Raw genomic sequence first — 72,089 nt, 5'->3', positions numbered from 1 at the left:
AAAATAAAAATCTACTCCAATACAAAATACACCCTCTAGTGCCGTAAAATAATCCTACCGGACACCAGAACTATCCCGATAAGAAAAAGAAAAATACAAAATTGATTTCAATATTTTTAAAATTTGAATCGCCACATAAGGTAATTTCTATGAAGCTAAAAACAAAATTCTCAAAAATTGAGATGTGCCAAAATGAAGGAGTTACTCTGAAGATACATTTGGTTCTGAATGGGTCTAAAAGAAATTGTGTCTTCTAGGGTGTTGTATCTCAGATCGAGTCTGGAGAGTTGGATTCACATCCAACTTGTCTTTAATGCTCTGATCATCTGGATGCTTTACATCATCCCCTTCTAGGTTGAAAGGCTGCATCCTCAGAGCCTTGTCCTTCTTATGCAAAGCTCCATAATCCCTGCAAAAATTTAAAATAAAATTAACGTATAATTTGTTCTCAGGAATAAGAAATAAACTATGCAATGCTAACAATATCATATATATAATGATAATTATATATGCAATATAAATTTTGCAAAACTTTTTTTATCATCAATACATTCGAATTTTGATGAGATAAATCCAAAATAATTAGATATGCATGAAAATATTCAAATTTGTACTTTCAAATATTTATGGTTTGATCAACAACATATGACTCAATATTCTTTTTAAAATATAATTCATAAAGATTTTCTTGAAGTACAAAACTATCTAAGACATGATATTTATTAAGTTTGCCTTGAACGAATGCTCTAATGATTTCAACAAAAATTGGATCATCTACACATAATTTTTTGATATATTATGTTATACAAATAATAAAATTTTATGTAGAGACCATGATAATTAAATATAAATATCTTTTTTATCTTGGGCAATGAAAACACGATAGCAAATTCAACAATTCAAACTCATTGCATGAATGTTCCCAAGATATCAAAGCAATATGCAAGTCATTTTTAACCTCAATTAATTCTTGATGATCCAAAAAAAATTTAGGCTTTTGCACACAAAATGCCTAATGTGTTCAATTTGTATTTATGACTATGATGACCTTTTAATAACTCGACTTGAGAATTTTTAATTTCTATTTGCTTGATGACACACATCTTGAGCGAATTTTCAGCATTAAGATTAGTCTTTCTAATTTTCACATCTTCATCGAAGATGGCATCAATAAAGACATGCATAAGGTTATTATTGAACTCTTCACATATAGATAAAACTTTTTCTTCGATGTTCTCATTAGATTCATCGAAGATTGGGTTGTCATGAATAAGTTTGTCCTTGCATAAGGATAGACAATCTTCGTAATCCTTATCGAATATAGGTTCACAAACAATCTCTCGCATAGGAACATCCTGAATTTCAGGTGAGAGTTTCTCTTTATCCTCCTTATCGACCTCATTGAATATTGAATCTCCAATAATTTTACGAAAAAGCTCTTCTAAGGGTTCTTTCATGAAGATATCAAATACGCGGTCAACCACTTCACACTAGGACACCTCCTCGAGATTCAAGCCAATTTTTAAATCATCATTCTTGACTATAACCACTTCGATTTTCTGAGTTTCTAAGTCATAAAAATTGGTATTTTCTTCAACCTTGCAACTTGCATATGAGGTATCCTCAAACCTGATCCTAGAATTAACAGACCTAACTAAGGTGGGTTTACGTTGCGGACTGAAAGATGAAAAGGTCAAACGAGTAACCTGTCTCGGTCCCTTATAAGACGAATTCACATAATTCAACTTCGAATATGGAAAACTAGACTTTCATTTGTATACTTTAAGTGGATCCAAAATTCTACCCGAACAAGAATATAGATACGAATCTGACTCACAATCATAGTCATACCGACTATAAGATTCTAGGGATCCATGCACACCATGCTTGGGTCGACACTCCCATTCTATAATGGCATCATAAATTTCTAAGTTCAATTCCATGACTTGATTTCGCAAGTCATGATTCTCATACCTAAGATTTTGGTTCTCATTTTCGAGGTTGGGCTTACCTCGACTATGCCAATTCATTCACCTAGACATGGTGAAAACACTCCAAGGGGTATTTTACGATATTAAGATAAAACGTAAATAGGGCTTTGATACCAAAAAATGATGTGAATCCGATCATGGGTCGATCCACAATCTAAAATTCAAATGGATCTTCATGTGCGGATGCTAAACGAGATAGCTTAAAAAGCTAATAGTTTTCAATATGGGGGTGTTTGGACTCTGTTGCGCTTTAAATGAAAGGACAATGGGTCGATGTTCACAGCTAGGTTTGCTATAACTTTCATTATGGACTAGTCAAAATAGGATTGTTTCTTATGGATTCAGTCAATGACCTGAAAACCAACATTATAGAAAATTTAGTTTTGAAACCAGAGAAACTTAAATCACTCATATCAGATGTTGACAGACTCATTCCAGTTTTCGCATATATGGGTCACTTCTCTTATTGGACTAGGTGAAAGCCTGTTAGTGGAACGCAGAGATCGTCCTCCTCATCAAGCTTTGATTGCGTGGGTGAAAATTACAAAATATATTTGACATTAGATTAACTAAGTCAAAATTCTTGGTCAATCGAGCAGTTGGTGCAAAATGGTTGATTTTTTAGATGATTTGTTTCTAGAAAATATGTCAAATATTCTTTTTAGGTTGTAATTTACTCTTTTGTAGATTTTTTTTCTATTCTTGCCTTATAATTACTTCCACGTCTTGAGAGAAATGAGTTTCTTTTAGTCATCTCATTATCTATTGGGAGTTAAAGGGCTTATTTATCAGTGTCTTTTAGAGAGGGATGGTACACACAACTTCTCTACTATTAGTTAATTCAGATAAATCATTATCTATTGATAATGAGTTGTCACCTATGTTTATGAATATTAGTTGATTCTGATAACTCGTTATCTATTGATAATGATTTATCACCTACATTTGTGGTTTTTTTGTTACGATGAACTCGTTATCTATTGATAACGAGTTATCACTTTCCTTTTCTAAGCATTCAGATCTCTATATTTAAGGGATTATCTGGTTGTTACCTACATTTGAGGAATATGAGTCAACCACTTTGGCCGACCTATATAAGATGTATTTATGTACCTTTTATAATTTGCTGTAGTCAAGAACATTTAATGAGATTATCATCATTTTTTATCTTCTTCAATTCTTATGTTTTCTTCATGGTATCAGAGCAGGAACTTTGATCCTGCATATTTTATTTTGCCAGACCAGAAGTTGGTCTTTGCACGTTTGTGAACACCCCAAATTTTTTAAAATTTAGTAAATATTCGCTTTTTGCTCCTAGCCTTCACTTTCTGAGTAAATTGAGTCATTTTCAATCTAAATTCTAGTTATTTCTCTGATTTACTTGAATCAAATCTATTTTATATATCTGACTCAATTTCGGATCCGGATCCAGTGCCAAAATCCCAAATCTGAGCCTCGTTATCCAATTTTCAAATTAAAATTACAAAAATGCCAAAATAATTTTTGAAAGGCTCAGACAATCCGTCTGGTGTCTATTTGGATCAACTATTCTATATTTCTCGATTTGAGATCCAAAACTTGAATATTTCCTCAAAACCCGGATCCAAACCCGTTTTCTGAAGAAATTTTCAAAATCCAAACCCGAATTCTCAGAAAACCCTTCTTTTGTAAATATTTCTCAAAAATTACAAAATGGTTTTTTAATCCCTTATTTTCCCTTAGTTTTATAGTTTTTATTTCAAAAATACCAAAAAAATACAAAACTGATATATCGCTACTTCCGTCGCTAATTTGCGATGGATTAGCGACAACCATGATCTATTGCGAGTCCGTCGCTAAATAAGCACAAATTTGGTTTTGCGACATATACATATTCGTCGCTAATCCATCGCTAATTTAGTGACGGATTAGCGATGGACGACCAGAAGATTGCAATGGATGCTATCTGACGCTAACCCTTCGTCAATCTGTCGCTAAACTGTTTAGCAACATATTAGCGTCTGATAGCGTCCGTCGCTAATCCATGTTTTTCTTGTAGTGTTTTGATGGGGTCAAATGAGATGTCTGGATGGCTAGGTTACATTACCATAACCAAGTGATTTTGGGTTTGAATTCCTCAAGGGTTATCTCCAACTTGTGCAAAAAAAAAAAAAATTGTGCCAAAATAACGAGAAAAAGTTTAAAAAAAACAATAAAATAAGCTTAGAGCACATAACCACAGTTCACAACTTACCGCTTTATCACAAAGGTTGTGGGCGGCAAGTATAACACCGAAGTCATTGAAGATCTGTCCGGACCTAGCCAGCCTCCAGTTCACAACTTGGGTTACTTTAAGCGTATATGATCTTGAATTGGTGTTTTAATCTTATATAACTGCAGTACATCAATAATGCCATGTAATAAAACGTACGCAGTTCAGTGTAATAAAGGATAAATAAGTTGTTGTACCTGTTGAATATCGATGTAACTTTCTAGATCTGTTGAAGGATACATGTCCTAGATGCTATTAGCAGTGTGCGTTAATAGTAATTATTGTTTGTGGGTTTTTCTTGTTTTTTGAAGAAGAGATAAAACAGCTTATTATTAATCAGAACACTTCAGGCCTGAGATGTTTAAAAAGATCAGTACATTCATCGAAAAGGCGTTGAATCAAAGCAAGGTCGTTCAAAACCCATTTGATCCATGCCATATGATAAATATTTGAAACCACACGCTTTAGAATAGCTTGAAAAGGTGAACTTGATCCTGTGAAGATTCTCGCATACATTTCCTACCAAATCGCCCACCACACCGTGAATAACCAGCACTACCATCTTAGCCAACGATGCATCCCTAATCACAAGGTCCCCTATTCGCGAGAAAGCACCAAAAAGACGCTGGAAAAAACAACAGCTCCAAAACAAGTGCAAGGATGTCTCAACTGCTAACTACGTGGAAACGTCTCTTGCATATTCTCCTGCGTGAACTGAATATATTAGGCCCTCTTTATTCGTTCTGCCCTGTTAGGACCTATAATTTGAAGTGTTTTATGATAGATCTGAACCGTTAGATGTGTTTATCATGCTTGATTTAGTGAGAATCAACTCTTGGATCATATCACGCCGTTTAAAACTGGTTACTTCAAGCGTATATGGCCATGAATTGGAGTTTAATCTTATATATATGATATACGTTATATTTTATATATAACATATTATTATATATGATATACATTATATTTTATATATAACATAATATTATATATGATAGACCTTAGATAATCTTGTTGTAGCAGATTTCCTCCACTGCAATGGGGACCTACCTTCCTTCATCTTGTAATGGTAGCAATGACCTTTGTGGCCGCTGTTGTTTCTCATCGGAAGTGGGTTTATGTCCCATATTGTGCACCATATAGAGCCCTTGGCCAATTTGATGTAGATAGGTACAACCAACAGAATCATGGTAGCCTCGTGTTTGTCGTAGTGAAGGGTTGTTGGAAAATGAATCGTGGAACTGGACATTATACTTATGGCTTCATCACAAAAGTCATTGGTGCATAGTACAAGACCGAAGTCATAAACGATCACGGCGTTTAAAACTGGTTACTTCAAGCGTATACGGCCATGAATTGGAATTTAATCTTTATATAACTGCAGTACATTTATAATACCATATAATAAAGTGTACGCAGTTCAGTGTAATAAATAATAAAACAGTTATCTGATATCTATGTAACTTTCAACGTTGGTTGATGGATATTGTGCTGCAACATAACATTGTATTTATATTAACTAGTGTTTGTTATTTGGATTTCATTTTTGTTTTTATACCTCATCCATAAAATACCTTGTTCTTCTCTCTTATATCGGCTGTCATAATAAGTGGTCAAGAGAATGTTTCACTATAAGTAGTTGATATACTTCAATAACGTTCCACTATCTTTTGTAGAGAGAAAACGCAGTTGATATATATATAAATTATCAGAAATTACACTATGTACATATGATACATTACTACATGTTATACACCTTTCACCCTGTTCTTGCTGATGCATTTAGTTCTTTTGTAATCATATGATGAAGTGAATGTTTGGTGTTGCATGTTTCAAGATGAGTTCATTTTGGTGAAGCCATATCTGCCTCCATGTTATCGACACCCACCGCCTCCATTGAAGATCGCCTACCTCGGATTTTAGCTGAAAGTAGTAGATCTCGTGGATGACATTGCAGTTCTAACATTGGGTGTTTTCATTGCAGTCCATGCAATCGCCGAATACAAATACACTTTGCAAAAAGGTGCTCGGTGCATTCAGTATTTTCTCTACATAACCTGCACATATTGGCCAGACAAATCAAAAATTTGTAATCGGCATTCAGTCTTCACCTTCCCATATAGCACCATCCGTCTATTGAAATAGGATCTTGGGAGTAGATCTTCACCCCAAAATGCAAACAGACGGCCACGATGTTGGCATGAGCAAAAAGCTCATGTTCAGCATGACCTGATCTACTTCCCCTCTGTGTTGCTACAATCATAAATTTTGTATGGTTGTAAATAGGGATGTTTCCATGAAAAGATACTATTGGGGTGTCAACATTTTATACCAGAATACCTACAGGTATTCTTATCTCATAGGGACTGAAAGACCAATTCGCTCGGGTTATGGGCTCTTACTCCCAAACAACTCCTTTCAAACACTCAATATTGTTCTGAGTGACAACTTGTACAATGGAGCCTTAAACTATTATGATATTGAAGTGTTCCTGAAGTCCCTAAAGAAGGGCATGTTGCTGGCTCACGGCACCGACATTAGCCTTTGTCTATAGTTCTTCAACAAAAAGGGAAATTTTCAAATACCCCTAAATGTTTGGGCCTAATTCATCTGCACACCAAAATTTTTGGGTTGTTCTTAGGTTAACCTAACTCATGTTGTGAAGTTACAATTTTACCCCTTTAAGTGGGTAAATAAAATTACTAGTTTACTAGTAACAAACTAAGTTTGACTGTGTAGGCTGTCAACCGAATGTATATATGTAGCAAAAAACTCATTGCCTACAATCATACTTGAACCCTAAACCTCCCTCACGAAAAGCAAAACTCAACTACTACACCATCAAAGTTGATGTTGGTTATTTTTCGAAAAAAAATGTATATATTTAAATTGCAATAAGCCAACCAACCCAACTATTGTAGGCATGCTACAGACTCAAGCCCAAGATTTTGTTTGGAAAAAAGTTTTAAGAGATCATCAAGCATCAACCGGAATTCACGATCGATCCCTTTGCTCAATCTTTCAATAATTTTTGGCTGCTATGACTTACTCGACTCTCCATTTTTGGGCTTTGAGAAGAATGGATCCCACTCATGTGGTTCGACAACTCCCCAATCCAACAAACCATATTTCCAACTGATCTCCTCCACATAACTGCCATAATCATCTTGGTCCTCAATGATATCTTGCCTCATCTTAGAGACATGGCAAATCCGCTCCTGGGGGGAAATGGATGGATGTTGCCTCTCAACATTTTCTCGGGGTCCTTCATCTTCATCTGTTGTCTAGGTTTTAGAATTCAGGTGCACGTAATGGGGACTGAATCTCAATTTCAGTAGAAAAACATCATGTTGGAGATGAGTAGGAGTTTGTTGAAAAATAAAATAGGGATTGAATACAAATAAAATGAAAATACCGAAAGAAGAAAGGGATAAACACATCAAATATATGTGGTTCAGCCAAAAGCCTACGTCCACGAAAAAAACTCTTACACCCTATTTCTTTCTTATTTCAATACAAGAATGAGGGTCAATAGCGCCGACTCTTTTCCAGTGAGAAAAAAACTCACTGATATTGATAAAGCAATAATGACAAGATTTTTTTTCCCGCTAATTGTTAGGTAATAGCAGGGACATAAATATCTTGTCGTTATTACTCTACTGCAACCATGAATCTCACTTTTATTAGCTTCATTAATAACGGTGAGTTGAATATCCCCCGTAATGCCTTGCTCTTGTACACATCTTGTTGTTAAAGACATGTGTATAACAGCGAGATTCACTTACTATTAGATGTTATCGTTAACACTTTAACAACTATATTTAATGGCGAAAAGATCTTGTTGTTATAGATCAATAACGTCGAGATCTGCCTCTCAACGTTATAGGGATGTTTATCGATGGGCCCTCATACACTCTGAGGCATATGCCTCAGGGCGAGGCACCTCATGCATATTGGGTCAAATAAGGTCAAAGCCCCCATTTGACCCAATTTTGGAGATAAAGAAAGGTAGCCCCGATTAAGGTCGGGATCTCCTCTCTTTCTCCCCTAATCTATTTTTCCTCTCGTCTCTTTCTCCCTGCTACCATCTCTCTCTCTCTCTCTCTCTCTCTCTCTCTCTCTCTCTCTCTCTCTCTCTCTCTTGCAGAAGGCTCAATCTGTTGCTACTTGATCTCTTTCATCTCTTGCATACTGAAATTAAAATTTTGAAATTGGGATCTCTTTCTCTTCTTCTCTACTTCTCCTTCCTTCACCAGTTCAAAAAAACTAGAGAGCTTGATAGCTTGAGCAATCACTGTTCCTCACCATTTTCTGGCAAGGAACAGGCTGGTTTGGGCTTGCCATGAAAAGGTGATCGTGTTTTTGATAAGAAGTGTATGCCTGACGAGCGTGATCCCCTTTCTAGCATCGTGAAGGCTAAATTGAGTCATTTGCAAGCCCTTAGAGGTGATCCGAACGGGTAAGTCATTTGAAGCTCTTCAAAAATCCATTTCCCCTTCTAACATTGGTGAGCTTCTCTTAAATCCCCAAATCCGTGTGAATTTGATGCGTATCGATGCATATATGCATGAATTATGGCTAGAACATGTCATTTTAAGATTATGAATAAATATATATTGAATCCAAACGAAGTGCATGACTAAATGGAGTGATCAGATATGGTTTTTTTCATTTTCTGTGTTTTTATTGTTCACGCTAGAAAACCAAGTTTTATTTGAATTTTAGGGAATTTTTCGACCACCTGAGTTTTGATTTGGTGGATTCGGCCATGGTCTATGTTGTAAAGCATCTGAAGATCCTGTCTGAGTCTTTTCGTTGTCATCAAACCATTTAAGTCTTCATGTAGCTCCCACACAATCGAAATGTCTTCTTATGCTTGTGAGACGAATGGCCATTATCATGACTATGCTTCCATCGGTGCGCACTTAGGCAAATGCACCCCCACTTTCGATGAGCTAATTAAAGTCAATCCGAGATGGGTCCCACTAGATTATATATATAAACTGAACTTATATATATCCTACTGATCAAAGATTCTCTTATTGAATATACTGGGGTTGTCGTCTATGAATATAGATCAATCGTGGATATACATTCACGACAAAAGTTTTGAACCTTATACATCTAACATTTATCAATTCCTTGAAGTGTCACGTGCTTATGTTGATTCTGCTGATAGGATGTGATGTTCATGCCGGGACTACAATAATAAAAAAATTAAAGTTTATGATTGAACAAACTACATTTGATTGGACATGGTTTTAGTTTGAAATATATTCAGTCCGTTGAGTGTGGCCCAAACCCACATACATGCAGTGCATGTACATCATGACTAGAGCAAGGATACGACAGAGGTCCATGATCGGGTCGAAGAAATATTGAACGACATTATTATGGTGACAATATTGGATCAAGTTTCCTGATGACTATGCATCTAACATTTAGTGATGCGTAAAGATAAATGATGCTAAATTTTCAGAAATGAAGACTCATAATAGCCACGTCTTCTTCAAGCACATACTTCCTATTACAATTTGTGGATATCTAAAGAAGACAATCAACATGCCTTTAATCTGTCTTGAGTGATATGTTGATGTATGTTAACCTAAATTATTTTTTTATTCATTGAATGATGTGAATAATAGTATAAGAAGTTTTTTTATTCGTTGAAGGATGTGAATGATAGTAATATATGTTAACCTAGATAGTAAATATTCTTGTATGTTAATCTAAATTGTATTTTGTATTGAAAGGGTTTTGACAGTGAATATTCTTGTATGTTAACCTAGATAGTGAATATTCTGGTATGATTCAATTCTATAGTGTAGTCTGATCTAATATTGTTTGAATAAAGTTAACAGATGTCGACTTATTCATGACAAAGACATGGGCATTCTTCCTCCCTCAGGATCGGTTCATCATCCGTTAGCAAAGGTGTTTTCCCACACACCACAAGCCACTCCAGTTCTAGAGCGGTCCATGATGACCTCAGGTAAATATTTCAGTAATTCTTTAGTATAGTTAAAAATTAATTACTATTATTTCTATTAATATTTGTTTACTACTATAAATTAACAATTGCAGAATCTTCTCAGCACAAACATGAGAAAAATAAATGCATAGACCACCACAAGCAAATCAAACAACGAAAGGCTTTAGTAACTATCAAGCCTCGGATGCAAGGGTTCCTCCACATTCTCTAGGAGGCTTTCGTGTATCATCAAAGAGCAGGCCATACTCACTCACAACTCATAGATGAAGGTCTCAAATGATGAGAAGTTGGTACTTCATGAGGCAATTTATGTAAGTCTATTATAAACTATATTTTGATAAACAAATTAATCCATAAAAGAAATGTTACTAATTATATTTTAATAATTTAGTGCAAAACGAGTTTGATTTAGATAAAGATATATCTAAACATCAGGCGTGCATGGAGAAACAACTTGTACTATCATACTCAGGGGTTCGAGAAGGATTTCACAAGTATTACCAGAAGTTTAGAAACCATGATGTAGCATAACAATATCCTCCTAAGGGATGTGACTCTAGAGTGTGGAAACTGATTTTCAAGTATTTCACTGAAGACTATTGGATGATAAATATTGGATATATATTTTTAAGTAAATAAATATTTAAATTTTTAGATTTTTGTCTACTAATTAATCTTTCTTTGGTTAGCAGCGAGCGTTGAAGAAAAATTTAACGAATAGAGCAAAACAGACAGCCCTACATACCAGTGGATAGTCTTTGTACCTCTAGATGTATCATACGACGGTAAGTTTCTTATTTTCTAAGTTTAATTTGTTTCATATAGTATAGTGTTAAATATGTTTGATCTAATCAATTCTTAATTTGTTATTTGTATATTGAAATAAATGGGCCGGAACCAAGAGTGCATTCTATACAGAGATACAAACTCATTTAGATCGCAAGACATTCATCTGTATCTGTAATATCGATGTATATTTTGGGGTTTATTTAGATCATCTGACATTTAATTGAGAATTTATGAAGTATTTGGATATGGATCTCTACTAAAATCCAAATTAATCAATCCATGTGTTCAAGATTGGATTCAGTTGATGAACCTAATTCATAGTTGAATTGTTGAGTTTGGACTAGGGATAGGATCCAAACTTGAACAAATCCATTATGAGATTCTGGACTTTGGATCTACTCGATATGGATCTTCATATGATTCGGGTTGAATAAGTCAACCCAAATGAGTTTGGGTAGGCTTAGACCCATATTGGGGTTTAAACCGAATATGGGAGAGTTTTGGATCCATCTGAGACTCAAATGGGTCTTACTAAAGATTTGGATTCATTAAAGACCCAAACTGATCTCTTGTCGGTAAATAAGATTTGGATTCATTGGAGACCCAAATAGATCTTTCTTAAGTAAAAAAGATTTATGATCCATTTGAAATCTAAATGGATATCACTAAAACTAAAATAGAAATTTGGATTCATTTAAGACCTAAATGGATCTCACTAATACTAAATAATGATTTGAATCCATTTGAAACCCAAATAGATTTCACTAGTGTAAAAATGATTTGGGTCCATTCAGGATTCAAATACATCATATAAAATATATATTATAAGGTGGGTTGGATTTAGATCTATTTGAGATATAAATGGATCTCATTGATATTTAATATTGGGTAGATAGGATTTAGGCCCAAATGAATATCATCAATATATATAATTATATATAAGAGAATAGATTAGATTTTGAATCTATAGATCCAATGAAATGCAAATGGATCTCAATTAATACACTCTCAATCTCATCCCACATAACCCCATCACATCTCACCTAACCATCATTCATCACCCTATAGCTACACCCTACACCCCTTTTTCCCTTACCTACAATATACCCCTACTCTCTCCCCATGCCCATAAAAAGCACCCCTCCCCTCACTCTCCATAATCCCAAGGGCCTCTCTCCCTTTCACACACTCTCATCTCTCTCTTTTTTCTCTTTAGGGTGACCACCCTCACTCAGCTCTTTTGATGAACAAACTTGAAACTTCATGCATACCAAACACGTACCCAGTTGTGCTACCATTAGGTCATTATTGGATTAGTTGGCTGGATAGAATTTGAACATGATTATATAAATTATTTAAATTTTAATAAATACTTAATTTTCATATTGATTAGTATTTTTGTTTTATATTAGGAAAGTCAAAGAGTTCAAACTTCCTATATCATCGTAATCAATAGACTTTTTTATATTAAATACATTTTGTTGACAGCCCTGCGGTCAAACTCATGTCACGAGTTACAATGATAAAATGGTAAATTTAAAACATGAGTTAATGTTAACCCATAAACAACCCAACGTTAATTCGTGACCAAGTAAAAACCTTGGTGTGAATTTGCAACTCCCAAACTTTTGGTGTATGAATTAGTCCCAAAAGTTTGGGGGTATTTGAAAATTTCCCTAGGATTTAAGATATGATAGAATAGGATTGGGATAGGATAAACCATTGGGTTACGCATCCAACAAAATCATCCGAACAAGAAAAAACATAAAGTACATGGAGGGGGAGAACGGAAAGGACAATAACCATAAAGAACAATGAATTTATTATTCGTCAGAGCAGATTGAATAGCATCATGACAGGATCTCGTTCAATTTCGGCATCTGCTAGTAAGTAACATCAGCATGGCAAGAGAAGCTCAAAAGTACAAGCACGTGGAGGTCAGTGTATTTGCTGAATTTCAGTTGAGCAATTGAAGTGCATATTGGATGCAAAAAATGCATTATTGTCAAGTGTTGTTATGGTACACAAGAGGGGTCCTGTGCCAAGCTGAAGGTCCAGGTTCGAATCCCTCTGCCACATAGGGCTTAAGAGATATCTGGTAGGGGTCTGCCTAACCCCAGCTTGCCTTTCAAAAACAAAAACAAAAAAACAAATCAATCAAGATTGTAGAAGCATCTCGCAAATCAGAGAAAGCTTATCCAGCAAAACTTTTAGAAGTTCCAAGTTTGTTCCTCGATGCAACCTTGCATTTATCGCCACCACATGCGCCCTTGTTGTCTCTGCCCTTGCATGCGCCTGCACAAGTTAAATTTACCAATCAACTAAAATGGGCATCTTCAAGTTGAAACGAAACACTACTAACGACAGGGCACCTGAAAAGTTTAATCTGTCTGCCAGCAGTCACATGGATTCGGCTGCAGATACGAGGCCATTTTTATAAAGTTTTCAATATGACTAGTATATAAGGGGAAGCTATACAGGGCCCAAAATGAAGTATTCCTGTGACATAGTTTGCCAGTGTTCCCATATCATGTACAAATTGCATGTCTATGCATGGTGCATGAATGCTTACAGCATTAATTAAACAGATTTTTTTTCACGTTTCATAAAGGCCACAAAGAGTATGAAATTACCGCTGGTGCTCCTTGGAACGTTCGATGAATTCCTTGGAAATATCACGCCCGTGATAAGAAGCTAGAACAGGCCTTATATCAGCTGGTCTATGCCTGGCTACATCTACAGTCCAAAAATAGGATGTCAATTCCGCAAGACATGCTAGCTGGTTCATACTTATAATGAATGTCTGTCTGCATATGTGCATGTGCTTCATGTTTGATGGATATGCAACGAATCCGGATCAGGTGCAATCACATGGCACAAAATTTGTGCATTAAGCACCTGATTGCCTTCCATCAGGCCTTGGGCCCCACAACTGACAGGCCCTGTCCCCAAGAAGGAGGCTGATCAGGTGCTTAATGCACAAATATTTGTGCAATCGTATGGCACCTGATCTTTTCACATATGCAACACCATGGATATCGATGCAACATTAACAAATTAAGAGACACTTCATCTACCTAGCAAGGCAGAATTGCAAATGCATAAGAGCTTTAACATGGTTGGACTTAACCATATCAGACAGTCATCAAGCATGACAGGCTATAAGGACCATAACTTATTGGAGAAGGTGCACGGGTTTAGGATCACGATGTTGGACCAGGCAAAGGTTGGGGAGGGTGGGATGACATGATCTAAAATACAAATATAAAAAAGAACATATTAAAATATGCTTCAAAGAGAAGTTCACAAACGAACGATTGAATGGAGAATAGAAAGCTTACATTCAAGGAATGGTATCAGATCCAAAAGTGCTGTATCATCTGCTTCAAGCTTCCATGGCTTAATTTGGATAGAATTTTCTGGTTGAAGACAACTTTCAAGTGCATGGCCGCTTATGTACATTACTCGTGAAGGATCTCTATTCAACTTCGATAGGTCCTGTATGTAGCAAACCATTCCAGGAGCAAAAATAATCTTATCATACAACCAAATATCTTGGTGGCAATAAACTTTAAAAAATAATAATAATGACAAACAAAAAATGCATTGTTATAGTCATTTTTTGCATGCAAATAATTGCAATTATTACAAATGATATAGTTCCTTTTCTTTTTCAAGGAAACATAACTTTCAAGTACCAATAAAAAGAAATGAACGACAAGCAGTCCCCACAGACAAAATACAATGAGAGAACAGAATAGGTACGAGAATTTCAATCTATAGAAGAAACCCTGTCCATGTTAGAAGTGGAATCTGGCTACTCGAAAAATGCAAAATAGATTAATTGAGGGTGGTACAAAACACTGTTATTCTGCCCCAGCCAGATAAGCCACCACAAAGTGAGTGCCTCAACCTCCATAAAATGACCCTTTTTTTAACCATGTGAACACCAATTTGCCAATGTAAAGCCAAATTTTGGCAATTTGGGGGAGTCAAGACTAAAGACACTATCCTTGAAAAATAATGACCCTTTTGGTTAGAGGCCTCATTCCAAACAGCCTTTTTTGGTAAAAAGAAGCACCCTGGGTGTACATCAGATGGATACTCCAATTCTACTCCCATACCATATCCGTTTATATATTAGTCATTTAGTCATAAAACAACAACTTTGTATAAATGGCTCTGTCCTCTATCCACGACCATATCCATGTGACAAATCTAACTGAGAATAATAACGAGCACACTGAGATCTCATTTGTTCTGTTAGAATCCCAAACCATCATGACAGCCATTTTTTATAAAGTCCAATAGCTGAGATAGTGTCACATAATCTCCATCCACTCCATAAGTCTCTACTAGAGTGACATTACACATTAGCACTACATCCTACCATCTTCTGCCAAATATGGTCTCACAAGCAGGTCCAGCGTTCCCTGAAGAGTGTATATAGAGGGTAACCTAGGTACAAGAGCATCAACCGCATCCCAAGGATCTGTCCAAAAATTGGTCAGCCTGCCATTACCAATTTTTAAACTAATTCTAACCTAGAAATCCTCATTCAAACCTACCCATCATTTCCAAATCCCAGGCCATTCCACTTGGTGTTGGTCAGCAATTGCTAAGGAGGCCGCTTGTGAATGCTCACGCATGATAGGATTAACCACCAGCTATCACCATCTCCATATAGTTAGCAATTGCTAAGGAGACCCACCAGCTATCACCATCTCCATATAGTTAGCAATTGCTAAGGAGACCCACCAGCAAATGCTTAGGCATAATAGGATTGACCACCACCAGCACCCTTTCTCTTTGTGAAACATCCAGCTCCTTTCATAACAAAGAGGGAAGCCATCTTCAACCTCCTTTCCACATTCTTAGGGATATTGATGGTGTTCTTGGATAGACGAGAAAAGAAGTCATAGAGAGAAAATGCTACTGGAGGCTTCTTTCTCACCCACGGGTTCACCATTTTGGACAAACAAATCAAGGAGAAAAAAGAAAAAGCTCACCACATGGTGTGCGACTTTTCCAAGCTTAAAAGGAAGTTATTTTGAATACTTGAAAGGGAAATGAATACTTGAAATAACATGTTTTATGAGACCAGCCCTTTCTGCCAAGTTAGGCAGATTAGGCATATTTGATAATATATTTACTGTATTGCCATATAAAAATTGCATGCTTACAGATGTGATATTGAGTTAGCATATAATTTCCTCTAGAGGATCTACATTACCCATGATTTAGTAGCTTTTAAAGGGATTTCTGAGGTTGACTAGTTAAATAGGTGGGAAAGGAGCCTGAGAGGATCATAACTTGGCGATTTACACTGTTGGGGCCTTCTGCAGGGGCTCTTGGTAGTCTTAATGAGGTTCTCAACTTCCAAGAGTGGGTGCTCTCCCTTCCATGGATGGATGTTCAGCAAGGTTAAGAGAGGAACTGACCAAGGCACCAACAATTCAATAGCATCAGTTCTCAGCTTCTGTACAAAACATAAAGCAGTTCTTGAAATACCATGAGTGTTACAGTTGTTCAGTGACTTCAGTCATTATTGGAATAAACAAAACATTATATGGTCAGCCTCTGTCCCCTTTGTGTCATATAATTGGAATATACAGAAGACTACAGTCAGCCTCTATTCCCTTTGAACCCTATATTAACTTCAAGTAGAAATTTGATTTTACCCTCTAGGAATATATAAATAAGCAGAAAGAAGATAAGTACAACAATGGATCCTAGATAATAGTTCATTCTCCAACAAAAGGGTTTTAAAATAAATCAGCCCCAAACTCACCCTGTAATGCTTTCCGTCAACATATCTTGTTGCAGCTCTTGAAAGTCTATATCGTATACAGCCTTTCCCATCCAATCTCTCAATGATTGGATCAACATACTGTAGAAGGAAACAAAGTAACTCATGATCTCGAGAAAAAACTATAGCCTCAAATAAAAAAAATCAACTCAGATATTACCATGTTCAACTGGTCTGAATAAACAACTATTTCATAAAATTGTGCTAGATGTTCCAGGAAGGCATCAACTCCAGGTCTTTTGAATGTTCTCCAGCCTCTCTCACGCTACATGGAAAAAGAATATTTTGGTTACCTTTATACTACTAATGATGTCTATTACATAAAACTTAAGTGAAAATCATATACAATATGTGAGGCCGTAAGTAGAGAAGAAGACAAAATTGATTAGAAGAAAATGGTAAAAAGAATGCATCTCCTAAGAAAAACAAGAGATGAAACACGTTTCTGTGTGAGACATAAAGAGGCATTTTAATTGTAACATCTTCCAGTTACTATGTGAGACAAGAAAGAGATTTTAATTCTAAGTACTTTGTTGGACAGAAAGGACTGAGATTTCATAGGCAGGGAATAGTGGCTGCATGGATGAACATCTTAATTCGAAAAGATGAAGCTTAATAGTTTTCTTTTCTCAAATTCCTCTCTACTTTATTTCCTTTTTTCTGTTGATGGGTTAGCGTGGTCTATCATTACATGCACCGCTAAGAAAATCAAATGCAAAAAAATGACTGTTTAGACAAATATATTGATATTTTCTCCTATATGGATTCCTCCAAAACATTATCTTGGAAATGCAGAAATGGTACATGGTGTCCATCTTAATCTTATACCAAATATTGAAGCAGATACCACTTCAAGCAACCAATGGAGGGGGAAATGGATAGAACACGAACCATTAATGAAAAGTAACAGCACCAATGCAACATGTTACCTTCCAATCAGAATATATCATTGTTTCATTAAGATCTAGCACTAATGTGAAGACATGTTGTTCTTGTGGAAGCAGATCTGGAAGAAGTTTTTCTGAGGATGGATCCGTGAATCCCTGTTGCAGAGCATGACAAATTTACAGGTCTCATAAATCATCTTTTCATGCACTAAATAGCTGCAAATATCATGAACTCTCTCACCTTAACATGCTCGTCAATTGACCTCCTAACATCCATATATAACTCTACGCATTTAGCAGGCACTGTAATAAAAGCAAAAGAAATTACTGACAGAAAAGACAGGAAATATAATTCTTCATAGAGATAAATGCAGCACATAAATTCATACCACGGATAACATGAAGGGAAAGAGAAACGTGTTTGGAATGTGTTTTGCATAGGAAATGCATTTCACCATTTTGGGCATGTTTGCAATGCCATGTGATTCTTGGATTTTCTCAAGATTTTGTGATAGTAAATCACAATATCAACACTTTTCTCAAGGTTAGTGAAACATGAGAAAAGTACAAGTTGTGATTGTGATTGCCAGCTGTGATTGTTTTTGCCTTGGACCTTGTGAAACTTGGTCACAAGATTAACCCTGTAACCAACAAACACACATTCTACTTTCTCAGCTGTGATTTTTCATCCCCACCTGTGACCAAAGCAAACATACCCTTTCGGTTTATTTTTGCCACAAGCTTCCAGAACATCAAGTTTAATGTTTCATAAAGAGTCTCCCAAAAACACATTCCCCACATATAGGACAAGCTTCCAGTAACCCTGGTTCACACTGCAAGTACTATATTCAGTCAATTTTAATCAACTTATAGTATCTCGGATCCCATGTTGGGCAAAGGATCATAATGGCTTTTTGTAGTAGTGGGAAATGTTGAAGAGTTCTATTTTCTTCTGGCTGTTTCTGACAGAACTCCATAGAGAAATAGGTTGCAAACAGATGGTGCACTGCAGAGCTCTCTCAAATTCAATATCATGAAGCTTTTGAACCTTCAGCTTCTTCCATAACTTCCAATAGTTGGTTGAGTACATGAAAAGTAGCTAATCGTTTTGTGACAAAAGATAAACACCTAAAGCGCAACTCATACTTCATTTTGGGAAGATGTACTTATTCTACTCTGTTTTTCTTCCAATGGGCAATCAACATACTCAGACAACAATCACACCTTTGCCATAAGAGCCTCACTAGTAGTGGCGTGTGGACATGAATCGTAACCACAGGATGGCCGACTAGAGAACTCAATTATCTTGATTCAGTCTAATTTCCTCCGTCACAGGGGCGGAACCAAGGGGTAACGGGCAGAGGCCTCCATCAATGGCTGATGCATACATGCTCTTGGTTTTTTTAGGACTTTTTTTGGAGAATATGCTCTTGGTTAGAATCGAAAGATGATAAATTTAGTATTGTAGGGGAAAATGATAAAGGAGACTACATATGTTCATATGGGAAATGTGCTCTATAATGGTAGAAGTATTACATTGAGGGACTGATTCTTTCTCAAAATGTATCATGCTTTGGCTACTTGATCCTCAGTCCTCAATGCTTTCTCTAAACAAAATGTTGGTTCATATCATATGACAATATCGCCTCATTCTCAATGGTTTGGCTACTTGATCATTGAAGTCTACCTTCCTCTGAATTGCTTAATGTGTTGGTTAATGTTAAAAGAAGAACAATGTTAATGAGATTTTATAGTTATCTTAGATGACAATTTTCAGATAATGTCTGCCTAGTAGTTGCTAGAGAACATACCAAAGTCCAATCAACCCATATGGATGTATATCTTACCTATACCCAGACCCTGATCCAAACCCAAATGAAAGTGGATCATGAGATTTGCTTGGAGTTTGGAATTTAGCTTGTTTAAGTAGAGGAGACTAATTAATTAAGTTGGGCTTCACTCAGTTATGTAAATAAGTTCTCTAAATTAATTAAGTAGAGGAGTCTAATTCAATTGCTTAATGTGTGTGTGTGTGTGTGTGTGTGTGTGTGTGTGTGTGTGTGTGTGTGTGGCCCCTGCTCCATCCTGTAGTATAGACATGCAGAAATATGTGTTTATTATAGATGAGGAATTTCATCAAGGTGTTTTTCAATTTAGAGAAGTTCTGAGTTAACACAGAAGTCTTACCACATTAATTAGTGTAATATGCATAAAACACTAACTGCTAACTCACTTGGAGACTAACTCAACATTTCTCCCCCAAAAATGCTTCTGCATTTATAAATGATTTTATTCCTAGTTTCAAGATAAAATGTATTTTAAGAATGCAATTTTTTTATAGTTGTCCACCAAAAATGTCAGCTAAGCATTAGACAAGTCCGACTTAATTTTCTCATATTTGTGCTACAAATTGATGATATTAATGCCTACCCTTTTTCCATCCAACACTAAATATAAATCTGTTGTAAAATGAAAGTTTATAGCAGTATAACGTGTTATTCTCTCTTCTTCTTCCCGTCTTTGACATGGGGAGGAGATAATATTGCAGATCCAGGTAAAGTTAGCTGTCAAACATATCTAAAACATCTAGCAATCTAGCATATTAGGATAATTGACAAAACTTCGCACAAGCAAAGTATTAAGTCTGCCAATCAGTTCTAAGTTAACTAGTTCTAAATGTTTCCAAAGCTTTAACATATTAAAAATTTACCATTAAATTTTCATAACAGTAGAAAATATCAGCAATTTCCAATGTAATGTGAGATTATAATGAAAACTTTTTCAAGTCAAACGAAGTGCTATGATTCGCACCAAAATGCTTTGCTACAAACATTAGTATACCTTTTTCTTTCTTTCCCCCTTTTCAGTTCCTTGATTCGTGCCAAAATGCCTTGCTACTAACATCAGAAGACCATTTTCCTTCTTTCCCCTTTTCCAAATCAACAACAACAACAACTACGCCTTCATCCCAAACAATTGGGGTTGGCGATATGAACCAACAAAGAAAATCATTCTGGATCTGCCACATGAATCCTTCTCCTCCAATCATTTCTATCCAATGCCATGTCCTCGGTGAGGTTCAAAGCATTCATATCCTTTCCTATCATCTCCATCCAAGTCTTCCTAGGCCTACCCCGACCTCTTTTAACTAATATATTTTCCCACTTCTAACTGGAGCATCATTAGGCCTTCGCCGAATATGTCCAAACCACCGTAAATGATTCTCTCTCATCTTATTTTCAATGGGTGCAACGCCTACCTTCTTACGTATCTCCTCGTTCCGAATCTTATCTTTTATTGTATTTCCACACATCCATCTAAGCATACTCATCTCAGCTACACTCATTTTTTGAATATGATGTCTCTTGGCAGCCCAACATTCTGTACCATATAGTAAAGCGGGCCTAATAGTCGTCCTATAAAACTTTCCCCTTTTCCAATTCCTTAATTCAAAATTGTTATCTTCCTGACATTATCCTAAAAAGAGAAAATTTCCATAAATTCTCCAGTGAAATTTCTCATCCATTGACAATGTTCGATATAGTTGTATTACTTGTTACCCTTGTCCTTAACCAGTTTTCAGACTGCAAAAGTCTATGTCACATGGAACCGTCTGTGGATACAGGGATAAGGCCATTTTTATGAAATTTCCAATGTGTCTAACATATAAAGGGATACGGAAAAGGATTCAAAATGGAGAATCCATGTGACAGGCAAAAAGAGATCTTTGTTTCCCCAGTTCCCCCTTCTCAAACCTTTCAGGTTGATTCAGATATTGATCAGCCTCATAAACCTATAGCAAGAACCATGTGTAAACATTACTTCCCATTGAAGTAATCATAGGCTGCTAGTTTATCACTGTTTCCCAGATTTCACTTCTAGGATTGGAAGAGAATAACACAGAATTGTGTATAAACGCAAATTATTGAAGCAGTAAGGAGGCTTGACTTAATAGTCCGAGAGAGCCCAGCACTTATGCTAAGCCATTCATCTAATGGATCTGAATTGGCCCAGCAAGAGATATGGTCTATTAGCTTACATCTACTTTACTCAAGTAGGGCTGGGCTTTTTTAGTTGATAGTCTAGTTTAGCAGACATGCCTTTCATTATAGCAATTACCTTATGTCAAGTGAGTAGGGGTGTGTGGTACAGCAAGAGTACGAGACATGTTACAATTTTTTAAGGTGTATGTGTGTGTTCTTGCCTACACATGTATATGTACTGAAGAAAAGAACCAGAAAAAATGTAAAACACATAATATGTGCAAATAATGCGATATACAAATAATATTGCATATAAAATGTCGATTGAACTACCCAACAGTACCTGCACCAGCACAGTAACACCAACCACTTTGAAGGTCCACGTGATATAGGTGTTACAAATTATTCATGCAGATTTCAGACAAGTCAAAAAGGCACATCTAGAGACAGAAGAAAAACAACCATGTCCATACACACACAATGTCATAACATGCCCATCATAATCACATAATCATTTTTGTTGTGGAGTCACCTCTTCTCTCCCACCCGACAACCCCTTACATGTTCCCTGCCACACACAGTATGATAGTTTGGCTTCCTAGAAAAGGCTAGCGCAAGAATATGCACGAAAACTACATGGTACTTAACAGTTCAAATCCATAAATAAGGACCATGAGCACATAGGAATTCATCGAGTTATCAGTATCCTTAACATAATAATTAAATTTGATAGTCAAAGAATCACCTGTCATAGCAGCTGAATAAAGGAGAGCTTGAATTTTCTGCTCCACAGAAAAACAGAAAGGTTTCATTCCATTAAGATGAAAATCATGAAGGGCAAAAAAAATGCAACGATAAACTGTAAGCTACAAATGAACAATGAACAAAAAGCAGATGAAGAAATTAAAATCCCTAGGAACAGTTCATGTACACAGCCTTGTTTTCCAGAAAGCTACCTGGATAGCTATCAGATGGCTGTCAGATTCCTTGGAATGCAAGGATCTTCAACATGCCAAATTATATAATCTTGTAATCATTAGGTTTGGAACCAGAACCAGTTTAAAGAGTTATTAGCACAATTAGGAGCATGCAATGTGTTGACAAGTGTAAGTTGTGTAATATGTAAATGTATCATATGTATTCTTTCAGTTTTTGCGCTATCATCACTCATGCTTGTCCATAGGATTATTTATGAAGGGCATTTTTGTATATTAGCAAGAAGTTAGATAGTCAACTCTTTTTGCTGCGAGTATTATCTGAGCATTGGAATTGCTACTTTCTGGTGGTAGTATTCTTGTAAAACAATTTTTTTGGATGCCTATCGTCAATCCTTGGTCTCAATGTTGACACTCTTGTGTGCTGCCTTCTTTTGGCCTGCAGCTTTACAGAATTTCTCTAGTACACAACATACCTGATACTTGTATAGCTGAAGTTGAGTGTTTGTGCAGGATCTAAAATTTTGTAGTTGGGGGTTTGGGATGTTGGAAGGGGTGGTTTGTAGAATGTTATTGACTTCTGTTAAGTGTGGTCATTGGTGGAGGTCATTTGCAGGTTGTCATTGAGGCACACTATAGCAGATATCTTGCTTGGATTTGTGGCTAAGTGATATGCAGATTTCTTGGATATTGTTTGGTTGTAATTGTCGTCTTTGTGTGGCTTCCATTAAATTGCAGTTGGGGTTGGAGTGATATGGAGGGTAACGATTTTGGAGTTTTTAGGTGGAAAATGGAAGATATGAAAGATTAAAAAGTGGCATGAGCTTTCTTCATTGCTTCTACTGTAAAAAGCTTGGTCATATGAATAAGGCTTGCCCTGTGTTGAAGAAAAAAGAACAATGGGACCTTCATTGTTTCTTGTGCTGGAGAAGTTGATAAGCCCAAGAATACTTTGTCATTTGAGACCAATGCTCATTGTACTTCTTGTACAGGAAACTCTTCACATCTTTGATCTGCTGCTCAACCTCTTAGTCTGGTGATATTGTCTCTTCTTCTTCTGTAGCTCATTCTAACCCTTTTGGTAGTCCTTGCGGGTATTCTAAGTATTTCTACAGGTTGGTTAATAGACTCCGGTGCATCATGTCACATGACCACACAAGAGTCTATTTTGACTAACTATCATCATTGTAATGGCTCATTTCGCTGCTGATGGGTCCTCTATGTCTCTGTCCAAGGTTGGAATCATTACTTTCATGTCTTGTCTTGGGAACAACTTGAATATCTCGCAAGTTTTTCATGTCCCTTCTTTAGCTATGAATCATATATCTGTTGGTCAAATCATTAGACATAATTGCAATGTAATCTTTTCTCCTGTGGATTGTGTTGTGCAGGATTATCTTTCAGGAAGGAGGATTGAAATTGGCCATAGACTCGTTAGATTTAAGTTGCCAAAAGAGACTTGGAGATGGTTTAAGAGCAGAAGTTTTGGATGAGTCTATGTTGTGGCATTAATGACTTGGGCACATTTATAGTTCTAGACTGCACTATCTTGTGTCGTCGAACAGTTTGGGTGGATCTAAAATTTGTGTTAGATCATGTAAAGGAATGTGAGAGAGGCTGGCAAAAAGTCATGACATTCTATTTGGATCCAAAGATATCGATGTAGTCAAAGCACCGACTAGACGCCTATGTCACAGGGACTCGGCCAACTGGGTGCCGCACCCACATCGACGTGACGCAATGCAGGTGCGCGTGCGGGTGCGGTCAACCTGACCCTGGGTGCGGTCAGCGCACCCAGGGTCATTTATGTCCAACTTTTGGACTTTATATATATATATATATATATTATATATTTTTGCCGCACCCCCATACCCAAGTTTTTTCAAAGTGTCGCACCCCCACACCCGCACCCATGTGACATAGCTAGACGCCTAAGTCACTGGGACTCGGCAAAGCAGGTGCCGCCCCGCGTCGACGCGACGCGGGTGCGGGTGCGGCACCCAGTGCAGTCAACACGACGTTGGGTGCAGTCAACGCACCTAGGGTCATTTTCGTCCAATTTTTTAACGTAAAAAAATTATGTTGTCCGATCAAAAGGGGTTGTGAAAGAGGATTAGGGCAAAAAAAATTTGCCCTAATCCTCTCCTCTAATCTCCTCTCCCGCGCAGCTCCACTCTCTCGCTCGCCTACTCTCCTCTCGAAGTCTCGCAGGGGAGCCCGACACCACCTCCTCCTCACCCTCGTCGCAGGTACCCTCTTGCTCTCTCTCTCGCTCTCTTGTTGGGTCGGCAGGGGAGGGGCCGAGCCCCCCTGCTCCCTCTCACTCTCTTGTTGGGTCGACAGGGGAGGGGTTGAGGCCCCCTGCTCCCTTCATCTCCTCTCTGACTGCCTCTGCTCTCCGTCAACCCCTACGTCGTCGTCGCCCCCGATCGCTCCAGGTATGCCCCCGACTCCCTCTGCTCTCCTCCTCTCCTCTCCTCTCCTCTCCGTCTTCCCTCTCTCCCTCTTAGAACGTCGGGGTCTCCGTGCGCACAACTTATGCTTTTTTGGGTCTTTGTGTTTGCTTTCCCTTTGCTGCAGCGGAATCATGTCCCTACTCGGTGTTAACGGCTCAACTGCAAGGTTCTTTGTGCATCTTGCCAGAGGGCTTGGACATGCGGTTTGGCAGGACACACTGCAGCATTCTGTCATTGTTGGTCCCCTTGCCGCTATGTGGGCTTTCGGATGTTCAGTATGTGTTGGCTCAGGTGGGGAGTTGAAACAGCTCTTCTTCCTGCACTGATATTTTCAATGTCGGAATCCTGCAAATAGTTATATGCTTGTCTCAAAGATTAAGCCATGCATGTGTAAGTATGAACTAATTCAAACTGTGAAAATGTAAATGGTTCATTAAAACATTTTCTTTAACTGATAACTGATAAAACTTAAAAATTATAATTAATATATATATATATATTTTTTTTTTTTTGCCGCACCCCCGCACCCAAGGTTTTTGAAAGTGCTGCACCCCCGTACCCGCACCCATGTGACATAGCTAGACGCCTAGGTTTAAAAAAAATGGCCCTTTTTTTTTACTCGGTGCCTAACCGCGATGGCAAGAAAGTCTTTTTTTTCTTTTTAATACGAAAAGACAAGAAGGGGAGGGGAGGGATATAAAATCCTTCCCCTCTTACTCTTTCGTTTTCTCTCTGCTCTCTCGATCTCTCTTCTCTCTCGATCACTTTTGCAGTCGCAACCTCATACGTTGTGTCGTCGCCCTCGTGCATCCTCCGGCATCATGTTCTTCTTCTTCTTCTTCTTCTTCTTCTTCTTCTTCTTCTTCTTCTTCTTCTTCTTCTTCTTCTTCTTCTTCTTCTTCTTCTTCTTCTTCTTGGTATGTATATATATAAGATCATGGTCAATCATTGCATTTGATGAGAATGTATACGGCAAAAAGAGCTATATACGTCAATCGTAACGCGCTTTGCCACTAGATTTTTTACTCTTCATAGCTTGTGTGAATCAAAAAAGGAGTTAAGATGTATGGTTCTTGGAGAGAAGTAGTTCAAGACTAATGTTGCAGCTAGTGTTGGTGGGAGGAGATGTTAAAGAATAATCCTGTAAACTAAATTCTAGAAAAGTGTAAGTGAAGCTTGCAGAATAATGGGTCATTTAGTTGAGGTGTTTCACTTGGTTGATAATGATGAAAAGCCGGCCATGAGATACATATATGAGAAGATGGATCGTGCAAAAGAGCAGATAAAGGTATATTATAATTTATAAGTTATTGAATTTATTAAATTAATTTCGTTGATTTTTTAAGCATTGATTTGTGGTACTAGCTCTTATAACTTGATAGGTAAACTTAAAGCACAAGGAAACATGATATGGTCCTATTTGGGAGATAATGAATAGAAGACGGGAACTACAATTGCATCAACCATTGTATGCAGCTGGATTATATTTTAATCCAGCAATATATTATGAGTATGAAAATATAGAGGCAAATCTTGAAATTAAAGGTGGAAAATATAAATGCATTGATCATATAATTTCAAACATTTAAGATCGAAGTGAGATTCATAACCAATTACGCAGTTATAGCAATTCTATTGGACCTTTTGGCATGGAGATGGCAAAATGAAAGAGAAAGGAGTATTTGCCAAGTAATTTAGTGTTACACTTTTTAATATATTATATAAAAATTATTGATTTATTATAATTACTTATCCATTTTATATTTTTTTATTTCATGGAGTGCTTATGGCATAGGGTGACCATAATTGCAAAAATTTGTTATTCGAGTTCTTGGCCTCACTTGCAGTGCTTCTAGTTGTGAGCGTAACAGGAGTACTTTTGAGAGGATAAGCAAAATTTTGAAATTACTTTTGTGAATCTTTTCAAATTACATATATATAATATATATTAACTTGAAGATTTTTATGCAGGAACATACAAAAAAAAGGAACAAATTATTGCACAAAAGGTTAAATGATTTAGTGTTTGTGTAATATAATAAATAATTGAGACAAAGATAAGAAGAAAGAATAAGCAAAAGAGACATCAACCCGATTATATTGAGGGAAGTAGATGAAAAAATGAGTGGCCAAGTGGTAATGACATGGTATATTATGATGTATCTATCACATGGTGCGATGTTGAAAAGGGAACTCGGGCATCGAAGGATCAAGAAGGTCCAATTACTCGTTCTACAAAGGGAAAGAGGAAGAAGAGCGGGTATTCTAGGAAAGGAAAATGAAAGAAAGTTATGAGAGTTGAAGAAGAAGAAGAAGCTAGTTTTGATTCTTATGAAGAAACTGAAGAAGGGCAATATGTTAAAGACCAAGATGATTCTGATAATGATGGACTTGCATCTTCATCGTGTCATTCTCATGAATAGCTTTCTTCTTTTCCTTATCATCATTTGGGATATATATATATATATATACATATATATATACATATATATATATATTGGAGTCTTTGACTCCTTAAACTTGTATTGACTATTTTGGTGGACTTGACTATTTTGTTATTATTTGGGCTGATTTTGTAATATAATAGGTTTACTATGCATGATGATAGTGATATCATGTGTCACATGGGTGCGGGTGCGACACGGGTGCGGAGCAATTTCAAAAATTTTGTACACGGGGACACAGCTATATATATATATATATATATAACAATAATAAGATTTTAAATTTTAAAGCAAAAATAAAAAAGTAATTCTATTGAAGTAACAACACAAACTTACCAAAATATAACACATAAAGAAGGAGAAAGACGATTGAAGATCGATTTTTTTAGTTTTTATACGTCTTTTGCCCTAAAAATGGATAAAAATAGACTCGGTCAAAGTTGACCGAGTCCAAAATATGGAGGGACTCGGCCCTGGTGCGTTGACCGAGTCTGACACTTAGTTGATCGAGTCCGACACTTAGTTTACTGTGTCTGCGCCATGTCCAAAGCTGCACCCGTGTCGAGTACGGTCGATGCGGGTGTGTCGACCTTTTGGCCGAGTCTGTGTGACTTAGGTGATATCTTATACTTAAGCATTTGTTAACTTTATTTTAAGAATTCAAATTATGTTTAAATTGCATAGCTTTTGTTGTTTATTAATTCTTCTTAATTTTTGGGCAGGTTTTGTAATATAACAGGTTTACTATGCAGCTATGCTTCACGATAGAGTTATTTTGAACTTTATGCATTTGTTGATTAATTTTATGTTTGATACATCTTATTTGGGCAGGTTTTGTAATATGACATGTTTACTATACTTGACAATAGCAATATCCTATGCTTCGTGAATTTGTTGTTCGTTAATTTTATGTTGAATATATGTTCTTTGTTAGTTTTAGCACTTTGTTTTAAATTATTTGGTATTTGTTGATAGTTGTTTGCTTTGCTTATTCAATTGTTTTTAATATTTCAGCAGGTTTTGTAATGTTCAACATGTTTTTTTTTTACTTATTGGCGATTGATTTTACGTTGCATACATGTTTGTTACTAATTTTAGCAGTGCATTTGATTACATAGAGAGATAGAATCAAATAGAGCTTTCGACCTTTTTATTCGGATGTTTGGGGTCCTTCACCAATTTTGCCTAAGGGTAGTTCTAGCTATTTTGTTGCTTTTATTAATGATTACACTCGATTCACATGGATCTACTTTATGAAGAACATAAATGAGTTGTTTGAAATCTTTAAGAAATTTTGTGCTATGATTGAGACTCAATTTTCTGTCAAGATTAGAACCGTGATCAAAATGGTGTAGCTAAGAGTATATTAGGGGAGAGTATATTAGTCATGTATTTCAGAGGTTTTTTGCAAGAGAAAGGGATTATTCATCAAAAATCATGTATGTATACCCCTAAACAGAACGGTGTGGCTAAGAGGAAGAATAGACATTTTTTAAACCATAGTCACAAATATCGGCGATATTTTGAAATGTCGCGATATTATCACTGTAAATTCATCAAACAATAATATCATTAAAATATCGCTAATTTGATAACGCGATATTATCATGAGAATATCGTGATATTATCAAATAGTTTTACTGATTTTATTTATTTTTTACATTTTAAATGTGTTTTTCTTATTTCTTTTAACTGAAGGTCCATCCTATATCATTGAAAACCATAAATAAATCTAGACGCAGCACAACTCATTTAGCACATGCTTTTTATGACCTTAAGAAAAGGGGATATTTCATTAGTTTGTGTCTCTTAACAATGGCAACTATGACCTTAAGAAAAGGGGAAAAAAGGTGCAAGGGTCAGTAGAAAAGGGGCTAAATACCATATGTAGCTCTAGTGATATTTACTAAACAAAAAACTATAAATTTTCGGCTATTGACTAACATCAAGAGAAGAAGCCGCATCCTCTACAGTATAATTTGCAGATTCCCGCAATGCAGCTGTCTTCTTGTCTATTTCTTCCAAAGTATACGCTGCAAACATATGAAAAAGGTGTCATTGTAGAACATAATAATGTTAATTTCAAGTGGCATAGCATTGTACTCAATAACAAATACCAAACCTATATGCTGAAGCACTCAATTGATAAAAAACAGAGCAATTATCTCAACTACTGGTAGTCCTAAACAGGTTAGGGCGCCTATCAGAAGCCAACCGTATAAAACCAGCAAAATTTTGAAGCAACTACAAAAGGTGAGCAAGATTATGGGACGCTTACTTTTCCTCTATGAAGCTGCACCATAGGTGTTCTACAGTGGCATGATCCACAATAACTAGAATAAACAGAAGCTATTCCACATTAAACAGTTCTGCACCAAAATTAGGTGCAACGGTGATAGCAGGAAACAATGAATGTTGCAGCAAAACCAGCAAAATAGTATAAAATCTTAAGAGGTAACTCTCTGAGAAGTCAAAAGAAATATCCCAAGAGAATAAGTTTGTCTAAAGCAGAAAGAGAAACCCATACTACGGAACATTGCAAGTTTCGAGTGGTTGGCGTGATAAAACCCAGATTCCACATAGCAAGCAAATGGGAATAAAAGTACCAAGATTAAAAATCCAAACCAAATCGTTCAAATTGCCAAATAATAACAACAAACTATAACGAACACCCACCACCGATTGACAACCTAACGATCCAACACTCGAGAAGAAAGAAAAGAAAAGGTAAAGAAAATCGATTCAACCACCAAACCATCTCAACAGAAGGAATATAAGAACCAAAACAAAATCTCAGATTGGTGATCACATCAAATAAACCAAATTAACCAAGTCATGAATCCATATCAGAAAAAATATAGCTTCCATTCCACCAACTCTAATTCAAATTATCAAACAACGAAAAAAAAGTGACATTTCGAAAACACCCATCATTCTCAAACAAGCAAAACCACTCTAGCCTCCAAAGAAATGAATCGAAGAGCAATACCACAGACTCAGAAAAAGGGAGAAAACCACCACCCACCAGCAGTAGCATATCCAGCCAGAGCTACACAGGCTGTTACTGATCCCCATATCCCAAACTTGAGAAAACTCCATGGTTTCTTGTTATTGGCTTGTGTGGGTGGAGCCTGATCACCGAGATCAGCTGACCCAGAAGAAGAGTTGATGGGTTCCTCCACAGGAGAAGAAGAAGAGACATTTGCACGTAAAGAAGAAGCCCATAAGGCAGACAAGGGCCTGGATTTTGAGGGGTTCGGGAGGAGCCCAGGCTTCCTAACAAGAGCAGCCATCATTATAGTCACACCACCACAACAGAGCAGGAGGAGAGTCGGAGAGTGAGAGAGGCAAAATGGTCGTCTTATTCTTCTGAGGGTTTTGGGGGAGGTTTTGTAAAGGTAGTCGACTCCCTTTGGTTGCCCTTTTTTTTTGAGAATCCCAACATGCGGACCTCCTTGAATTGCGTTTATGGGTGGACCCGAATGTGGGACCCACTAAAATGAGGACATTATGGGCCGGTATAAGTGTCAATGGATCCGGTATGTCCCGATCCCGACCCGTATTGGATCATCAAGGATCCGGTTTGATAATAAAGAAAGAGGTCCGATTGATAATTCGGTTGGGACTCATAGGATTCGATTAGTATATGGAGACAAGTATGGTTTATGAAGTTTTATATCAAACATGAATACAACCGGAGTTGCAATTAAGATCCGTAATTTTTAAATGTGAAAAACTAAAATATAGCTAGAGTATAAGAGTTCTAGCCCATGGTGTGTGTTATATGAAATACAAGCACTAGTCATGCAAAGTTGGATCCAGGCACAAGTTGTATCCAAACAAGCAATCTCGGATGTCTTGGATCTAGACCAACCCAGAATGATCTATATGAATCCCATTCTGGCGCCTCAGGTGTGAGCTCCGTGAATCTTGGATGATTTAGACTTGGTCCAAGCATAATATTTCTTGTCTAACAGGTTAACAACACTAGCTTGGTAGTGGGTACCTGAACTCATGGAATTGCTGGATAGAATTATGGATCTTGGTATTGATTCACCGAAGATGATTGCCATGATAGATTGGTTGCGTTTGAGAAATAAGCCCACCAGCTTTCACAAGCCTCCATTTTGGTAGCTATTTTTTGCGAAGCAAGTTATATGTCCCCCCCCGTCCCTGAAGACAGCCGTTAGCTACATCACATGTTTGGGGTCCCAATGAGCGTCACGTATGTAAGCACGTGCGGCTCGTATCTCCATGTTTGTCAGCATCAGTTAGCGTCGGAGTCCGGTGCAGTTGCAAAGACTTAAGTACCTTTTCCTCCATTGGTGCCATAAAAACGACGATTCTATAAAAGGAGCGGTTATAAAGACTTGAGTACCCCGAAGATAGTTTTTTAAGACCCAGTCCCTGCACTGCAGAATTATTCGAGAAAGGAATCCCCCCTGAAGAAGGCCATGAACATCAACTCTCTCTCTCTCTCCCTTCTCTTTCTGCCTCTGTGTTCATCCAGCAAATGATCCTACATTGCTCCATCAAGCACCGACTGACCTGCACACTGACTGTAGCATGGTTCAACTTGATGAGTTGTGGAGCCTGATTCAGAGTTTTTTCCCTTACAGGAGGGGAGTCCGAGGGCTCCCCCCGACGCGGGTCAAAAAAAAATTTGGGGCTTTGTATAAATTCTTTCTTTTCTTTTCCTCTTGTAACTGTCGAAAAAGGGCAATAAAGTGTTTTGTTTGATCGTGGCGCTCATATGTTTCCTTCCGTTGTTTCTTGCTTGAAGTTTTCGTAACACCCTTTCCTACAATTTTCTGTTTTTTTTTTGCTACGCGATTTTCATAAATCGCTACTCGATTTAGTAGTTTTCCATTTTTTTTTGCTACGTGATTTTCGTAAATCGCTACTCGATTTAGCAATTTGCCATTTTTTTTCCTACGCGATTTTTGTAAATCGCTACACGATATAGCGATTTTCCATTTTTTTCGCTATGCAATTTTCATAAATCGCTACTTGATTTTGTGATTTTCCATTTCTTTTGCACTACGCGATTTTTCGTAAATCGCTACTTGTGTAAATCGTAAATCGTGATGTCGAACATCGCTCCCTTGAGCACGATCTTCACCGTGATCAGGTTGTAGTCGCTAGCCATCCCGATGGTAGTCTTGAGGTCCGTGATGGGAAAGCTGGAGAGGAACGTGCCATTCTCAACATTGGCGGGGAGGTGGGTCCTGTCGGAGAGCATGGCGTCGGAGGTCGAGATGAGGACCTCGCAGTGTCAGAACCCGACGAATGCCATCCAAGACTTGAGGGTGCAAATGCCCATGTTAAGCAGCGTCAAGGTGGCCTGGAAGGCATAGCCATCATCGAAAGTATTGCCGACGTAGGGGTAGACGGATTGTACTTTGAAAGACTTTGTTGTAGGTGTACTGGAGGAAGATTTTGTTGTAAGTGTCCCTCGAAGGTGGCAGAGGGGCTGCCGCAGTCGGTTGCCTGCTAGACAAGGGCAGCATTTCAGCCACTGCTAGCAGAAAGAGGATCATGATCACCATCGGATCACGGCTCTTTGCCTTCCTTAATTTCTTCTTTAGAGAGAGAGAGGGTTTTACAGTGTTTCACGGAGAAAGAAAAAGAAGAAGATGACGACGAAAAGTTTAAATGAAAATAAAAGAGAGAGCGCTTCAGGTTTGTTTCATTGTTTAGACTTTGAAGAGTCAACATCATCCTCAACTTTATGGATGACGGACATTTTTGTCCTTTTTTTGAACCGTCGTTTTCCTTTTTTTGAATGGAAGATATTTTTGTCATTTTCTCGAACTGACATTTCATGGCAAGAATAGCAAGAAAGGGTACTTAAGTCTTTGCAACTGCACCAGACTCTGATGCTAAGTGATGCCGACACACATGGGAATACGAGCCCCATGTGCTTACATACGCGACACTCATTAAGACCCCCGAACACGCACTATAGCAAAGAGTCCATCTTCGGGGGAGAACACACACCACCCTCTCTATTTTTTGTGAGTAAATATTGCCTACTATGAAAGGTAGGCATGTTTATAAGTCAGGGGCAAAAAAAAATATAATAAAATAAAATAAAATAGTCTAAAATGAGGTTATTTATGGGCCTCATCTTGAAGAAAGATGATCATGATGACAATAAGTATAGCTATACAAAATTACATGGCATACACACAATCAAGCTATAGCTGCTGCTATACTATACAAAATTACAAAAAATATATCAATATGCATTAAAGCTCATGAAGTCCTCTAAAGTAAAGGCCTCCATCATATTCAATTGTTATGTTCTTAGTTATGCAACTAAGTTGACCTCGGCGGTTCTTCATATCCCATAATTGTTGCATGATTGTTTTATTATCAATTTTCTTAAATATGTTCTTCTTTATGGATGTGACCAAGTTATCATTCATCCACTGATCTCACATTCTGTTTTGCAATTGAATTTTCACGATTTTCATTGCAAAAAAATGCTCTCTTAATAGTGGTTGTCGAAACTGGTAGGATCAATGCCAACCTCAGCAACAAGTAAACCAATGGATATAATATGTCTCTTCTCATTTCAACCATCTTTTGAGCAAGTTGACAAGTCCTTATTTTTTAAAACAAAATGTCAGACTGCACATCAATGATATATGTCTCAAGTTGATTCTCTATCACCATCACTTGTACCACAAAAAATTCATTTGGATAAAACCCTACAAGTTGAATCAATTTTTCTTGATCAAAAGCAGCAAAAGAATTGCTTGGATTTAAGCATGCTACACAAAGCAATAACTCGGTGTTCCTTTTTGTAAAATGAGTATCCAACTCTTGTACTTGCATATCGATGATAGCATAAAATAGTAAACACGATAATAATGCAAATGTGTCAGTTCATTGGCATTATGTTAGGGACGGCCACAAACATAAAATATATCATTCATATCGAAAACACTAATATCATTTGTTACAAAATATGAAAACAACTTTGAATAATGAATCACATTCATCATCTCTCGTTGCTTGCAACCTTTGTTTTGATATTTGCACTAGATTCGTGGGGTTAACAATATATTGATCTTTTCTTTGAAGTGCTAATGACAAATCATTTATGATTCCCAAGACATTTTCACCAAATATAGGTTGAATACAAATTCAAAAGTATGCATTGAATCTAACAAATTTTCTGCTTCGGCTCTTTGTTTTGCTGTTAGCATCCTTCATTACAATTTCTATCACATAAAGCAGTGCACCATAATGGGAACCTCAACATGTATTACAAGTCTCTTTGACACTAATTTCTTGATTCTGGCCTCGTCCACTTGAAATCTCACTAATATTAAGTGCTTAATTGATTTTTGCAACTCTTTTTCATGAAGAGTATTTTGATGCTTACATGATGCTCCAACAATATTAAATGCAGTGTAAATCAACTAAAAAAAAGTAGTTATCTTACTTTTATCCTCGGCAAGCAACTAGTGTTAATTGGAGTTGATGTGCAAAACAATGAACATAATGTGTAGATTTATTTTTCCTCAATATTAATGTTTTTACGTCATTCATTTCACCACACATATTATTGGCCCCATCATATCCGTGTCCCTATAGTCTTGTTATATTGTTGATAAAAAATTTGAAGTTGGGAATATTAGACATACCTGGACTCAATGAAAATCCCTTTTGAAATTGTGGGGACACTGTTTACAGATCTTGACCGTTCTTTGTATGATGAGAAGGTAAAGCCTAGACTAGTTTCTTGATATCCGTAAGTCGAAGCATACCATCCTATATTTAAATATGCAAGTTAGATCAAAATATGTATGTCTCTATTGAATGACTTAAATAAATTAAAAGAAAAATTAGAGGATATGAAAAAATACTTTTTTGGGCTTGGGGGTCCATTTAATTTTTATGCTCTTTTTTTTATCCATAAGCACCTCTGCTTAGGTACAATTGCTCTTCAATGGCTTCAGAACAGAACCAACATTTTGGTATCTAATTTTCAGATAAGACTATAGGGGTAAGCCCCAATTTATAGAGTTTGGAACATGATACAAATCACTTAATTTTTTGGGTCTAGATATGATCTAGATAGATCTGAGTCTATCCTAAATAGAGATAAGACTCATTCAAAAGAATATTCTCATATGAAAGCCCATCCAAGATAAGTCCTCTCACCCTGAAAAATGCACAGGGTGGTTAGACAAAGATAGGGATAAGCCAAATGGCGTATCCACACATTCGGTGCAACGAACAATGAAACAACTATGTCGTCTCATAGCGAACGATGTTTGTTTCTATCGTCAATAGCGGACGGTGGTTTGTTCTGTCATCCAACAATGAACAATAATTGATTGAGTCATCCACTAGATGGATGCCAAAATCTCCTTTATTGTCTAAGCTTTGAGGGGTATTAGATTCCTGCTAAGTACCTGCAAACACTTGCTTCAAAAGTTGTTAGTAATCGGGCAACATAAAAATTTTGGTGTCTACAGATGTCATTGTTTGTCATTAATCGAGTATGATTCGATTTATGACAAAAAAGTAGACACACCAAAATTTTGAATCACAACTGGGTTGTCAAGACCATGCTTAGTCTCATCGAACAAGGTTAGGCCAGTTTGAAAACCACTGAATTTTAGAGATCGTTTGGGTCCTACCAAATGAGGTCGGGCTAGTGTTTTTGAAAAAAAATTGAGTTATCGAGACCGTTCTTGGTCTCGATGAACGAGGTTTGTGTTAGTATCTAAAGAAAGGAGTTGGATTATTGTGAATGTTATCGGTCTTACCGAGTGAGGCAAATCAGTTTGAGGATAACTAGATTGTCATAACCATTTGATGGTCTTGCCAAGCAAAGTCGGTGCCAGTGTCGAGGGGTAAAATCTGATTTTTGAGACTATTTGTGCTCTCGTTGAGCGAGGTTGGGTCGGTTTAGGAACCACTTTATTTGTAGTAGAGAAAGAAAATGTTAGACTTCAGGCAAAAATAATACAAGAAAAATGTGACTCTCTTTCATTCCTTTTAGGTTTGTCTTGAGTTTTTATGCCTTTTGGTATATTTTTTTTTAGAATTTATAGGGGTAAGCGCCAAGAGTTCTATACCTCTTGTGGGTTCATGGATAGGGTGAAGTCTTCCAGTAAGGCCTTAGGGTAGAAATATCCTTCCTAAGATAATCACTTTAGATGTAAGACTTCTTGTCCTAGTGAGGAGAGTCAGGCATACTTCGGTTAGGTAGTACTGAAGAAATGACAGATCTTTCTGTGTACTTCTTAAACTCAAGATCCCTATGATTAGACTCTTTGATGTATGCAATAAACTTTTATGCTATGAAGTGAAGCTCACGTATTTATAGTAGAGTGGGTAGACTATAACAACTATAAATTATTGATCATATAAGATCACAATTTTTTTATCTTTCTTAAAAAATTAGAACATTCGTAACAAGTTGATTATTATACTTGAGATTCATATACTTTAGATTTTCCTTCTCTTAGGTTGGTTTAAGATAGCAACACTCGGCGTCATTAAAATTTTTCTCCACTAATTTTGTCTTAATTTCAAGCGACTAATTATATAAACATGAAATTAGGTCTTAAGACATTTATGTTAGGTCTAATGGTCTCCACTAAGGCTTGAACTCTTAAGGACTAGGGTTTGATGAGAATGCATTCAAGTACACATTTTGCTCCTAGGTAAGTTTTTTGAAGTCTTTGTCGTTAGCTCAAAAAACTTTATTTGTCATCGTTTGACCTGAGGCCTGACAACCATGGGTCTCATGGCTTTCCGATTTAGGAGGAATGTCACTATATATCCAAACTGTCTCTTGAAAGCCATATGATCAGAGTCTGCCACATCATCAAGGTAAGTATTAGTTTTCTCCTAGCTCATGTTTTTCTATTTTAACCTTTACCCCTAAGGAAGTCATATGATTGAAGCCCGCCACCATGTTATAGACCTAGAGGTGAGTTTTAGCCTAAATGCATTGCTTTTTTTTTTTTTTTGCTTTTTTTTTACATTTTTTTATATTTTTTATGCTTTTTCAATGTTTTACCCTATTGAGGTAAAAAAAAGACTCCTTGAGGAGGCTAATCTATGAAGCAGATTAACATCGAAGGTATTCAATATCCTACCATTTTCTTGGAGAGTTGGTTATCTAAGTGGGTTCTACCGGCTTGACACTTATGCATTGATAATAATCTCATGCCCTTGTAATTCATCTTTATATGTTCATGGGTTCGAATTATTGAATTAAGGTCTCTTGATCTCACTATATCACTGCCTTATTTTTTTCTTAAGAATTGAATGTCTTATATGGTATACTTTCGGGCACAAGAACTTATTTGAGGAAATGACCATTTTGATAAGAGCTGGATCCATCTTGAGAGAAGATCCCTGAACTTTAATGATCTTCCAATGATATGCCTAGCGTCATAATGAATCTCTATCTTCCTCTTATGACCGTTGGAGCCAATATAAATTGGATTATCAAGACCATTATGGGTTATGTCAAACGAGGTCAGATCCGTTTAAGAACGATCGAGTGTAGAGACTATTTTGTGGTCTCACCGAATGAGGTCAAATTAGTGTCAAGGACAACTGAGATGTGAAGACCATTATGGGTCCCACCGAACAAAGTCACTAGTGTCCAGAGGTAAACTGTGCTTCCAAAACTATTCAAGTCTCGTCGAATAAGGTCGAGTCGGTTTAGGATTTGTATGCTTGGCTGCTAGAGGTATCTAAAACATTTAATAAGGTTTGTTGGAACTTGGAGAATACTTTGTCCTTAATTCATTTTGGGTTCTCACTAATACCCATTTTCATTTGAAAGATTGAGATATTTGTCAGTTACTTTCCTGTTTATTTAAAACTCCTATTATATCATTCATTTTCAATTATTTTCCCATATTTTTCTTAAATTTCTTTCTTTTCTTAGTTAAGTCCTAATTTGATTAAATTTTTCCTACAAATCTGATTTTGGGTTTGCATCAGTTAAGGAGTCTAATAATAACTTGTAGACTTTAATATTCATGAATTGATGAATGGACTTTTTTTCTTTGCTTTCCTCACTTCTCCATAAACAGAAATCTTATTTTTTTTCAAAATTCTTCTTGTGGTCTATGTCACATGGACACGGGTGTGGACATGGGATACGATAGTTTTTATACTGTTCCAATATGACTAGCATATATGGGGGATATGGAACAAGAGGCAAAATGGAGTACCTGTGTGGCAGAGCTTGTCGCGTCTTTCCAACTTCTTGCTTCCTATATATTCTTTTTAAAATTTGAAACTATTGCTTCTTGCTTCTGATTCTTGTATCACTTCTTGCTTTTGTTTTTAACATTGTCCCAAAAAATGCAGTAAAAATATTTGTGTCAAGCTTGTGCAATGTCAAATAAGATAATGATATGCACCATCTCGGCCACCACCATTTTATGGATGGATGCATCGTTAATATATGATAACTGTAGACTCACGAAATCAACATATCTCAAACATAGGAGATGGATCAATTCGTATAACCAAGCATATGAATAACCTATAAAGAGAGAGAATGGCAACACCCTAGATGTTAGAGCATTAAAAATTTGTGTTTGATCATGTAAAATGTCATGACCATTCAAGAGTAAAATCCCATCACTGCTGATGCTCGTCTCCCACGGCGTGCTATACCTTTGATGCTATCAATGACTGTGATAGGCTAATTATTGATCTTTTCTTTCTTTCTTTTTTCTTTTAAGGATCCTGTTAAGAGATATCATGCACAAGGTAGGGAACTAAGGCTAAGAAGCAAGCCAAGGTGCTCATTGCCCAACTCATGTTTGGCTTGTAAAGAGATCATTCAAATTCATAAAATAACCTCTGAAAGCTGAACATGAACGGCAGGTGTTCGGCTCAGTTCGGTTCATATAATTAACCTTGTTAAATAGTAATAAATATATTTTACATCATATAATATACTGTAAAAATGATCGAAGTATTTGGTTTGGTTTTATAAAAATTGAGATTTTGTTGCTTCCATGTCTCAAACAACATATATTTTTTTTAAACCCCGTTACTTCTAGCTCTGAAACAATTGTAAACAAGTCAGGTCGAGCTCAGCTTGTTTAGCTCTTTAATTTATGGTCTGAAACTTGGCTCGGCTGTAACAAACAGCAACCACTGATGAGCTCCAATGTGCTTGTGGGTTAAAAACATAATCTAACCTCCTTTATTTTATTTTTTTGATAGGCAAGTTGGGGGATTACCTGTGTGGGATTTAAACCAAAGACTCTTTCGTTATGATACTAAGACCAGCTCTCTCATTTGACCCCTAATCTGATCATTTTAATTTCCCACCAGCCATTCTAATTCTTAGAGTACAGAACAAGAAGCCTTTGTATCCAAGAAAACCAAAAAAAACAAAGAAATACAAGCTAGAAAACAGGGCACCCTTTAACAACAATTCCAGGTGCAGTAGGACATGAAGCCAAGGGACAGTGATCCAGTTGAGTCCCCCACCATTTGACGTTCTTATTCCCCATCTGCAAAGCAAAGTACAGCAGGACACCCATGAATGCAGTCCCTGCATCAAGTGCAGCCGACAGCACATAGTTGTAGCGCTGCCACCACCTCTTTTGGTACCGGAAAACAAAGAAATTGAATATGGTGCCAGTGATCAACCAGCTAGCAATGTTGGTCGGTGTTGCCGGTGGCATGCCGGCGAATCCGTAACTTATGACAGGAATGTTTATCAATGGGATCCATTTCTTCTCTGGGAATAGCTTGCTGAGTAGCCATACTGGAACAGGCAGTAGTGCACCAACCAAGAACAACCAGACCAAGTTAGTGTACATGCCACCCGGGCCGAAGAGCCGTCTTGGTCCAATTAAACCCCAAATTACAGAGGCATCAAAGGTGACTCTGTATTTGGGGCATGTCCATGGGCTATCAGGATGCAGTGCCTCCACATCACAGATGTCATCTATGCCCTCTAGCATCCACCATGCTACTGCTAGATTAACGGTGCCTGCAATTAAGGTTCCAGCAAGCTGCAAAAAGTGACAATATCACGATAACATTAATTAGAAAAACATAGCATTTTGTTGGTGATGAACCAATAAGTCCAAGGGAGGTGGTTCAGTATCTTACATGGTTTCTCCCCAACATTTAAAAAAAAAAAGGAAAAAGGAATACGGGGATTGCATACCTGAGCTGTATACATGCATCTAGGTGGGATCTTCATGTAATGGCCGAGTTTGAGGTCTGAGAGGAAGGAGAGAGCATGGACGGTGCTTATCCTTCCATAGATTTTGAACAGCAGATTAGCGATTGGTTTGCCAGGAAGTACATATCCAATCATAAACTGAGCTATAATGTCATATCCCGGTTGCTGTTCATCATAAGAGAAGATGTACTTCAAAACTCTCTCATGTACATGAAAACTCTCTCTCTCTCTCTCTCTCTCTCTCTCTCATGCATCTGGGGCTGTAGACAGTAAGTCAGACTCTAACCGAATCCGTATCCAACCAGCCAGTTTCAGATTCTAATTGGATTCAGATTCAGTAGGCATCAATTTGGCATCTGAAGCAAATCCAAATCTGTCCAATAATTGGCCCGGTTACAAGTAAAATATACCCAATTGGCTAATTGGATCAGGATTCTATATATATTGCCTTATCCCATCAAAGTCTGTCCAAATCTGAATCCAACTAGGCTAGATCTCGATTAAGCCATATTTACTAATGCCTACATAAAAAGGAAACCAGACCTATTTGCATCTCTACAATTAATGTGTGTGTGATTTTTCAATGATGTACCTGGTTGGTAGTTGCTTGGATGACTCCAATGGGGAGTGTGAGTACGAAGGCCAAAGCAAAGGCAAAAAGCATACCCCACCATGGGAGTTGCACTTCATCATTCCATATGAATGACATCATGAGTGAGAGAACAATGCTGCCCATAAGGAGTACAAGAAACCACCATTCAGGCACCTCCTTATAGTTTTTCATCAGCTTCGCATGGATGTCCATTTTTGTATTGTGCATGGCTGTCTTGCTCTGCCTCCATATGTCGCTGAACAACCCAAAGAGAGTTAAAAAATTACGCAATTCATGTTCAAAGCTATTGTCACATAGGTATGGATATAGTCACGCGGATGTAATACAGACTCGAGATGTGGATACGTGATTTTCAGAAAATGGGGGATAAGAGGTCACTTTTATAAAAATATATATTTAATGTAAGAAAATATACTTGTGAATAATAAAATACAAACATTTATTCAAATATATAAATGGTGTTGAAACCATGTCTATATATGTATGTCTAAATATGTGTTTTTTTTTTATTGTAAGCTAAGTTGGGTTTTGGATCGGGCCTGACCATTAAAACCCTTACAAGGTCTTGCACAGCTAAACATGGACCTGCTCAATTAGCACAGATCCAGTTAGATAGTTAAGGTCCTCCCAACATCAATTGACACAGTTCCATGGAACCAGTCTGGTTCTAAGCTCCATATGCTGTGCTGAAAAAAGAGTGCAGTATCATACCTTCCATGAAAAAGAAGCACATGAGTCATGGTTGCAGAGATCCTAGCAAACCCAGACCCGATTGACAGCGCAAAGAGTGGGCTCATGTACAGCTTGCCGTAGTTGTTGTATGCGGTCACATTCAGTTCATAATTCGGAGTCAAGATTTTGCCGGTGTCGTACTTTTGCCCGGTTGACGTAAACAATTGGCTCGAAAAAATCGGGAATTTCTTTGCCTCGTATGTATCAAATTTCCAGTAGCATACGGGAACGATTATGTAGATGAACATGGCAAACCCTGCAGCAATGTTTAGAATGGAGAACCATGGGGTGACTAGTGGGCTACCATGGTATGCTGAGATGCCAGCCCAGTCTAGAGTGAATGCACCTACTCCCAGTCCATGGTAGCCTGAACCTACTTGTTGTGCAGTAACGTTGTTGGGCCATGCCCAGCACACCCATGAGAAGAAAGTGAGGATGGGGAAGAGGTAGCCGGGCAGCGCATAGTAAGCGAAGCTAGCCACCATGAACACTATAAAGAACTGCATCCGTGTGAGCCCTTTTGACCGTGGCTCGCGCTCATGGAGTGCCCTGCAAAGAACCAATTTAGGGTTTGATAAGTTAGGGTTGTGGTTAAAACTAAGACACAAATGAATGGAGAAATAGGACTTGAAAACCCCATTTAGATGGAACAAGGTTCAATCATTGCTAATTTCATCTTGCAGCCCCAAGGTTAAAAACCTCGACTTGGTTTATCTTTTTGACGATCGAGAGTCTATCTCTCTGACTTTTCCAGCTATGTTCGAGTCGAGTCGTGGGAACAGCATCAGCGATGATTGAGCCATTGACGTGCTCACTCAATTGAGTAGCTAAGCAACTTAAGGTCAAAATCGAGGTGTTGACTTGACCTGCCCATTTTTAATAAAAACCTCAAATTGCTTATGTACCAATTACATGATCTATTAAATAATGCAACGGGTTTTTATTGATTGTTATAATAATACGCATCATCAAGGAATTGTGTGCGAATAATTTCAATTATAGAGTTTGCATTTAATGCTTTGAAAACAACTAGCATTTGTTTTCAAAGTCACGCCACAGCCCCAAACTCTACTAACCTACAGCTGAGAAACGGGGAAACGTTTTGAGAAACGAAAACTAGGAACCAGGTTTTTCAGATGCAACCGGAAACCACTGAGAAACGCATGGAAAACGTTTAAGAAAGAGTAATGTAATAAATTAATAAAAATAAAAAAGCACTTTTGGTGGGCCCCACTGTTTGTTACAATGAACGGCAGTGATGAAAGCCATGGACGGTGGTGATTTAAAAGGCACAAAAAAAATGTATCGTAACATATCACCTGATCTGACCTCTTCTGTGGGATTCAAACATGCCCTGAATATCATGAAAAAAAAAAACTTTTCTTTAGATATTTTAAACGTTCAGTACATCACAATATTTTGAACCAAAGAAGCCCTTTTTTTTATAATCTTTTGAAAAATATCTTGACATGTCGTGAAAATCCTTAGAGCTTTATCATGACATTTTTATTTTTATCACAGAATCCAGGGAAAAAGTCTTATGTTTTATTGAACATTTTTATTTTATTTTTTTATATTTTTTATGTTTTTTTTATTTGCAAGGATTTCTATTCGAAAAAAAAAAGAAAAAAAAAATTCCAAAATCTCTCAAAAAAAAATTCATGGCCAAAAATTGTTGCTTTAAACATGTCACTAGCCTGAGATGTGTGCCTACCCCAACAGAAAAGCCACATATGGTTGGTCCATGGTCCTATAAAGCCAATGTGGGCTAGCTCCATAGATATTTCTTATGTAGAAAATGAGTGAAAAGGGGGCATTGACAAGGACATAGTGCTGCTCAAGCAATTTTCTCACACTACATCAGCATCCAATGAATATGATGTTTGGAACAAAAGACGAGACCCGGATATGGGGACTTTCCTTTTGAAAAATAATCGTTTCCAAAAAAATGATAAGTGAGTCCACACTGATCAGTGGGTCCCTCTAACCAAGTGGGTCTGGTTCCCATTCACCAAATGATCGTTCAGAGGTAAAAAAGAGGAGCAAAAGCATACTTACCTAAACAGGGAAACTTGAGCCAAATTGGAGGGCCACCACATCTCAGCCGGTTCCACCAAGTACTTCCTTAGCAGACCCGCCCATCCATATCCCAAAACCTGCCAAAATTTTCAGATCAGAAAAAAAAATATTATAATATTTACAATTTTTTTTCCAATAAAATTTTTTAAAACTTTCTCCAAAAAATTGCATACTAAAATATAGATGAACACATCTTTCTGTCACCTTCAATAAAACTAAAAACCCAAATCTGTACATTAATTTTTTGTGTGTCTTTATTATATGTCGTTTTATTTTATTTTATTTTCTGAAAGAAATGTTTTTTTTTAACTTAAATAATATAAAATACGGTTGCAATGATTGTATTTGGTTTTGCACATACCGGCGACTTGTTTTAATATGGTAAGATAAATGTGAGGTTACTTGCGGTCTATCGAATCACTTAAAAACTTAGGCGTGCGTACGCATTCTTGGTTATAAGACAAGAATGATTATGCGTGAAAATCAATACTTTATTTCTCTTCCATGAAAAATCTCTGTTAGGTGTGTCATCAATTGTTCTACGACAGTCGACAGTACATTCAATTTTCTAAAATTAGGTGTACCATCATTAGTTCCATGATAAAACAATCATATAGGATCCGGGTCCAATTATAGTGTAAGGCACAACTTCGGATCCACATAGATCCGAGCTACTGCCAGCCTTCATGCTTGAGGGCTGAACCCAAGTGGGCAAAACTCAGCCAAATTCTTCATGAGGCAGTCAAGTCTTGCGGGTCGGATCTACCCGCCAAGGCTTTCACCATGAAAAAAGATCAGGTCAGAGGCACTCCTGATGGTACTGTCGTCAATGTCACCTTCAACGCCGTTCGTTCATCGTTGCAGTGAACGGCAACCAAAACCCCATTGTTAGACGTGTCTTTTTGGGCCGTCAGATAAACTGGCCCATTGACTAATTGGGTCAGATTTGGACTCTTGAAAACCTTATCCCGTGTGAGATCCACTTTCCTTTGTCTAAGGTTAACATAATTGTGCTGGTCCACAGCACACATCTTGAACCAATGGGGTTCCGCCTGTCTCAGTTAGTGCACGTCACCTTCTGTTGGGATGTTGCAAGTTCAGATCCAATGGTAGGGCTGTATAACCGGTGGGGGGTCTGCCAAACCCCTGCTTGCCTAGGTCTGGTAAATGAACCAAGCAGCTAGTCACTCGGCTCAGTTAGGTTCGGCTCGTCACAAACTCGTTTGTGATCGGTTCATACAGCTGTCGAGCTGAGCCACGAGCAGCTTGTGTAGCTTAAATGAGTTGAGCCCGAACAGAGGGTGTTCAGCTCAACTCAGCTCGGGAGAGCTTATATATATATACAAAGAAAAGGATGCATAAAAAATATATATATATATATATTTCATATATAAATAATATGAAAAAGTTATTACACGAATCAGATCGTGTTCGACTCGCCTCATTGCTGATGACTCCGAGTCTAAATACAGGAATGATCATATCACACACACATGCGAGCGTGCACACGTAGGCACGTGCCAATTCCCACGTGCCACATGTGAGTCATCAGCAAATGATCAAGCCAAACGTTACAACCATAGGTGTGAAAAAAGTGGATTGGTTCAACAAACCAAGGGACGGTGACCACTCGTTAAAGCACGTACGTGCGAGATCATCATATTGTCGTGGCAAATGACTTATATAGCACACGTGCGAGGCCATACCTGGGTAGTCAGGACGATGAAGAGGCCGCACAGGAAACTGACGCTCTGCTTGTAGTAGGCCTTCATCACGGTGATAGCACCGATAGAGTAGGCGTCGCCCCCACCATAAGAGACCCCGCAATTCGCAAAGATGGTGATGATAACGTGCTCCTTGATGTTGAACGGGCCCGGGTTGAGCGAAAACCGGTACCCGAACAAGGAGAATTGCCGGTCCGGCAGCGTGGAGGCCATGAAGCGGCCGATCGGCAGCACCACGATCTGCGCGAGGATCGCCGATATGGTCAGCGGCTGGGTCCTGTAAGTGAAGAACGTGTTCACGAACATCAGGAAGAGGCATGAGGCTATGCCCAGGAACCAGGCCCGGAACGTCATGACCGGGAGCTTCGGGTCGTCGGTCTCCGGCACGACGAGCGCGACCTCCTCGACCGGACACCGGTCGACCTCCGGCACCTTGCTGTTGGTTTGGTGCTCCGGCGACTCCATCTTGGTGCTTTGGAAATTTGGATCATTGTTTGCACAATGTGCCCGTTTTAAGGAGGGGGAGGGCAGCTGGGCTGCATAATTTACAAGCGTGTGGAGGGCACGGGCGGAGCATACAAGGCACAGGCAAGCAAGGGGGCATCTTGCTGGTACCAAACGACAATAGGGCAGGCCATCGTGTGTCGATATCTGCCTACGTGGATCTTATGTGGACAAACGTTAACGACGTCAAGACAGGCGTTAGAGGGGTTGCATTATATATGAGAGAGAGAGAGAGAGAGAGCATATGAAAAAATATGTAAAAGAATCACATTCGATAGTGTGATGTGGCTAAAGTTTAACGGTAAGCTTGAATTTTCAAGGTAATGAAGCATGGGCTGTTCACAACTATTTATGAAGAAGAGGTTGGTTTTAAAATAGCCCAAAAATCACGTTGGAGTAAATAGATAAATGTTAAACATGATCCCAAGGTAAGTTTTCGCTTTTGGGGTCTAAATCCAATGTTCTCAGTATCGGTGCGTAACGGCCATAATATCGATACGCTTCACCCCTGAACCGGTTATTTTTAAATAAATGCAAAAAATACTAAAAATTAAATTTATAAATATTATTTTAATTGTTTTAATACGTGTCACGTTATGATTGACACATAATATATTTTTTTATTTACTGGCCGATACAAAGCAATTCACTCGAGTATCGGTGGCCAAACCATTCATCAGGGCCGATACCGATACTGACAACATTGTCACCATAACTTAACGGTGGTTGTATATACGCTATATATTTTTCAATATGAAAAACATGATGCGACATCAAGTGGTTGGCTGTCGATTGTGCTGCAAATATCACTAAGATTTTTAATAATGTTGCATGATTTATGATAAGATTCTCAGATTAACCTGTTTTTAGTATATTATGCACGTCTCGTGGAAAAAATTGCATAGCTTTAAAAATAGGCCACACTCGATATTACCTATATATTCATCCAGAGAATTTGTAAACAAACAGAGATCCCTGGTATTATCTTTCATATTGAGATATACCATGAAACCAACAAGTTGATTCAAGATCTTGCGATCAAAGCCTTGGTCTGAAAAAAGTAATCCTTCTCCACGAAATCAGCTGATCAGAAAAACTTGTATCCCCACGGAACTGTATATGCACCTTTCAGTAGATAGTGTTAAAAAAAGTTTGAAAATAAAGATTCAAGGTGTTGATTCTAAACCTATTCCTTTATAGTTTTTTTTTATTAAAATGTTTTTATTAATTTTCTTCTACTTTCAGTTAGAAATTAAATGAGTTTTTTTTTTGAAACTCTCTTAAGGAAATAAAAAATATTCAATTTATTCCAAGGTTTTCCTTGACAAAAAAAATGAAGAATTTGTAACTATTGTATGGACGAAGGTTGCCAGACTAGGAAACAGAAGCGAAAAGTGTTACGGAAAGCCGAAGGGAGAAGCTATGCATTTTAAAATGTATAGGAAGCGGAAAGCGAGGAATAAAAAAAACAATATAAGAATTAAATGAGAATCGAAATGAAACACAAATAAAAACTAAAATAAAAGTAATTATTCTTAAATTTCATGATTTTTTAGTGTAAAAATTAAATTTTTAACAAAATCTAAAAATGATGACTGACAATTTAGAGAAAGCACATGGAAGTAAGTGATCAGAAGCGTGAGAGAAAATACATAAAAAAAACATGAAAAATAAAGTGCAAGAACATATAAGAAGAATAAACTAAGCATTGAAGAATCATAATTCTCATCAAGTTTCGAAAGAGAGGAGTATTGGGCTTCCGTAATGAGCTTTCCACCGATCTAAGAAACTACGGGTAGCTCTGGTATGAACCTAGATGTGCCTGTTCTAGATGTTCTTGTGGTGGACCTGACTTGTCTCTTACTATTAGTGTTGTTATTTTCAAAGTTAAGCTTTTGCATCAATAAGAGATTTGGGGTAATGGGATGGGGCTTAGGCTGCTAGGCAGGCAGTCTAGGTTTAAATCCCATGGACGCCATCCCTTGCACAAGCTGAATCATGGCGACTCCTTGGGGGTAAGCAATAAGCCCACAGAGTTTTGCACTGTCAGGACAGTGATAGTGAGTATTATGGCAGGCAGAGCCAATGCGGCTAGGGCCTTTGATCCTGGGGGCGGTTTCTTTATATAAATATATATAAAAAAAAAACAAATGACAAGCTTGGGGATAACCCTCTGGATTCGAACCTAAGACTCCCCTGGTTGGTCTTTGCTGTCCAAGTAATCACAAATTAACAGGCTTTATTTACTAGAAAAAAGAAGCCTGTTAATTTGTGATTTATAACTTGGATAGTAGCGACTCCCTCTCAAAGAAGTCAAGGCCTAATATCGTCGTTCTCTGGAATTCTCTAGGGTTCCGTCCGGATAAACCCCACGGCGTTAACGTCGTTTGTGGTGCTCCGGCATGCGGCGAGAAAGTTACCTCGTGGATCGCACGCATAAGACAAACCCCCTAAGCGCCACGTCGGATTGGATTCCAGAAACAGTTGGCACGTGGAAGATTTTCATTGGTCAATGGCAGAGTGGGCGAAGACCATTCCCCATAACAGTGATCAGCCATTGTGGGACCCCAGCCGCAGCTTCAGCGGTCTACGAACCTCTCCCTCATCCCTGACACGTTTGAACGTAAGGTTCATTCTTTTTAGACGGTGGGTCCCCTGAGTTTGACTCTGCTTTCAACGCCCTTTCTTGTCCTATTTGGGGAAAAAGTTGACTGCCTTTCCTCATTGGGGCATGTGACTTCATGTGCAGGCATCGGAAGGTGATGCAACAGTCCATCTCAACCATCCATATGGAAGTGGGGGATGGTCGAATCGACGGTAGAGATTCGTTATAAGGGAACATGGGTGGGCCATGGCATATTTGTGAGTCCCGTTTAGGCCTTATCGAACAATATCCCAAGCTCTATTTACATATTCTAAGCAAATCCAGAATATATACCTGGATCAAGGATTATTGGATCGGGACACGAACAAGGATCCGATGGACCCCCAGCAATTATAAGATCATTTGGTTATTTGGAAAACAGTTTTACATTAAAACTGTCTAGTCTCAAAAACTACTTTGGTAAATCCGAGTGTTATTGAATTTTACATCAAAACGCCATTAAACAAAACTCGGGTTGGTTTCGGGTAGGGATTTCAAACTCATACCGTTTGTATCTATATCTATGGATATGTAAGATTGTAGGGTGACGGAAATTCCAGTAATGAACAAGAAAAAATGTTGAAACATGATTTCTAAAGCTGACCTTATGTAGTTAAGATAAGGATTGATGATGGTAAATAGAGATCTTGCCATCTTGAATGTAAAAAAGAAAGAAAAAAACTGAAAATGGTGCTGTGAGTTGAAAAGCATAAAAATAGAAAATTTAAATTTTGGTAATGATTGGATGCTCTTCGAGCACCTACTCACTTATGTCAATCATTAGATCTAAATAGATCTAATGGTTGCAGAAAAATAAGCTCCTTCAAAAGTTTATTGAACCATGTTTGGATCACTTTATTAATTGCTCCTTGCCATTTATACTTATTTTAGATAGCAAGCACACTACTCAAATACCATACAAATTTTTAATTACATTCTTAACTCACATGATAGGAATGTAAATAAAGAAAAAGTTATAAAGCATAAAATAATTCACCCGGTTCCTCTGTTTTTTATGATATTTGGGATATTTTGTTTAATGACATTTTGTGACTTTTACCCCTTTTTCCAAAAACAAGGTTATGTATTTTCTTTACAAGCACTTTTCTCCTTGTATTCCACTCCCATCACCATCATCACACCACAACCACTGCTTCTCTACCACTATCATCTTTGCCACCGTAACTGTTACCATCATCACCATTGCCACAAACCACCATCCTCGTTTCCACCACCACTGTTACTACCATCACCTTCGAGACTTCACTTCTAATCCGGGGCGTAGCTAGGATTCATGTGAGGGGGGGCGGGGGGGGGGGGGGGGTGTAACAGGAGTCTAGCAAAAAAAAAAATTGGTGTGATAGTAGGAGGTTGGGGGGCAGTGCCCCCCAATTTTATTTTATTTTGAAAAAAAATTAAAAAAATGGTTACAATTATTAATAAAAATCCATTTCATATGGACAAATCAAACTATCTGCAGCAGTCTTTCTCAACCTCAACGGAAAGTTCTTAAACATTATCTAATGGCAATATATACCAAGTGAGCTCAACTAGGGCCGGTAAACGAGCCAAATTAGCTAAGCTTAAAGTGTTCAAGTTTGGCTCATTTTTGTGGTGAGTTGATTCAAGTTGAAGTTTATAACCAACATGAGCTAAAATAAACCATGCTTGAACTAGCTTATTTATAAAAAAAAAATACACTTGAAAATAATAAGTCCACATAAAAAATGACATTGTTTCGTAGTTGAAAGCAATAAGATTTTATCTCTAGCCCTATTCCTTATGGTTAGGCCAACCATAAAGAGTTTGGTGTGATAGGATGAGGCCTAGGCTACTAGGCAGGCAAGTTAAGATCTCATGGGTGTCACTTCTTTGTGCAAGCTTAAGCAAGGCAACGAGGAGTAAGGCCATAGAGTTTTACGCTATCAGGACAACGTCATGTAATAATTTGAAAAAAAAAAATGGTTTGACACTTCAGGATTCAAAACATTTAAAGAAAATAATTTTTTTTTTCAGAAATCAGATAGAAGTTGCTTGTATTGTAATATTGCCGGCTGAAATGACTCTCTATCTATTGTTCATGTTTTGGATTTAGATCTGGTTTAGCATGATCCAATCCCACTACAAGAAAAACCCTGATTAACGACGGATATTTGCGACGGATTTTTTTCGTCGCAAATTAACGACGGACTTAGCAAGAGAACATTATCCATCGCCAATCTTTAAAATATTTTTGAAATTAGCGACGGTATAAATTCTGTCTCAAAGTCTTCGCTAATTAACGACAGATCAACGACAAAAATTTTCACTGCAAAACTGTAGGAAATTAGCAACGAAATTAGCGAGGGAATTTTTTCGTCGCTAATCCGTCGCTAATTAGTGACAGATTAGCGAAGGAAAAATTTCCTCGCTAATTCCATCGCTAATTTTCGATTTAAACCGTCCCACCTAAGGCGCGAAATTTTCCCTCTCTCTCCCATTCGAAATTTAAATTGATGTTCGATTTAAACCGTTCCCAAACGAGCGTTCTTGTGAGCGTTCAAAATTTAAACTGCCTCCGTCCTGATCTTCCCCTTCAGCCCCATCGGATCCCTGGCGTCAAGGAGGTCAAGCGACCACTGGCAAGGCTCGCCGAACGATCTTGTTGGCCGATGATCCTCATGGTCGATGAAGCTGAGCCTCGTGCTCACCGCAGTAAGGCTCGCCGTGGCCGATGATCCCGGTGGTCGATGAAGCCAAGCCTCGTGCTCGTCGGACGATCCCGCTGGCCGATGTCGACCATCGCGACTATCGTCGCCCAACTCCGACGCAGCAGAGGAGGGCGGAGGAATCTCGATGAAGGGCGTGCGGATCGCAGGGCGGTCGTTGTACCTGGACATGCAGGCGACGTCGTCGGTGGACCCGCGGGTGTTGGACGCGATGCTGCCCTTCTTCATTGGCCGCTTCAGCAACCCCCACTCCTGCACTCACCTCTACGGCTGGGAGTCAGACGAGGCGGTCGAGCACGCCAGGGAGCAGGTCGCTTCCACGCCACCTACCTCCCCGTTGGCTCCGACGACCTCCTCGACCATCCACCTTGACACCGGCCTCGTCTCCGTCATGGCCGTCAACAATGAGATCGGTCCATTCTGACCTCTACGAGACCCAACCGGAGATCTTGGGATCGAGGGAGTACGACTTGCTGGGATCCGGTGGTGGGTCGTCCTCCTCTTCCGTCGCCACCGACGAATCGCTCCAAGTCCGACCTATTGCTGCCGAAATACCTCCCGACGGCGAGCAAAATTTTTTTTTTTTAATTTAGCGACAGATTAGTGATGGATATTATCCGTTGCTAATTGAAAATAGCGAAGGACTCGCGATGAATATTATCCATCGCTAATTTAAAATAGTGACAGACTCGTGATGGATCATTTCCGTCGATAATCCATCGCAAATGAGCGATAGATAAGTTTTGTCGCTACTTACACCACAACAAAGCAGTGGATTAGCGACAACCACATTCCGTCGTTATTCCGTCGCTAATCGGCTTAGCGATGACGAGGCGACGGAAAGCTTACGTCGCAATTTTTTCAACGCTAACTGGCGACGGAATACATCCGTCGCCAGTTTCGTCGCTAATTGCGACAGAATAACGAACGACGTATTCCGTTGCCAATCCGCCGGTACTAAACGACGACCTCGGTTGGCGACGGATTTACATCCGTCGCTAAGTCGTCGCTAGATTTATATGCATAGCGACGAAAAAATCCGTCGCAAACACGAAAAAAAATAAAAAATAAAAAAATTTATTTGAAAATTAAATATCGAGAACGATATAATTTATATTTCCTGTACAATTTATATTTCCTGTAAAAAAAAACAAAGTACACATAAAATTTCATATAAAAGGAATATACAACAATTAATCGTTCCACCTTAAAATTAACAAGTTTAATTATTTACAATTCAACAATTACAATTTCGAAACAAAAAAATAGAACTTCTTCAACACAGTTCTCTAATCATCGCCAAGATTTTGTGCGTCTTCTTGTTCATTGCCTTGATCTGTCTCTTCAGCTCCGCTACGCTGATTATCGCTAGCAGCCTACATAAGAAAAGAACAGTCAATATTGATAAACAAAATATTATGAAATAAATTATACACTATATGTGATTCTATCATGTGCTCATATGTGTTCTAAGGCAGTAAAAAAACTTTATATGTGATTCTATCATACTCATATGTGCTCTAAGGCAGGCAAAAAACTCTATATGTGATTCTATCATGAATGATATGTGTTTTAAGGCAGTAAAAAAACTTTATATGCGATTATATCATACTCATATGTGTTCTAAGGCAGCTAGAAAAACTCTATATGTGATTCTACAATGCTCATATGTGCTCTAAGGCAGGCAAAAAGCTATATATGTGATTCGATCATGCTCATATGTGTGCTAAGGCAGTCAAAAAACTGAATATGTGATTATAACATGCTCATATGTGTTCTAAGGCAGTCAAAAAAACTTTATATGTGATTCTATCATGCTCATATGTGCTCTAAGGCAGACAAAAAACTTTATATGTGATTATAGCATGCTCATATGTGCTCTAAGGCAGGCAAAAAATTCTATATGTGATTCTATCATGCTCATATGTGCTCTAAGGCAGGCAAAAAGTTATATATGTGATTCAATTATGCTCGTATGTGTTCTAAGGCAGTCAAAAAACTGAATATGTGATTATACTTGAGAGGGACCTGCAATCGAAGATCCCCTGTTCAGCAAAAAACTGTTGAACTCATCTCGGAGAACGTCGGCGACGGTTTCATGGAAGTAGTCACGCAATGTGTCCTTAACGATCTGGCGTACATCTTCACCTGAAAGAATAGCCTGCTGCTTGGAGCTTATGTCGGCGGAAGAAGTCTGTGAGCCGTAACTGGAAGAAGCAATAACGGATGAAGTGTTCATATTACTCCCAAACCTGAACACCGCGACCTTTTTTGGGTTCACCTGCTGCAGTCACCCATGCTGCAGGATCAAATGATGGATTCAGAGTAGCGTCATCACTATATCGCTCTACCATCTGTTGCTTATATGCCTCCTACAAAATAATGTTTAAAGTATGCATTAATAATTAATGATAACATTATGATAACTTGCATATTGCAATGATTATTAGTAGAATAAATACATACCGTTGTCATTCTCGCCTTCTCTGATACGAAGTCTCCCGTGGTCTTCCGTTTATGTGTTTCAACAAACATATCCTTATATGGTACAATGCCTCCTTTTCTACTTCATGCGAAGTTAAATGATAAAAGATTTAGTTAACAAGTTTGCAATAATACTTATAAAATTAATATTATATATTAATGAGTTACCATTTTCTTCAAGTGACTCCCAAATGTCTTAGATTCACCTGTGTGTAGATGGGCTTCGGACATTTTCGCTCGATTTTGTGCAGCCTTCACAGAGCGATTTTGAAATGCATCTCCCGCCCACTTATCGCACATTTCATCCCAATAATCTCTCCTGATAGTAATAGGGTCATGGCCCTTCCACTGTAGTGGATCATCTATTCCGCCAGATGTTTTTTTTGCTGCAGTCTTCATATTGTGCATCATGTCTGCAAATCGATCAACAGCTACCTTCTGCCACACCTTCCTTGCATCATTTTCTTCTACCGTAGTTGCAAAGCGATTCGAAGCCTACAAATATTTTCAGAAAGTTAGTAGACATGACTAAAAAAAATTAAATATGAAACACATTAACTATGAGATACAACTGTATACCGTGAATGAGAACCACAATCTGTCTAACACCTCCTTTGGATACTCTTTCCATTGAGCACCTGGTCCTGGTAGATGTTAAAGAAGTGAATTCCTAATCTCGCGTACTACTTCTTGTGGCTCAAACCTCGTGCTGCACATGAATTGGTACACAATAAATATCAATATAAAATATTTATTAGATATACAATAATTGAAAACCAAATACTTACGGTCGATTATCGATATACATTATTTGAATGAGTCTTCTTGTGCCAGACTGAGAAGACCCTGCTTCCTGTGTTGGCTCCTGACTTGTGTGATCAACTGGTGTAGGTGGGTTGTGTACATGCGAAACATCATCTGTAAAAAAATACGTTAGAAATTCTCAGAATGCGCATTTGAACTAATCAAACATCCAATTAGTTAAATGATATACCTATCACAGAAGTCCGTGAAGATGAAGGCTGGGCCTGGCTACTACTGGATGAGCGACCACTGTAACCGAGAGTCGCCTCATTCTGGTGAGGTTATTTCTCCCAGTCCCATCATGATTTCCTCATTTTTCTTCTGTCCAAATTACTTTCATTCTCGGGGATTTCATTCTCTTCCCAAAACCTTTCTGAGTAAGGTACAAAACCTGAAAGATAAAGCTTTTCAAAGCAGATTCTTCCACACCCAGTTCAGACCTTCTGACTAGGGCATTTAAAAAAAAAATTGGTGTGTCTTCTTTGCCGCTAAGCTCGGCTTACAACCGACTTAGCAGCAAAGAGGGGCATCTGTGAACACCCCAAATTTTCCAAAAAATCCAAAAATTCCTTCTTTGTCCTTGACCTCCGTCATCTGAATAATTGGGTCAATTTTTAAACAAAAATTTCATTCATTTCTCGGATTCACTGGAATCCAGACTCAATTTTCTTTATTCTGATCCAAATCGGATATCTGGATTCAATTCTGGTCTCTGATCTCTTATTGTTCAAAAAAAATCAATTCGTGAATGTTATCAGATGTTTTTGTCTAGATTCGATCATAATCTGAGATTCAAACCCAATCTAGGGTCCAAATTCGTTTTGAGGTGCATGTTCTAAAATAAATCCTGCATTTTTATAAAAACCTCATTTTAGAAAAGTCTTAAAGTTATAAAAGCAAATTTTTTTATAAATACTTCAAAAACCTGAGTCGGGTCTCGTTTCCCTCAAAACCCCTCTTTTGTAAATATTTCTCAAAGAAAATCCAAAAAATAGTTTTTTCCCCATTTTCCCTAGTTCTAGAGTTTTTTTACAATATTTCAAGAAAAGAACAAAAAAATAGGAAAACCAAAAAGAAAATACAAAAAATATATATCTTAAAACCACCTTTTGAAAAATTGCCCTTTTGATAAAATACACCTCTTTGAAAAAAAATCCAATAAAAGAGCCTAGTCTCGGAAAATTTTAAAGTTGAAAGAGTTATTTTGAAAAAAAACAGAGAAACCCTAAAAAGGGTGGCTCTCTCTCTCTCTCTCGACTTCTCTCGTATTCTCTCTCTCGGAAACCCTCCTCCTCTCTCCCCCTCTCTGCTTCGCCCATATGCTTTTGCCCTCTTCTCCACATTCGATCTCCATCGCACCCTCTCCTCCCGTCCATCTTCAACAAACTCCTCATCTTCCAGAATCTCCCTTTTCCTCTTTAAAAAGGAGCGCAAGAGAAGCACTTCCTTCACCCGCCCTCATCCCCCGCATGTTCACTTCTTCAGCTTCTTTCAACCCGTTTTCACCTCTTCACTTGCGCTTCTTCTCGACGCTTCTCATCTTTCTTCCCTTTTCTTACCGCTTTTTCATCCCTCCACAACCTTTCCTCTCGATTCCTTCTTCCTCTCCTCAATCATCCTCCTTTCCCCTCTCCTCCAGTGCTTCCTCTACAAGAGCTGAACGGATCCTCTTCTGCAAAGCAATATCCCCCTATCATCCCTTTTCGCATCAACGGAAGGAGATCCACCTCAGCAATATGGTCCAATCGCTTGAAGGAGAGAATATCTCACAACACCCAGAGGAGTCATCCCTTCCATCTTCACCTCAAATCAACGAGCCTCTCTGATCGAGCTAAGGAGATCAAATCCCTTGCAATTACAGGTAAGTGGTCGCCCCTTTCTTCCTGATTCTTCATAGAAACTTTGTCTCTCTTTAGTAACATCTCTTTGTGCTAAAATTCCATTCTCCTTCATTGTTCTTTTTTTTTTTTAAACAAAGGGGTGGGATCGGTCTGCATATAGCAGGACCGACCCACCTGCGTGCAAAATCAACGGAATACATCTATTCCGACATTTTTTATTTTACTGTTTTCCCTTCTTTTGATTATGGAATTTCAATGGTTGTATATATGCTGATCCTCCTGTTGTCATACTGTAGGTTATGATTTTCATCCTTCATGTTCTTGATTTCCCACACTTATTTCATTTCCTTTCTTTCCCCCTCCTTTTTTTTTAGCATTTGCTTACATCTAATTTTCTGTTTCATCTCAGTTACCCGTCATATTTGCTTAGATTTCAAGTATTAGCACTATCACTTGTGTCTGATTTAGGGTATATCCTCTGCACCTCCATTTTTCTGTTCATAGTGCCATTGCATCACTTTCACTGCAACATCATACCATATGGCTAAAACCTTTCATTTTATTTTATCTTATTTTTGTTTTGATTATCATATACTATTCTGATGTTATTTTTCATCGTATCTATCTATGTCCTCGTTTTCTAGCTTTATTATCATTTCTTGTTTTGATTCATTACATTTGATCCCTTTTCTTTATATCTGGCTATCCTACCCTTGGTATAACCCTGCATTTCGTTTGGTGGTTCTATGTATCCATCAAATTATGGTAGCCACAGTTGAATGTTTAGCAGAATCTTTGGTTCTGGAAGTTGAGGGTGTTATTGTTCTATCATTTTTTTTCTTTGTTTTGTTTTGTTTGATTGTTTTGTCTTGTCATCACCTTATAACTTCTGCACATTTTCTTTTGTATTTTGCCATCTAAATACTTCTCGCAATAATAGTTGTAGTTTTGCCCTTAATCCTCTGCTCTGCATAACATCTCCTTGGTCATGACATATTCGATTAGACTGTTCCCCATGGCATACATCCATCCGGTTCGACATCATTCGTATATCCCCTCAGCAATATGTATTTGAAGTTTCGTTTAATCTATTTTCTTCAATTTAGTTCTAGCCTCATCTGTATATGTTAATCTTCCTTACTGATCTTATCTGAATGTTATCACTGGGATTTTCCCCATTATTTTTTTTATTTAAATTTTGCGTGAGCTGTTCTCTTCATTTGAGCTAATTGTCATGTTTGCTTTTATCTGGATATCTCCCGTTCCATCCATTCATTAGTGATATTTTGTCATCAGTATTCACTTGATGTATATTTCAATTTGGGAGACTGTGTTTTCCCTTGGGAGGTAAGCCGCCAATATGCTGGTGTGGTCATGCTCTGGAATGCCTACTTAACCTACCTTCAGTTTGGTCCCCTTGCAGCAGGGTGAAACCCTTCATAGACCCATGATAAAAATCAGCTCCTTTACATGCCTTCCACTACTTGGTTGATCCATCTGGTCCTAAAGCTGATATAAATATGCATCGTGAGGCTGACAAGTCGTTTTTCAGCATATTTAGTAGAAGAGGGAGGTGTTTTGACAGTATCTGGTTACTTGATCCAGTTCGGATGAGGATCTTCAATGATTTCACGTCAGCATTCCTTTTCTTTCTAAGAGAAGAAATGTTGATTCTTTTTTTTTTTATCGGCATCTTTTGTGTAGGATGTGCCTTTGTTTTAGGCTTGATTTGCTTCTTAGAGTAGTTCGGAATAGCCTATCTTCTTCATTTTGGTGCTGCCCAAAGTAGGGCAAAAGCTTGATTTCCTGCAATTGATACGTGAGGGTGTGGAAATATTGAGAAGGAAGGATGACATGTGTATAATATATATCATGCTGAGGTCATCATATCTCATCCATGATTGTTGGGTGGAGAATATGGTGAACATGGTTTGTTTGTAAGGTCCAATGACATGGATGCAGTACATAGTGCATCCAACAGTTGTGAGCTAAAAAAAGAAAATTTGTCTCCCAGATACATTTGTTATTTCTTGTAGCATTTTTTCATCAGTTTAAGCTCCAAATCACAGAAGTTATAAATAATCAAGACGCTCCGCATGGATACGTGTTATTGTCATAAATTGTGTAGTTTGTTGTTTTGTTGTTCATAGTGATATGTCATATGAAATTATCTATATAAATATGTTTATTCCCATCATCTGCCATATATCACAGCTCATCATGCAATATTTACTTTGCCCATTTGCTGCACTCACTCAATACACGTCTTCTACACTCCGCACTCCACTACATACCTTGCCCCATCACCAATCATGTCATCACCTGCATTCCAGACATATTAGGCTTAATCTCATTTTTTTTTCTTTTAATGCCCTTACACCCTATATTACCCTTCACACTCATCCACCTAATATACAATACATTTGTGTCTTCCTGTAAGTGACACTATTCATCATTGCATCTAACCATATTAGGCCCAACCCAATGTAAGCATTAACTTCAATGCCTGCTGTAGCTTACAACAATGATATTCACACTCTAGCATTTAGCACCAACTGTACCCTTCATTCCCATATTTCCACTTCACTGTCAACACCCAATAGCATCCAGCGACATTTGTACCTTCCTATATACAACACCTCACTACTACATTCATTGTTCACCCCTTGCTACTAACACCTGTTATACATCACCTCTTCAGTGCCCTGCTAACACGCCAACATCTGGCGTCATAAACACCTGTCCCATTCTTTTCATGCACATACTCTGCCACAGCTAGTCATAGTAGCAACTATCCCTCTGAAGTTGAAGGTAAATCCCTGAATAAACCTGCTATTTCACTAACAGTTTTGTTCCTAGTGTATCAAGTTTTCATCCTATTGCATATCATGTCACTGTTGCATCTACACAATGTCACCCTTCATAGCAAAAACCACCTGTAGATCATCTCAATACATATGACAACATCATATTGATAACCTGTGCCCATCATTTAGGCACACATATCCCGTCTTCTCACAGTGACACTCCTGTGATTATAGCACCCATTTGTATCATTATCAAGGTATCTTGATAGATCCTCCCCATTCTAGTTAAAATAGTATTTTCTCTAGGTTTTCTTTTTGGCACAACACTCTGCAGACACTTTGCACTTAGTCACCTATATATTAGTGGTCCCTTATATATTCAGGTATTAGGCTCAGCAACATTGTTGAATGTTGTGTCATATATCATTTATTAAGCACATGCCCCATCATTGGCATACCCTTGCACCCGCCAATGCATGTCAATACCCATGTCCCATACCTATAAATCTATACTTTTGTTGCATCCTACCTGTGGGTTGTTTATCCCTGTGCTATCATTTTCAGCACTGTTACTTAGATCACTCCCATCACCAGTATCTTAACATTCCACCTCCTACATTTTCTATTTGCGCCAACATTCAGGCACTTTTTATTTAGTTGCATGCATCCCTTCCACGGCACCACCCCAATATTTAGTATTACTGTAAGCACTTACAACAATACGTTGCATCGCTGTAAGTACTTACAGCAATACGTTGCATCACTGAAAGCACTTGCAGCATTGCTTTGGCATGACTGCGATAACCCCAACACCTATAGCAATGCGCAACATTACTATAATCGCCCCATTTCCTGCAAATACAACTATACACATCACCTTTATCTTGCTGAAGTTTCAAATGCTACACCTTACACCTACTTCCTGTGCACCTGTGTCACCCTTGTTATAGCACATTAGCCATTCACATTCCATTCATTATCCCCTATGTTGCACACTTGTTACACAACAGTCCCAATACTTGTTGTCCACCTGCCACCAGCTGTAGGCCATACTCTTCCCCCTTTTTTTGTCATTCATCACAATCCCTTCACATTCACCATTCCACCTATATACATATATATACAAACAACAACAGCAACTACGCCTTCATCCCAAAACAATTGGGGTCAGCGATATGAACCAAAAAAGAAATTCATTTTGGATCTTCCACATGAATCCTTTTCCTCCAATCATTTCTATCCAATGCCATGTCCTCGGTGAGGTTCAAAGCATTCATATCCTTTCCTATCATCTCCATCCAAGTCTTCCTAGGCCTACCCCGACCTCTTTTAACTAATATATTTTTCCATTTTTCCATCCTTCTAACTGGAGCATCATTAGGCCTTCGCCGAATATGTCCAAACCACCGTAAACGATTCTCTCGCATCTTATTTTCAATGGGTGCAACACCTACCTTCTTACGTATCTCCTCGTTCCGAATCTTATCTTTTATTGTATTTCCACACATCCATCTAAGCATCCGCATCTCAGTTACACTCATTTTTTGAATATGATGTCTCTTGGCAGCCCAACATTCCGTACCATATAGTAAAGCGGGTCTAATAGTCGTCCTATAAAACTTTCCCTTCCACCGCAATGGCATTCTACGATCGCACAACACTCCAGTTGCACTTTTCCATTTCATCCACCCAACCTTTATCCTATGATTTACATCTCCATCAATTTCTCCATACTTTTGAATGATAGATCCCAAATATTTGAAATAATCATTCACCGGTATTTCTTGATCACCAAGCTTCACTACACTCCCATCACTACTTCGTTGCTTACTAAACCGACATTCCATATATTCAGTCTTACTCTTACTCAACTTAAAACCTCTAGCTTCCAATGTCTATCTCCATAATTCTAACTTAGCATTAACCCCAGCTCTAGACTCATCAATCAAAACAATATCATCAGCAAACAACATACACCACGGTACATTTTCTTGAATTGATCTCGTAAGCTCATCCATCACTATCGCAAATAGGAAAGGGCTTAAAGCATATCCTTGATGTAACCCAACCGTTATCGGAAAATTGGTTGTCACCCCTCCACAAGTGCGGACATTGGTTACTACTCCTTCATACATATCTTTAATTATACTAATGTACTTGAGAGAAACACCTTTCTTCATCATTGTCCACCAGAGAACGTCCCTAGGTACTCTATCGTATGCCTTCTCTAAATCAATAAAAACCATATGCAAATCTTTGTTCCTCTCTCTCTATATCTTCCAATTAGTTGTGTAAGAAGATGTATAGCTTCCATAGTTGATCTTCCAGGCATAAAACCAAATTGATTCTCCGATATCATGACAACCTTTTTCAACCTAGACTCAATCACCCTCTCCCAAAGTTTCATAGTATGACTCATGAGTTTTATACCACGATAGTTTGTGCAATCTTGTATATCACCCTTATTCTTATATAAAGGCACCAAAGTACTCTTCCTCCACTCATTAGGCATCTTATTTGTTCGCCAAATCAAGTTAAAAAGATTTGTCAACCATTCTAAACCTTTCTCTCCCAAGCATTTTCAAGCCTTGATAGGTATACCATCGAGGCCAACTGCCCTTCTTGATTTCATTTTCTTCAAAGCCTCTGCAATTTCTTTCTTTTGAATCTTGCACATGAAGTCACGATTTATCTCATGAAAAGGAATGGAGAAGTCTCTAAGATCTTGAGCATGACTATCATTAAATAGCTTATCAAAATAATCTTTCCATCTCTCCTTAATCTCCTCATCTTTGACTAAAACCCTTTGCGTTTCATCTTTGATACATCTAACCATACCCAAATCCTTCGATTTCCTATCTCTCATCTTTGCAAGCCTATAAATATCCTTCTCGCCTTCTTTGGTATCCAACTTGTCATAAACCTCCTTATATACCTTAGCCCTCGCGTTTCGAACAACTTTTTTAGCTTCCTTCTTTGCTATCATATACTTCTCCAAATTCTCATTATCACGACTCTTAGATTTTTATAACACTCTCTTTTAACCTTAATAGCTAATTTGACATCCTCGTTCCACCATAATGTATCCTTACCTAGTGGTGCACCGCCTTTAAACTCACCCAATACCTCCTTAGCCACTTTTCTCATGTCACCCGCTATCTTATTCCACATTGATTCTGAATCCTCCTCGAGACACCAATCAGCTTCCTTAACTACCTGCTCTACAAACATTCCTTGTTTAGCTCCTTTCAGTGCCCACCACTTAATTCTAGGATTTATCCTATGTCTATCCCTTTTGCGGCATTGTCTAATTCTAAGATCTAAAATTAAGACTATATGTTGTGTAGCTACACTTTCTCCCGATATAACCTTACAATTGATGCAACAACCCCTATCTCTTTTTCTAAGTAGGAAAAAATCTATCTGACTCGTATCAACCCCACTTTTAAATGTTACTAGGTGAGACTCCCTCTTCCTAAACCAAGTGTTTGCTAAGATCATATCATAGGACAAACAAAAATCTAAAATCCTTTCTCCACTTTCATTTTTTTCTCCTATACCATAGCCTCCATGGATACTCTCAAATCCATCCCTACTAATGCCTACATGTCCATTAAGGTCACCGCCGATGAAAAGCTTTTCTCCATAAGATATCCCTTGTACTACTCCATCTAAATCTTCCCAAAATTGATGCTTAATGGAATCATCTAAACCTACTTGAGGTGCATAAACACTAATAATATTAATAATATCCGTACCTAATACTAATTTAATAAGTAAAATTCTATCACCCTTCCTACGGACCTCAACTATATTATCTATAAACTAACGACTCATAACAATCCCTACTCCATTCCTATTCCTATTTATTCCTGTATACCAAATCTTATATCCCCAAGGTTCTATCACTTTTGCTTTCTCACCTACCCATTTGGTCTCTTGAAGACATAAAATATCAATCTTTCTCCTACACATAACATCTACTAACTCTACCAACTTACCAGTTAAAGAGCCTATGTTCCAAGTGGCTAACCTAATTTTATGGTCTTGGACTAACTTCTTTACCCCCACCCGTCCAACAAAGTGAGAGAACCCTTGCCTATTTGACACCACACCCGGGCGCCGGTGTGACGCGTCGCTTCTGGGCGACAACCTAGCAACCCTTGCCCATTTATCACTGCCTCCGGGCCAAGAGAGTACAGCGCGTCGCTCAGTAGGTAACGCCCCAACGAAATTCTTATATTGGTTCATTTTCATAGGGTATGACAAAGTTTTTATGCTGGCTGTCACAGGCCTACCGCAACCCTCCTCCTTTATCTGGGCTTGGGACCGGCAGTGTATATATACATATACGTATATAGATATACATATATATATATATATGCATGTATATATGTACATAGGTATATAGCATTTTCATCTTTCTACACTTCAGATCTTCAATATCTTGGCATATGAGCATTCTTACCATTGACATCCATATGATATGTGCAATTTTCCTCTATTTTCATACTAATCAAGTGTTTTGCAGGGAATATGTGGAAAATGTCATTACTTGAGAGTTGTAATTTCAATTTTAAATATTGTAATAAGTTAGGTCTTAATGAGAATTTAGATTTTCAGCTCTTAGATAGAATGAATGAGCATCGTAAATGTCATAAATTGCTTGTTTTCACGCTTTTTATCTTTATTTTCCAAAATCTCACAATGGTGAAACACGAATGGCACGTGCACCATTTTATAAAAGGTGATTAATCCTAAGTTGATGATTTACATCAATGACCATAGTCAGGATGTAAACAAAACTTAGGATTTTTATCTTTTATGAAATAACACTGAATCCACACTGGATCCTCTTCAAAAATCATCATATCTTTCTAAATATTTTCTTTTATTAGAGTTTAACTTAAAATTAACTCAAAAATATATATCAATAGCCATAGTCAAAATATATTGAGAGTGAATTTCATTTTAAACTCTATAAAGACACCAAAATGTATTTTATTCTTCACCTGAATTCAAATATTATTATTATATAATACATTCAATGACCATAGTCAGGGATGTATTATATCTTCAATCTTATTTTAATTCACTTAAAAAATGAAATATGCTTTTCAAAATTCAAAATTCTGAACTTCTATAAATTCATTCATCATTTTAGGATAGAATTGCATCATATTTTCAAATTTTTTTTTCAAAATCCAAGTGATCTTGAATATCTTTCTTCAATTTCTATTTCAATTCATCAAATTCTATCTCATTTTCAAAATCCAACTTCAAAGTCCAATTTGACTTTGAAATTTCAAATTCATTTTATATCCAAAACTCTAATCAAATTTCAAAGTTCAATTTAACTTTGGAATTCCAAAGTTCATTTTCAAGATTCAATTTCAAATTCAATTCAATATCTCAAAAATCAAATTCAAAGTTCAATTTAACTTTGAAATTCCTGATTCATCTTCTGATTCCAAATTCAAACTTCAACTTCAAAGCCCAATTTGACTTTGAAACTCATTTGTATATTCAAAATTCAATTTCTAATTCTAATCAAATTTCAAAGTTCAAATCAACTTTGAAAATCCAAATTCATTTTCATGATTCAATTTCAAAAATTTAAATCAAACATCTCGAAGTCCAAATTTAAATTCATTTTTATTTTCCAGAATTCAACTTGGATCCGAGACTCCGGATCCAATTCCATCTAGGATTCCGGATTCCAGATTCAACTTCATTTTGGATCCCCGACTTCGGATCCAGTTCCATTTAAGATTCCAGAATTCAACTTCATTTTGAATCTCAGACTTCGGATCCAATTCCATTTAAGATCCAGAATTCAACTTTATCTTCGATCTTAGACTTCAGATTCAATTCCATTTAGAATTCCAGAATCCGGATCCAACCCTATCTCGGATCTCAGATCCAGTTCCATCTTGGATATTAGATGAAAACTTCATTCTAGATTTTCAAATCTAATTTCATTTCCATTTTTTAAAGCCAACTTCAAATCTATTTCTCAAAGTCTAAATCCAAATTCAATTTCTGTCTAAGTATTGAATTCAAGATTGATTCTTGAAAACCGATCCCAAATTCAAAATCCATTATAACTTTGAAAAATCATTCTTATTTCAAAATTTCCAATTCTAAACCCCTTTTCTCTTCATCCATAGATTTATCTCTCCAAATCCTGATCATTCCAAGACTTGGAAATTCAAGTCTCTTCTTCCATATCTATTTCAAATCCTGAGTTGGATTCAAAATCTAAAATCAAATTCAATCATGTTGAATCATTTCTTCACTCCATTATCAAGTTCATCTCAGATAACTTGGAAATTTTCAAATCATTTTCCGCAAAAGAGCATACATCCTTGCATTGCACAAGCATGATTCTTTGTGCATTCAGACTTAGAATAAATTCTTAGATAATATTTAGGCAAAACAAAATGGCATAGATTTGATCCTTGGTTCGATTACCCCTGGTAAAGGCGCCAGGAACGATCGAACCTTATACCGACGAGCGAATCTCATCTCCCAACTTTCTTGCAAATATTTCAAAAACGGAGGCGAGTAATCTTTCAAAATCTTTTTCAAAATCAAGGTCAAGTGAGACCTTCACAAAAAAATTCCTCTCTCTTCTTTCTTTTCTTTTATCTTCTCTCTTCTTTTTTTTGTCTTTTATTTTCTCCCTTCAAAAAGGAGAAAATAGGGGCTAGAAAGGAAAAGAGGAGGAAGAGAGAGAAAGAACCAAGAGAGGAAAAATTTTGCGATGATCACAGGGGTCGACCCCCTCCCTGTTCTGACAGAGGGTCGACCCCCAGCCTTTCCGGCAGTGAGTCGACCCCCTGCCGGAAAGGCAAGGGGTTAACCCCCTACCGGGGTCGACCCTCTGCTTGTTCCGGCAAGGGGTTAAGCCCCTGCCAGAACAGGCAGGGGGTCGACTCCTTGCCGGAACAGCAGGGGGTCGACCCCCTGCTTTTTCCGACAGGGGGTTGACCCCCTGCCGAAAAATGCGTGGGGGTCGACCCGCTCGTTTACCTGTCTCCGGGCGGCGGCGAACGACGGGGCCTGCGGACGGCGGACGGTGGGACTGGCGAATGGTGAACGATGGGAGCGGGCGAACGGCGGGAGCAGGAGCAACGAAAGAAGAAAAGGAAAAGCTGTCTGAGATTAGGGTTATTCAAAAATTTGCGACGAATTAATTCTGTCGCTAAGCCGATGTAAATCAAATTTATGAAACTAGCGACGGAATATATTCCGTCGCCCATTCTGTCACTAAGTAGCGACGGAAAATATTTCATCGCAAAGGCCGTCGCCAAATGTTGCGTCCGTTACGACAAAACACTATATCGCAAAATCCGTCGCTAAGTAGCGATGAATTGTGCGACATGATATCTTTCGTCGCTATTTTCGTAAATTTCATTCATTATAGCGACGGATGGTTTTCGCTCGTTAATCCGTCGCTAACTAGCGACAGAATACTTCCGTCGCTAACAACGTATTTTCTTGTAGTGTAAGCGTCGAAAAATTCATGATGAAAGCTATCCGTCTCTAATTCGACGCTAATCCGTCACTAAACTATTTCACGACTGATTAACGATGAATTAATGACGGATTTAAGTTGTCGCTAATCTACAGGTTTCTTGTAGTGTCTGAGTCTTACCCCTACTCAATAGGGATATCAATGTATTGGGTTTACCCATACCCAACCCGTACCAAACCCTATAGAGTTCAAGTATGGTGATAAATAAGAAGATCCGATTAAGACTCAGATCCGGACCCAAAAGTATGATTAGTACATGGATTTAGGTATGGTTTGTAAAATTTCATACCAAATCCAGTGCTGACACGAGTTTCGATTAAGGCTTGCAATTTTTCAATGTAAAAATGATAAAAATAATATTTTACCGAGTCTGGTTCATGTAGTTCTTATTAGGTCCAGGTATGGTTTCTATTATGGTGAATCTGATTAGACCCGAGTTCGAAGTTGGTATCATACCTCAAAATCAGAGGTCTGGTTTCACCTGTGTACAAATCAAACCCGACCCGTTGACACCTCGATAAAAGGGAAAAAATTAAGAGAGAAAAATGCAAATTCGAGTTCTCCCAACCCCACACACACATCCACACATGGCTCAAATCTGAACCCTCACACACACACCAACACACGGTGGCACCGATTCCCCCAATCATAGTACGAGCATCAACCCGCATGAATGTACAGACCCACACGTGTGCCAGCCCAAAGCCAGAATAAGGCTGGGTTAGGACTGGGCTTTTAATTTTTTTTTAACTAGGCCGGGAGGCAGGACTGCCCTCCCCCCGCCTTTGCTTCTAATACTACTACCACTATCTCCATTATTATCGTCAACATCACTGTTGTCGTCACCACTATTACTGTTACTATTATCACCATTGCCACCACCACCACCACCACCACCATTGTCATTACTACTATCTTCATCATTACTACCATTATCATCCACCATCACGGTCACTACCATTACCATAACCATCATCTATCACTACCAACGTCACCAGACACCACCACCGGAACCACCCATGTCATCACTACCATTACCGTTACCACTGTCACCACCGCTACCATCCACTGCTATCACCTCTACTTCTGCCACCACCATCCACACAATCACTGTTACTCTCTAATCTTCTTTTTTTTATCATTAGAATTTAAATAATTAGTGATTCAAACATTTATTTAATTAAAAATAAGGGCAATTAAAAGCAGTTCCAAACAGAGCCTTAAGCGGTGTACATCTTTTTTTATTTTAAAAATAAAGCATGTCACGAGATCGATGGAGGGTGATCAAGAGCATACTAAAAGTGTGCGATCACGTTGCACCTAATCCTTCATCCAACAGGAACGAGAGCTTTGCTAAAGGGTTTCAATTGAGGTCCCTTAGAAGGTGCGCCCGTCAATCTATTTCCAAGCACATTGTACGAATGGTTTCCTACATTGTTAATTATTAGAAAAAAAGAAAGCGTAACTTTAGCAATCTTAGAATTAAAGTTACGCTTTTGCCACTATTCTCTTCTTTTTCTTAAAAAAAAAAACGATCTTTTTTTAGAGTTTTACCTCTAACGTACATAGGTTAATTTAACAAGTCCGGATCTGGTGCAATCACATGGCACAATATTGTGCATTAAGCACCTGATTCCCCTCCATCAAGAATTGGGCCCCACAACTGACAGGCCCTGTCTTCAAGATCGAGGATGATGCACAAATATTTGTGCAATCATATTGCACCTGATCTTTTATTTATATTTTAACATACGTCGTAGAAAATTTGAAGGAATCCTAAAACGACTTTAACTATATCCCCCTTTGAGTAGGTCATTTATTAACGGTGCTTCTATAGTGGTCACACTTTATTTACTTAGATCATGTTCTATTTACTATTTTTACATGTTAAAGTTGATTGAAACATGATGTTTTCTACCATTCCCTAGACCACCCTTAAGTTTATGAATTGTGCTTAGCTGATTCTCATTGTCTCAAAAATATGATCTTACTATGCATTGGACTTTATAAAACTTTCTTACACAGTAAATAAACCATTCTAAATACATCTGTAGGGTTAGATCTACCATTTAGTGGCTAGATCCATGCAAACAAGAATGTGTATCACCCCACCTTATAATTTTCCTTTATTAATTATGCAACCTAAAACCATTGGATCTAAGTAAATCTTGCAGTCCAAAACAAGGAGTGGTGCTCACCAATATTATTTACATTTTCAGCCGTATATATGTGCACTTTTTTGATGCCTCATAAAATATAGTGATGCCATATAAAAGCATAGAATTTCACCCTAGTGTGTTGGATTGACATAAAGAATATTAAAAGTTTCAAGCTTAATGCTGAAAATTGCAAAACTTGCAATTAACTAGTTCAGCTCTGCACGGTGCACACCCACGGGGGCTCCATTCATCCGGACTCTTGACCGCCACCAAGACGTCACGAACTTAAAACTTACGTTGCACACCTTTTGTTTCTTTTTTTTATGACAATGAACGCTCGCCCAAGCAAGAAAAAACCTGGGTGGGACCCTACGACGTCCACCCTGCCATACGTGGTTCACTTGTGAAAGCTAAGAACACACCCGTCTGCCAATGGGGTTTGATCTGATGTCTTCATCTCAGCACCCTCACATTAATCACCCCGCTGGCCACAAGGTGACTCGGTCGGTGGTGGTTACACCTTTTGTTGTGAGGCCGAAGCTGGGTGTACTCTTTAATAGGTAAGGATAACATGTATTTGTTCGCTAATAAACTCTGTGAAAAAAGTAAATTTTTATCAGTTATTAAAAAAAAAAAATAGTCGTGGGAGACTTGTCTTTTCAGAGAGGAAATAGTCTGAAGAACTGCATCCTAAAAGAGAAGAAATTAAACCAATGATTTGGGACGAACACCTCTCTTTTCTCCATTGCCCAACCTGACCTTCTAGAAATTAAGCCTACCTAAGATCTTTGGGGTACTTACCCAGAACCTCTGGTTGTGCCAAACGTCCGATTCGGAACCCGAAATGCCTCACTCTAAGGCTTTCAAGTCCTATCCTCACTTACCAACCGAGCTCTGGTTGTCTGGTAGGAGAAGCTAGTGCACGTCACCTTATGTTGGAATGTTGCAGGTTCAAAACCCACTGGTATAGTTGTATAACTGGTAGGGGTCCGCCTAACCCCAACTTGCCTTTCAAAAAACAAAAAAATCCAATCCTCACCTACCTGGCGTCAAATCATCAGTTATAAAATAAGGTTATGCATCCTTGACCTTTGATCATGAAACAACCCTTTTATATATCGATACAAGACAAACTAGAGACTGATGGGAACGATTGAAAAATTAAGTGGGTCCAACTATAAATGTTTGGGACCAGATTTTGGTTCTATATTGGTATTGTCTGTTAAATGTAGCTTTCTCTTGTTTTCAGTCTTGGTATATTTTGCAAGTTGTTTTTAGGGTAACCATTTATGCTACAAGAGCACCGCCCATCTGGCTATGGGGTGGATCGTAATGTCACCACGTTAAATGGGCATCATGAGTTCAAAACATTCAGTGCGCATCCCTCAACAAAAGGCCAAACCCGGGTGTACTCTCTGATCATGAGCAAGAGCAAGGGATCATGTCCACAGACACTATGAACAAGACATGGGATCAGCCGATTGTACTTCCAATAAACAAAATCAATGGCTTCCCTCGGGCTATAAAAAAACAAAACTTTTACTTTTGGATAATTCGGTCGGTTGTTTCTATCTTTTAACCGCAACATGTAGAGATGGCAGTGGATTGGGGGAAAATGGGGTCCTGCCGCGCCTCGCTCCGTTTGAACGGGGGATGAAAGATGTGAAACAAGGATGGAGGTTAAAATCAAAACCCATGCGGGAATGGAGGTAGGAATGAACTTATGCTTTCTCCTGTCCCACCTCACCCTGCCCTGTCTCCGATCCTCGTTGCTAAAATAACTAAAATACCTTTAGGGATGGCACTACAAGAAAATACATTGTTAGCGACAGACGTTAGCGACGGAAATATTCCGTCGCTAGTTAGCGACGGATTAGCGAGCGACAAATATTCGTCGCTATAATTACTGAATCTTATGAAAATAGCGACGGAAGATAGTTCGTCGCCTAGTCCGTCGCTAATTAGCGACGGATGTTGCGACAAACTGTTTTGTCGGTACGATCACACCATTTACCGATGACGTTAGCAACGGAACCTAGTACGTCGCTAAATAGCGACGGATGTGGCGACAGAATATAATTCGTCGCTATTTTCGCGAATTTGATTTTACGTTGGCTTAGCGACGGAATGAAGCCGTCGCTAACTTTCGAATAACCCTAATCCCAGGCAGCTTTTCCTTTTCTTCTTTCGCTGCTCCTGCCATTCGTCGCTCCCGCCGTTCGCCGGTCCCGCCGTTCGCCGCCCGGAGAAAGGTAGCGCCCTCCCGTTTCCGGCAGGGGTTAACCCCCTGCCGGAAAACGCAGGGGGTTAACCCCCTGCCGGCAAACGCAGGGGGTTAACCCCCTGCCGGAAACGGCAGGGGGTTAACCCCCTCCCGGTTCACGCAGGGGGGTAACCCCCTGCCGTTTCCGGCAGGGGGTTAACCCCCATTTTCACCCAAGGGGTTTACCCCCTCCCGGTTCACACAGGGGGTTAACCCCCTGCCATTTCCGGCAGGGGGTTAACCCCCTCCCGGTTCACGCAGGGGGTTAACCCCCATTTTCACGCAGGGGGTTAACCCCCTTTCGGAAAACGGAGGGGGTTAACCCCCGCGTTTTCCGGCAGAGGGTTAACCCCCGCGTTTTTCGGAAGGGGGTTAACCCCCTGCGTTTCTTGCAGAGGGCTAATCCCCTGCGTTTTTCGGCAGGAGACCCTTGCCCCCTGCCT

General features: G+C 38.2%; 2 protein-coding genes across 3 annotated transcripts; both read right to left on the bottom strand.

Annotated features, from left to right (window-relative positions):
- Positions 1-12,822: 12,822 nt before the first annotated feature.
- Positions 12,823-30,894, bottom strand: LOC149838374 (mitochondrial import inner membrane translocase subunit TIM50-like). Of its 2 annotated transcripts, XM_090006546.1 has the most exons (11): positions 30,563-30,894; positions 29,482-29,570; positions 22,448-22,484; positions 17,961-18,022; positions 17,762-17,875; positions 16,993-17,097; positions 16,815-16,913; positions 14,365-14,521; positions 13,657-13,759; positions 13,266-13,318; positions 12,823-13,148 (listed from the first exon to the last, which is right to left on the bottom strand). In XM_090006546.1, exons 1-10 carry the CDS (start codon positions 30,831-30,833, stop codon positions 13,273-13,275), a joined length of 1,083 nt encoding a protein of 360 aa, XP_089862672.1. In that variant the 5' UTR covers positions 30,834-30,894; the 3' UTR covers positions 12,823-13,148; positions 13,266-13,272. The 2 variants fall into 2 exon arrangements, with proteins under 2 accessions (XP_089862672.1, XP_089862671.1); XM_090006545.1 differs by having other exon boundaries at positions 12,823-13,318.
- Positions 30,895-39,903: 9,009 nt separating this feature from the next.
- On the bottom strand, positions 39,904-46,357 carry LOC149838373 (oligopeptide transporter 3-like). The gene is made up of 6 exons (XM_090008237.1): positions 45,875-46,357; positions 44,148-44,245; positions 42,069-42,638; positions 41,337-41,592; positions 40,727-40,909; positions 39,904-40,568 (listed from the first exon to the last, which is right to left on the bottom strand). The coding sequence occupies exons 1-6, from the start codon at positions 46,355-46,357 to the stop codon at positions 39,954-39,956; spliced, it is 2,205 nt and encodes a 734-aa protein (XP_089864363.1). The 3' UTR covers positions 39,904-39,953.
- Between the last annotated feature and the right edge of the window lie 25,732 nt (positions 46,358-72,089).

This window comes from Nuphar pumila, chromosome 5, assembly GCF_984573655.1.
Source record: "Nuphar pumila chromosome 5, dmNupPumi1.hap1.1, whole genome shotgun sequence".
Lineage (NCBI taxonomy): Eukaryota > Viridiplantae > Streptophyta > Magnoliopsida > Nymphaeales > Nymphaeaceae > Nuphar > Nuphar pumila.
This window is presented reverse-complemented; position numbering and strand designations above follow the sequence as displayed.

Coding starts and splice junctions, on each gene's coding strand:
- LOC149838374 (XM_090006545.1), bottom strand. CDS start 30,833: ATGATGGCTGCTCTTGTTAGGAAGCCTGGGCTCCTCCCGAACCCCTCA. Junction 22,485..29,481: donor ATGCGGCTTCTTCTCTTGAT/GTTAGTCAATAG, acceptor TCTGTGGAGCAG/AAAATTCAAGCTCTCCTTTA. Junction 18,023..22,447: donor TTATTCAGCTGCTATGACAG/GTGATTCTTTGA, acceptor CTTTTATTACAG/TGCCTGCTAAATGCGTAGAG.
- LOC149838373 (XM_090008237.1), bottom strand. CDS start 46,357: ATGGAGTCGCCGGAGCACCAAACCAACAGCAAGGTGCCGGAGGTCGAC. Junction 40,910..41,336: donor TCCAAGCAACTACCAACCAG/GTACATCATTGA, acceptor TATGATGAACAG/CAACCGGGATATGACATTAT. Junction 40,569..40,726: donor GATGCATGTATACAGCTCAG/GTATGCAATCCC, acceptor CACTTTTTGCAG/CTTGCTGGAACCTTAATTGC.